Below are 72,089 nucleotides of genomic sequence, written 5' to 3' on the forward strand. Positions count from 1 at the left end.
TCATTTCCTCTGTACTTGGCCCCTATGTTGACCAAATAATGTCCATTGGAAAAGCCATGTATTCTCTCCATTCCCAGTCAACAGCTTACATCATGCGGAGTGACATCAATGAGACATTCTTGTTATGACCATCATCTCACCCCCTGGTCTTGACAAAGTCACCTGAGTTACTGCAGGGATCTCCTATACTCTGATGCATGTGCACCCCCCCAACACATCTTCTTAGGGATGCCACTGAGAGAACCGAGGTTACATCCCCTCCAGGAACTGGCCTATGTGTAATGTGCAAGCCTCTGTTTGGATGAAAGCATTTGGCCTCTGGGGAACCCTCCCCCTCCCATCACATGACATGGACAAGCCATGAACTGCTCCTTCCTCATCCTCCCAGGACAGCTAAAACAGGTGTCAGAGTCACTACTTATATTCTAGAACATGGATCATAATCATGGCTTTTTTCCTCTGTACCACATAGCTAGTGAAACTTTTGCAATTTTCAGCTTTCGTCACACACCAGCTAGTGTTATACAATGAGACTGTTGCATAGATGACAAACCTATTACATACCTAATGATGCACTTTGTTTTGGTCACTGCATTTTTTACTGATGACCAGTTGGTTAAAACCATATGATGTAAACAAATAAATGACTACTGGTTGACAAGCAGTTTTCTAAGGCTGCATTTACTGACACTTAGAGGATCAACAATTGGATATCAATAAACTATAAAATAAAATGTTTACTGTGTAGGGGGCAGTATTTCTCATGCCTTATATGCACAAACATCACCCTCTACATTGCTGAAATTATTTATTTGAAGTCTGGGACAGCAATGAAAGCTAAAAAAGAATGAAATTTCCAGACTCCGCAATCTCCATCAATGCTCTGTCTCTAATATTAGAAATAGCATTTTTGGCCCTACAGGTATCAGTGAAATAAATACCAGCAAACTGCTAGATTGAACTGCGACCAGCACCTTTTCAATTCTACTTATATTCATAGATTCATAGGTTCATAGGCTGGTACTAGGCTATCAGCCCTAGGGCCTATATAAGCCTAGCCATAACAATTCCCTGGCTATTTCTTCCCACACTATTTACTTCCCTGGACCCCTGTCTAGCAGGGCAACTGACATGATCTCCTACTTATATGTCTGTTTGTTAAGCAGAAAAGTGAAATTGTTCTTCTTCAGGCCTTTTCAAAGCTAGAACAGCATATCCCTAGAAATTCACTACAGACAATGATTCAACATATTTCTTTGGGGTGGCGGAAAACTATAGTAGCTAGAGAGAGCTCAATCACACAGATATAGGGAGAGCATGTTAAACTCTAAACAGAAAGTGCCCAGAGCTCAGGATTAAACCAAAGATTCTGGAATTGAGAAGTACAGATCTTACCAGTGAGCCACCATGCTGCCTGATTTTCTTTTAATCTTTCATCATAACCTATAAAAAAAAAACAGAAATATAAAAATAATTTCCATTTAACCCTTACTCTCTCTTTTCTGTCTGATGCTTTGTTAACTGGGAATTTTTCATCTGTACATGGCCTTTTGATATACTTGTTCTCTAATGTTATTTAATTCTGTCTGCCTCTTGAATTACCTCTATCAGTTGTTTACACCAATGGCATTATTTTTTTCTCCAGGTTAAACTCCCTTCAAACCTGATTCATTTTTATACTATCCAAACAATGTATGTCACATGTGCATTCCATTAGGTGACCTAGAATACATCTCCTCATGAGTTTTGTACCAAGAGTATAACATACATTTCAGCCCTCCTTTATATATGTCCTCTCCATCTAACTACTGGCCTTTTCAGTGTAGTGATAAATTAAAATGCATTCCCTCTCCTCAAATCAAAACATTCACCCACCTGCATCATCTTACTCATGTGTACTAACCCTAGACCCCCACCCCTAACTCCAAACTTTGACATTACATTATGAAAACCCCTTTCCCTAAGAGTATCACTACAAAAGACACTTAGACACGCTTCCCATATTTTAGCACACAGACATAACACTAGCTATCCCATTACTTAGCCATTATTTTAATCCTAACCCACAATCACATACACACTCCCACCCCCTAATGCCAAAATGTTTAGTATACCAAAGTTTGGGCATAATACATATCAACACAGCTACTTTCCTTAACTTAAAGCACACATGCTAACCATTCCAAAGAGTTTACATTTCTACATTCAATAAACTCTGCACTTGAAAATCAGTGTTATCGATTAAAAAAAAAAAAAAATATAATATAATATATATATATATATATATATATATATGTAAAAAAAAAAAAAAAAATATATATATATATATTTATACACATGCATAGATATATATATATATATATATATATATATATATATATATATATATATATATATATATATATATATATAAAACTACATTTAGTAGTGCACAATGGACCACATTCTGAAAACTTTCCCACATTATAGTAAGGGAATTTGTGTGATTCTGGCAATTGGCTTATTAAACTCAGATCCATGCCCATCTTTAAATATCTGTTCCTTCTATTTGCACACCAACCAGGTGTCCAGGTGTACAACTTGTTCCTCTCCTCCTGCCCTAGCCATTCAGATCCAATTTCTGTGGCCTGCTTCTGACCCTCCTTCTGCTCAGTTTAATTTAAAAAAAATCATGTCTTCTTTTAAATGTAGCAAACTGCTTGCTTCAAACGTAGCAAACAGTTGCTACAGTTTATACCCTGCCTGCATGGAGCACTTTGGTACTCTTGTTTTAGTTAAAAAAAATATTTTAAACTGTAGTAAACTGCTTGCTACAAAACTAGCATATAATAGCTTTAGAGTATACCCTAACTGCATGGAGAAATACAGCACTTAGGTTTGAGTTAAAAAAATAAAAAATTGTTTATTTTTTATTTTACTTTGCAACTATAGCAAACTGCTTGCTACAATGTAGTCTGTGCAAGGTATATCTCTCCCTGCAAGCTATTGTCTTGATGTTGCAGAAGAGATTTAGATCCCTATATTATCTTGCTTTGACTGTGGGCAAGTTATCATGCTGAGTACAAATGATGCGATGGGGAAAATGACAAAGAATGTTCTGCTTGTCATATAGCAAGAGGTTAGGCTACCATAGTTCACATCTCCATCTGTTCAGTCACTGTCATAAATTATTTGTATTGTGCAATTCCACTTGTGGTCATGCAAATTTGACAAGCCTCATTGCAAGTCACTTGACACTGAGAAAAACAGGCATTATCACACATTTTCAGGCATTTCACTTTGCAAAGTTTTGCACTGCTAACTATGGTTTTAGAAAAAGAGTTTGGATCCCACTGCTGGTGTTCTGAAGAATCAAACATATTCCTTCACCTCTTCCACCAGTGTTATGGGCCGAGGCTCCTTGATGAGCTTTACCAAGGACCAAAACATAGGACAGAGGCCTGGACCAAGGACCAAAACATAGGATAGAGGCCTGGACCAAGGACCAAAACATAGGATAGAGGCCTGGACCAAGGACCAAAACATAGGATAGAGGCCTGGAGCAGCTGGACATAAGATGTTACACATGCTACAGGCATACTTCGTAATGCTGAGCTATGCCTCTACAATTACAGTGATCTAAAATGTAGACACCTGACTTCTTGGACTGATGGAAGGGAGAGGTGATGGGGCATCTACGAGCTGTATTCTCTAAGAATGCCATGGCTTAAACATCCACATGCAAACTGCCACTGTCTGCTATGTAATGTCTTGCAGACTCCCATTCCTTTCACCAATGCCCCTGAACAGATTGAAGAAAATGTACAACTATACAGGAGGATGCTTGAGCACCTCAGGGGGTGCCAGTATGAATATACCCATTACAGGTACTATCACCTGACATATTAGCAAACCAATCAGTTGTCATACAAGTACTGTGGGTAGGTACTGTATATATTTTCTCCAGGGTGTCACATTATCAAATGTATGGGGTAGTACTTAATTGTTACATACAAATAAGTTGCTAGCAGTGCCATAAACTGTACAGAAATTATAGCCACACAAACAAGTAATATTGCACACTGTCAAGTTGTTAAGTATCTGTTCTACAATGTCATGTTGGTTAAAATGCTGCACTAATACTTTATTACAAATGTAACATGCATGTTATCAAATATAACTGCCCGTGTAGGAGTGCTCAGCATAAAGGGAGAGTTGAACTTAGTTGGCTCGTTCAGTACTGATTGAGAGCAGTATAGGATTGATTACAGAGACATGACTGGTTGAAGTCTTCCACGTATTAACATATGTAGATCAATGTGCTTAGATGCTGCTGGACTACTATAATGTTGGCAGTGGGTTCAATTTCCCACTTAGCATTTTTTGCTTAGTAAGAATGTGATAAAAAGCAAGTGTGCATTTTAGTGCAACATGTTCCTACACTGCTGATTTAGCTTAGCATATAAATGACGTACTTTGAGGTTTACAATTGATTAGTGCACTCGGCCGAAGTCCCCTAGGAGTTGATTATTCATTCTTCAAATGTGTGACTGCTGCCATGTGTGTATTTCACTTGAAGCCTCTTTCTAATGTAGCTTTACATGTAAATGCAGTGCATCGGCAGTTACAGGTTCTGAAAGTTAAGTCCCCTGCAGGATAATCCTTTTCATTCTGTGAGCATGTGACGCATGCACCATTAGTGTGTGTTTCCTGGCAACCTTCTTTCAGGTTCTTGTTTTACCTCTGCTTGTAAATGCAGTGCATTGGTAGTTACATATGCTGAAGGCCGTGGGTTCAAGTTCCCAAGAAGGTAGGGATTGTTGCCTCTTTCATTCAGTAAGCTTATGTCACGTCTTATTATTGTGTGTTTCCCTAATGTATTTCTCAGATCTCTGATACAACTTGGTATCTAAATGCAGCACTTTGGAGGGTGTAGATGCTGGAGGTTGATGGTTTTTGTCCCCTAAAGGTGGATACTGTTACCTCTTTCATTATACAAGCATGTGATACACACCAGTAATGTGTGTTTCACTGTCTGCTCCTTTCGCACTTGTCATGTAGCACAGCTTGTTAAGTCAGTGGTTTTAAGGAATGAAGGCTATGGGCTCAACTGTCCTGTATGTCTAATATTGGTATATCATTATTGCAGTGGGTTGACTGACATTTGCAATATAGTAAAGTAGTTACCCTCTGATAGTTTATCTTAGTTTTCTTACTTTCTTTATATTTTTCTCTCCCCACCCTCTTTCTCACTGTCCTTTCCATTATATACATGCATTTGTTTATTTTATGTTGTTTCTCTCCACTGTTTTTTTTTTTTTTTTTTTTTTTTACATTTATATACAGCAACTTGTAGAGTCACATTCTTACCCTGCAGTGGCATTAACATCTGAGCCAGGTCCCAGTGGTGAGGGAGTCCAGACAGGGGATATGTTTTCCACTTTGTTGTGGCTGGCAAGGAGTGCAGCTGCCCAACCCATCCAAACCATAATCCTGGCATTCTCCTTCATTTCTATGTCCACCCTGTTTGTTGTACAATCCTTCTCATCACCTCTGTCTTTCCTCTGTATGTCTGATGCTTCCTTCTCTATTGCCTTGCCAATTCCTGTGTCACCACCTCCACTCTTGCATGCCTTCTCTATTTATTTTTGTGTCTCTGCTACCTACCTTAACTCTAACAACTGGCTGTAGGTGAGAATGTGTGTATGAGTGAGTGGTATGAATGAACTACCATGGCAGCTCTAGCCACCTGGTGGTGTAAACCATGGCTCCAGATGATTGTCACTGCTGAAGTGACACCCCAACCCCATGTGCAAAAATGGGTAAAAGGGATTGAGGGTGGGTGGATGAGGTGTTTTTTATATTACTAGGTGAAATTTGGCTAGGATATCAGGGAACTTCCCAATCTTTTTGATACCACGGAATCTTTTACATCCACCTGAGCTATCAGTAACTAAAGCCTACGGGACCTTAGTTTAACACACTCAGGATGGAGCATGCCCCCTATGCTACATTACCGCATCAACAATCACTTCCTTCTGTGGGAATAGAATCCACAGCCTTCAACATGAAAGGGGAGTGTACTACCTGTCATATCACTGACATGGTGTGGTTCTGTGATCTGCTTGCTTTCCCCTTCTCACCACATTCATGTCGTCCCATTTCCGGCCTTTAATTTGATCAAAACGTAGATCAGCATACAAGCTTCATGGCCCTTAATGGTTGCCAGGTAACTTCTTCTTCTTGCCACCGGACCAAGAATGACACATGAACACAATTGGCACTTCTACTTTCTCATGGCCACACCATTTGCCTAATCTCTCTTCCTAAGTCCTTTCTGTAGCCATGAGAAGGATATTTAATAGGCTGTTAATCACACACTTTTGCTTTGCCTCATTCTCTTTTAATGAGCATCTGGGGTCATTGTGCACACAGTAAACAGAGCAGGTCTGGCCGTGATTATGCCCACACTTCTTCTGAATACCAGGGTTGTCCACAAAGTCAGCAGCCAACAAACTGAGCTGCTGCAGTGGCACCATATTGCATTGGTTCCTAGTAATATTCTGACTGCAAAAGCTCTTATGATGTGTTTCCACTCTGCCATATTTGATGCTGTCTGCCTCTTGGATGTTTCTCTACTAATTGATTAAACAGGATCCAGTCAGTTTTCTTCTGCTTAAAATTACTTTGTACCTGACTTAGTTTCTTAAGAAATCTACCTTAGAAAAGAAAAGAAAAAAAATTACTGTAGCAAGTGGCTTGCTACAGATGTGATAAGCCACTTGTTACAGTTAAATTATCATGCACTAAACTATGACTTAAGATTGAGCAAAGGTATTCATTTCTGAAACCCCTGGAGGATAGTATGGCAGTAGCTAGCTAAAGTGGCACCCTGGCCAGTTGTGGGGTTAGTGCTGCCTCAAAATGAAGTCCATAATCCAAAAATCCAAAAATAAAAAAAATATAGAAACAAAGCCAAAATAGCTACCCAGATGTTCTTGTTCTTCATTGCTACAATAGCACAGACAACATTCATTCATTCAAACAACTGTGACTATTTAAATGAAAGAGTAAAATGACAATGCCAAATTACAGTCCACATTGACTTCCAGCAACATATTGTCCATACTGCACTTTATTATTGCTAGTAGGATTGCAGTCCTAGCTAGATACCTGGATACTTGCCCTCTTCATCCCATGCTAGTTTTTCTGTATATTTATTGATTTATTTATTTGTATTTTATTCCATCAAATTCCTACTGGAGAAAACCCTTATTCAGCAGGACCATGAGGAGAAAAGCTTCAAGAAAACATTATTAAGTTTGAGGTTATGCCGGTTTGTCACCCCCATTATTTTTCTGTTTTGTCCCTAACTCTTGCAGTTAGATCTTGAGTGCTATGCTGCTCTTCAATGCATTGGTGGCAAAAAGGCTGCAACCTGGGAGAGCTTTTTTTGTCCATGTTCAACAACATGTAGCAACAGCTTACTGTGTTTTGGTGAATGTAGCTGTTTGGGCAGTTTTTTTCACCTTTTAGTCATGCAGATTCTCAGTTAGAGCGTCTTCTGCGTGGAGACATGCGTGAATGGGCGTACCTTCATTGAAGGTTGTGCATCAGGGCTGGTAACTTGGCACATAATAATCAACTACCAATCATTAGCGGACCAGAGTTCCGCTGTGGCGACCCCTAACTGGGAAAAGCCGAAAGACACAACAAGAAGTCATGCAGACATTTGGTTTCAGTGTCTTGTAGTGGTGCTGTTTCTTAAAACAGTGTAAATCTAAAATAATTAGTTATGTTTGTGGTTTAGCCACTTAGAATGTGATGTAATATTCACTCACTCTTAGTTTGTTACTCTTTAAACAAAGTCTTTCTACAATAGGTATGCCATATACAAATTATGAAATCATGTGTACTACAGGGTATAACTTTGGTTTACCTGCAGCCTGATCTTATTAGGGCAACATGATAAATAAGAAGTTATGTACCTACCATAACGTTCCATGTTAGTTGTCTTCTCTCGCCTTCTTTCTTGCTTGATGGGTTCAGAGCCGATCCCTCGGCTCCGACTCGGCACTTGCTAAGCTCGAGAGTCACTTTTACCAGCTCGAGGCAGCCCCATATCCCATGATGCAAGGCGGTAAGTACCCAGATCTCGTTTGATGACAAAGGGCAATAGCACCAAGCATAAAATACTTCCCAAAGGAAGAAGAAAACTTACAGATGGAAGAAGGACCAGGTCTGAATGGTCTTCAGCATAATAATTTCTTATAACAAGGTCTGTCCAGGCCAGGGGAAGGAGGGAGGGTCGCAAGAAAGAAGGCTTGAGAAGACAACTAACATGGAACGTTATGGTAGGTACATAACTTCTTAATGTTAAGTTGTCAATCTCGCCTTCATTCTTGCTTGATGGGACCGCGTCCCTAGCACCTCTATCCTGGGTGGCTCAATGGAACAGACTCTTGAGGACTGTAGAGCCAAAACTGGCTCTGTCCCTGGAGGCCAAGTCCAATTTGTAATGGGAAACAAAAGTGTGAGGAGTGGCCCAAGTGGCGCTGCACAAATAGTGTCTAAAGGAAGTCTAGCTTGAAAGGCAGTAGAAGTAGCTAAGCTCCTAGTTGAATGTGCTTTAGGTTTTGAGCACAGCTGTTTTCCCCTGAGCAGATAAATTTCAGAGATGACCGAAGAAAGCCATCTGGACAAGGTCACTTTAGAAACAGGAAGGCCTTTTTATTATCCATAGGAAACAAAAGTTGATCAGATTTTCTAAATTTTTTGTTCTGTCCAAATAATATCTAAGTTGACGGTGGACATCAAGATAATGTAGTTTTGTTCAGCTCTGTCAGAATAGTTTGGGAAAAATACAGGAGATCAATGGATTGATTCAAATTGGTCTTTGAAGCGACCTTAGGTAGAAAGGTCGGATTAGTTCTCAAAGATACCCTGTCTTTGTGAAAAACCAAATAGGGGGGTCGAACCGATAGAGCATGAAGTTCAGACACCCTCCTGGCCGATGTAATAGCCACTAGGAATAAAGTTTTCCAAGAAAGAAATTTCAGGGAACAAGAAACAGCTGGCTCGAAGGGGGGAAGAATCAAGGATGTCAGCACTAAATTTAGATCCCACTGAGGAGGAGGATTCTTGACTGGAGGCTTTAGTAGGAAAATTCCTTTCAAGAAGGCCCTGCAGAGCCTATGGGACATAATATTATGATCTGCTACCCCAACATGAAAGTTGGAGATAGCAGCCAATTGAACTCTGACTGTGGAAGAAGAGGAGCCTGCATGAAAAATCTCTGCTAAGAAGTCCAGGACTGCCTGAATAGGGGCAGTGAAAGGATCAATATTTTTGGCCTTAGCCCAATAAGAGAAACGTTTCCATTTGCTTGTATAAATCCACCTGGTAGAGGATTTTAACGAAGCTACTATGATGTCTCTAACTGGGTTAGAGATCAAAGGAAGCCTGGCTAAGGAAGGAAGTGGAGCAACCATGCTGTGAGGTTGAGAGAAGGGATAGACCGGTGCAGCTGACCCGATTGGTGAATCAGAAGATCTGGCACTGGGTCCAGATGCCACGGCTGCACCAAAAGGTGATGATGGAGGAATGGGAACCAAACTTGTCGAGGCCAGTAAGGGGCAATGAGAATCAATTTGGCTCTCAAAACGGTAGCTTTCTGGATAACTTGAGGGATCAAAGGAAATGGAGGGAAGGCATAAAGAAGTCCCTGGGGCCAATCCTGGGTCAGAGCATCTCTGGGGGGATGGCCTGGTAGAGGGAAGAGGCAGAAGAAGTCTGGACATTTGCTGTTTTGGGGAGTAGCAAAGATCGCAACATGGACGACCCCATTCCAGAAATATCTCTTCCGCTATAGATTGCTTGAGAGACCACTCGTGAGGCATGAGAATAGCTCTGCTCAATCTGTCCGCTACAATGTTGGTTTTCCCAGGGATATGCGTTGCTACCAGAAACCGATGAGAGGAGATCGCCCATTGCCATAGTCTGAGCGCTTCTCGACACAAGGGGTAGGATTTGGTTCCGCCCTGTTTGTTGATATACCAAACTACAGACATGTTGTCTGTGTGGACTGCAATTGTCCCTACGGGAAGAAAGTCGTTGAGGGCTTGCAACGTTAAAAGCACTGCTCTCATCTCCAGGACATTTATGTGCAGATGGTACTCGAACGGCTGCCACGTCCCGTGAACCATCCTGCCCTGATAATGACCCCCCCACCCGATCAGGGAGGCATCCGTGGTGACAGTGGCTATCGGGGATGGGGGTACAAAGTACCTGCCTTGGTGAACCTGAGGAGATGTGATCCACCAAGCAAGATGATCTTTGCAAGTTTGTGTCACCAGAATCTGGTGACGCATAGGAAGTTGTTGGTACGACCACTGTGTGAACAGCATCCACTGAAGAAAGCATGTAGAATCGAGCCAGGGAAGAAGAGTAATGGCCGCAGCCATGAGGCCTAATACCTTTAGAACCATTCTGGCCTGTACTTTCTTGTTGGCCAGAATGATCCTGACATGACTCTGAATGTCTGAAACTCTTTGATCTGTAAGGGTAGCTGACATCCGAACAGTGTTTAAGTTTGCGCCTATGAAGGTAATAGACTGGCAGGGCAATAAGGATGACTTTTCGAAGTTGATCGAGATGCCCAAATGAGAACAAAGATTTATTGTGTAATCCCTGGCTTGTATAAGCTGATGCCTGGTGGTGGCTGACAGGAGCCAGTCGTCGAGATACGGAAACACCTGGAATCCTTGACGTCTCAGGTGAGCCGTGACCACTGCCATGCATTTGGTGAACACTCTGGGGGCTGTAGTGAGACCAAAGGGCAGGGCTCTGAACTGGAAATGACTGGACCCCAGCTGAAAGCGGAGAAATCTCCTGGAGCGTCTGTGAATTTTGATGTGATAGTACGCATGAAGATCTATTGAGCACATCCAGTTGTCCTTCTGCAAGAAGGGCAGAATTGACTGAAGAGTGACCATTCGGAATCTTGTCTTCCTCACAGACTTGTTGAGTCTGCTGAGATCCAATATTGGTCTCCAGTCTCCCGTCTTTTTGGGGACCAAAAAGAACCTTGAGTAGATTCCGGGCTCTGAATGGTCTATTGTAACTGGCTGAATGGCTCTTTTTTGCAGTAGTTTTGAGACTTCTAACTCTGCAATTTCCCTTAGACCGGTGGTACATCTGGAAGGGAATTTGAGGGAAAGGACTTTCCTCGAAAGGAATTATGTAACCCTTGGATATGATCGACTGTACCCATTTGTCTTGAGTGAGGGAATGCCAGGCTTCTGGGTACAGTGATAATCTTCCCCCGACTGCCTCCAAGGAGGGACAGTCGGGCAACATCTCAGGGATGCTGAAAGGGCTTGTCAGAGAGAGGCTCTCTGTTTCCCTGGTTTTTTGGACCCCCTCTGCCTCTAGAGCGTCTGTTGTTGTTACCCCCTCTGCCTCTAGGGGTAAACTGACCACGTGAATCCGGCGTGACTCCTTGGGATTTGCGGAACCACATTTTGCCACCTTTCTGTCCTTTGGGGTAAGGTCTAGAAGGGGTGGTAAACGGACTCCTACAGCAGAAAGAGTCTTGCCGTCCTGCTCGCACCTGGTCAAAGTTTCCTTCACCTGAGGGCCAAACAAAGCTGACCCATCAAAGGGAGAATTTGTGAAGGACGCCTTAAAGGGATCTGCAAAGTCACATAGCCGCATCCAGGCTTGGCGTCTAAGAGCCACACCTGTACCTGCGCTCTACTCGCTCCATCAGCAGCATATGATATTGGCCGCATGGAGGAGTTTGCAATGGCATTAAGGGTTCCTGGCTGCGAAGGAATGTTTTCTTGGGCCCCTGCAGCTGTAGGATCCTCTACTACATGACCCAGCTCCTAAAGAATATCCCTCTGGAGTCTGGTGAAGTGACATAGGTAATTCAGCACGCATGGCAAAGGTCGCTGAGGAAAACATCCGCTTACTGCACCTATCCATGGTCCTAGAGTCCTTATTAGGAGGATGGACGGCACGGAAGGATCTGCAAGTTCCTTTTTGGTGGCAGCAGCCACCACCATGGCATCAGCGGGGACACCCTTAGTGAGGAATTGCTTGTCACCTGGGACAGTGATAAATTTTGAAGGCCTCCTAGGGACTGGCTCTACAGAGTCAGGAGCTGCCCACGCCTTTCGGGCAATAACCTGCATAAGGGGGTCGAAAGGCAGAGACACCCAGGAGGTGGAGGGCCGAGATCCAAACGCCTCTAGGTATACTGACTCATCCTCAGAGGGATTGTTGGTGGGCCAGTTTCCCCTCTGTTTAAGGAGTTCTAGGATGTCTGAGAAGGAGACATCCTCAGAGGGGGATCTAGGGGATCCCTCTGACTCATCAAAGTCAGTATCTGAAGTGATAGACTCGGGGGAGTCTACATGTTTCCTCTTACAAGTCCTCTTCCTAGGAGGATCTCCCGAAACATCAGGAGAATCCTCGGAAGAGGGGGAAATTCCCAATGGGGAAACCTGAGGCGGAGGATCTCTGGGTCCTGTAGCAAGAGAAGTGGCAGAGATGTCAACAGGCACCATAGAGGGAGGAGCTAAGGGAACAGACTGCTGACTGATACCAGTGGCCAGCACACTCTTCATCACCTCGAATGCTCCCCTCCCAGGCAGGTCCGAGAGAACCCGTTCAAGAACTAGGAACTCCAGGGACCACCGAAGGGAAGTCTCCGAGGCAGATGTCGGAGCCGAGCTCACCAAGGCCGAGGCTCCAAGGGGAAGAGCGGGATCGGACAAGGGTCCGATGCCACTCACCCCCTCGGAGGAGACCATGGAAGCCCGACCACCGAATCCCTCTAAGGAAGGTCTCGAAGAGGAGATAAGAGTAGAGGCTGAAGGAACAGAAGGGGGTATCTGTCCTCCAGCCGTAGCAGTAACCATTCCCGAAGACTCCAACTCCAAGCTCTGGGGTAGAGTTGAAGGAGGAACTGTAACGGGGTGTGGACCAATAGTCATCTGTTGAGATGGACTATGTAACATTTGGGCCAGTGCCTGTGACTTAAGTAATCTACTGACCACTCTCTCTAAGTCATGGTCAGACAGCCTGGATGACTTTGAAGATCGGCTCCGATGGCTCCGTTCCGAAAGGAGAGGTGAAGCTGGAGCCGAAAGTATCGGCTCCAAGGAAGGAGACCTCGACCTCTTCCTGGAAGGAGCCATCGGAACCGATGAAACTATAGACTCTGTCGGAGCCGACAACTTATCGGAGCCGACAGGTAGCCTCGATGCATCGGCTCCAGCCGGAGCCGATACAGCCACAAAAGTAACGGTGTCGGAGCCGATCGGAGCTGACACCGATGCCTGTGCCACATGGTGGTCGGAGCCGATCGGAGCCGACACCGAAGTGGTCGATGCAGAATCGGAAGGCTTGGTTAAGCTAGAATCGGCTCCAGCCGGAGCCGATCTCGACTCAGAACGAGTCGGAGCCGAGGCCGCAGGCTTTGACACAGAAGCCTGGGCCTTGGAAGACTTGACAGTCTTAGGTGGAGCCGACTTAGCCGGAGAGCCCTCCGGCTTAAGAAGGCCCCTGAGTATAAGCTTGTTTCTTCTTTCCTGCAGGACTCTCTGGCTGAAAGAATGACAAATAGCACAGGAGTCCTGCAGGTGAAGAGGGCCCAGGCAATAAAGGCAAGAAGTGTGACCGTCTGTCAGAGACATCTTCTGACAGCACGAGTCACACTTCTTAAAGCCTGAGACCCTTTCTTTTGACATGGTGTCACACAAAACACACACACACACCAGTCAAAGCCTTTAATTTTAAATATACCAAAAAGGTATAAGTACCAGCACACACACACACCCTAACAGGGGGGGGGGATGGGATGGGTAAAGTCTGACTAAAAAAATAATAAGAGACAGACAAATTTCTGTCAGAAACAGATTAAAACTAAATAAAAACTAACAATAAGGGGTTTTTAAGTTTAAAAGGGGCTAAAATAGTGAAATAGTAATCACTTACCAGGAGCTGGTAAAAGGAGGACCTCATAAGCGAAGCGGCAAACGAGATCTGGGTACTTACCGCCTTGCATCATGGGATATGGAGCTGCCTCGAGCTGGTAAAAGTGAATCTCGAGCTTAGCAAGTGCCGAGTCGGAGCCGAGGGATCGGCTCTGAACCCATCAAGCAAGAATGAAGGCGAGATTGACAACTTAACATCAGGCTATTTATCCTGGGCCAGTAAATCATGTGCACTTCTTTTCCTCCTGAAGATAGGCTTTTAATACCTTTCAGAATAGTTGCTGGCTATTTTATTTGTCTGCTTTTTGGGAAATGTTAGTCCAGCCTGCTGTGGCAATTTTGTTGAATTCTCTTTCACCTGAGGTGAGGATAAGTGTGTCTGAGATCATGGGTGCCGTCTTGACTGCGCAGAATGTTGTTGTAGTATCTAATTTGGAGATTATACTTTAGTGGTAGTGCAGTGGCCCTTGTTGATTAGTTTGCAAATAAAGGAGTTTAGTAAGAAAGTAAGCTGTTATTGGTAGCTAGATTCCTTTTTTATTGCGATTTAGTGGTGCTTTCTAGTATGTAAAGATGTACAAATGTTAAGTTTTTCTTTTCAACTCTTTATAGAATGGATGGGGAGAAAAAGACTGTGGTAACTTATACACTAGTCAAGGGAGAAGTACATCAACTGCTATGGCTTGTCTATCCACTGTAATAAGTAAATTGTTTGTTTTTATATGCTTTTCCATCCCACTGTATCTCTCCATTCTAAAATGTTGGCTCAGCCTTTTCTGCTATAATGTAAGTCTATAAATCTGACATCCCATAGCCTTCCAGGAATCTCAGCCTCAGCATATTTCATTTCCTAATCTTGACCACCTCCCGCAACAAATGAACCTTAAACATTCTCTTTGGCACTTGCCTAACTAGTCATTAATAGATTTAATAGGAATGAATCATACTACATGTACACTTTTAAAACAATCATGATCTGAATTACTGTCATTCAGCAAGACAGACTATTTCCTACACTTTTCAGTTTCTGAAACATTTCCTAAATAACTTTATATATGTTTTCATATTTTCTACCAATCATTCCTATCCACATACTTTAAAACTTCAACTACAAATACTTTGCACCTTGGTTCCTTTTAATATGAATGTAGAGGATGAAACCTGCATCTTACACTATCTAGCCTGTAATGTACTTTTCCAATTACAGCGCTAAATGTCTTAAAAATTCTGCAAATGAATTTCAACTAAAGGAAGAACTTTATTAGATATAACCAGAACTACAATGCAAAAACCATAAAGACCAAAACCTTTCTCTAGCAATATTTTTTGCTACGTTTCCTGTCACCCAAAGGAACAGGCTTGGTGAAAGTGGACAGCTTTGCAAAGTGTCCATCTCAACTTTTTCCTATCATGGCCTAGCATGAACATTATCATAATTCCAGGCATCTGTTACTGTATTAAAACAGAAAGAAAAAAGGCATCTCTTGGAGCCACAAGTTTAATCAATATAAAGGAATACAAGCTTAAAAGCTCTTGCAAAGTAGCTTTCTCGTGTGTAAAACACAAAATAAAATAACATCCTGCTTATATAATTAACTAAAGTCATATGATTTGTCACACATTATTATTACTGGGTCTATATTAGATCAGCGAATGCTTAAACAAGCAAACGCTGATTGATCGAACTTATTTAAGTGAATGTTCAAAATATTGAAGCAACAGAAACCCAAATTTTTTCCTAGGGAAAGAATTTGGTTGTCTGTTTCTGTTGCTTCAGTATTTTCAGTGCTGTGGTGGAAAGTTACGGGTTGGATTCAGGTAAGTGCGCGATTGTGTGGATGTGAGTGTTAGGGTGGGTTAGGTGAGTTAGGGTTAGGGCGTGGGTTAGGTATGTGTGCGATTGTGTGGACGTGAGGGTTAGGGCGGGTTTAGATGAGTTAGGGTTAGGGAGCGGTTGAGGTAAGTGTGCGATAGTGATGGACCTTAGGGTTAGGGTTTGGGTTAAGGTAAGTGGATAGTTAGTGATGTGTGCATAGTTTAGTGTAGGGATAGGTGTCAGATTTTAGGTGTATGTGTGTGGATTTCTGTTTGTTTGGTGTGCTTATGTTGTGTGTGTGTTTTGGATCAGCGATTTTTTTTCCCTAGGAAAAAAATCGCTGATCTGACAATTCGAGATTGTAAGCTTTCACTTATATAAGGGCGATCAATCAGCATTCGCTTTTTTAAGTGTTCACTGATCTAATATAGACCTTTATTATAAACCCCTCATTTTCAAAACTAACTTAATACTGATCTACCCATTTAAGCCAGGATTTTTATCAGTCTTAAATTTACTTTTCTTCAGATTTTAATGTCCTGTCTCCCCCTCTATTGTTCAATTTGATACATGTAAAACAGCAAATTCAAATGAACACACAGTACAATTTTCAGATATATGACTGTACAATGCATTGGTATTTATAGCACTATGAGTTTCTGACATATAATCACATATCCTGTCTTTTAACTTTAATTTTCTTATATAACTGTATCCCAAAATGTACAAAGTATGATACAAACAATATTCTATGTATCACAATGTGCACATGTTCTAAGGTGCAATTCATTTCTATATAGTGAGTTTTTGAAATATGTTTTCTGTAAATTTATTTAAATTGTTGACATCTTCAACATGGGAAGGTACCATTTTTCATGCTATGTATAACATTTCCACTTACTATTTGTTCCTTTTAACAAGGTCTTAATTTTAAATTTTAAGCTCTTTTTATATGAAAAATTAAGTTCATTTTTCTATTATATTTCTTCCATTTAATTAATGTAATATATGCTGATTATTTTTAATTATTATATCATTTGCTTTGTCTATTATAAGTAATAATCATATTTTCTATTCTCATATTTATTAAAACCACAAATATCTATCAATGAAATATATCCCTTTATTTTTCTCATTTCTCACCAAAATAACCTCTTGGCATGTGTGATCAATTTCCAAGTCACTATAAGTTCTGTCTTTAAAATCATTCCTTCTTTCTCCTATTTGTTAGATAGTCATTTTCTCATCTATATTTGGTGTTGACACTATATGTCTATCACCTAACCGCATTTCAAAATATGTGGTTAGGATGCATACTTGTTCTAAAATAACTAAATAAATAGTAAACATTTATTTGCATATACTTTTTAAAACCTGCTGTTTCTGTTGTGCCATTACTATTTTTAAAATCTTAAAAGCTCAATAATCATGAAATATAGGCCGATATACATAGTTGCTTGTACGAATGTGAAAAGGGCATTCCTGATGCTAACAAATGAGTGTTGCAAAGGTAAAATTCATAGAAGCCATTTACCCTAATATAAAAGGCCTTAATAATAATGATGCAAATGAGGAATGTTGTAATGCATAGCATGCTACTGAGGCAGTTTTGCAATTCATAGTCTGAAAGCTGCGCAGCATGTACATCCTTTGTTAATTGTGGTGCTTCACCTTTGATACTGGAGCTGCAATTCATGCCCCCAGCCATCTCTTCAGTTCCCGATAGCTGGAAGAAACTCTGTTATTCTCCTTCATAAAAGATGGAACTCCACCGATCCCTCTAATTTCAGACCAATTGCTATTCTATCTCTCCTATAATAGATTCTTGAAAAATGCATTAATAAACAGCTCTTCACTTATCTACTACAAGAAAATCTCCTCACCCAAACCAAACATGGCTTTTGCCCTAACCACAGTACATCTACCACACTAATATCTTTTACACAGACTATCTCTTGATCTAGAAACAATAACAAATTAGTATCATGTCTATTCTTGACCTCTCAAAGTCCTTTGATACTGTCTCCCATACCCTAGCTCTGTCCAGACTTTCTGATCATAATTTCTCCAATGCTCCTCTTTGCTGATTCTCTAGCTATCTCTCCAACAGATTTCAGTCTGTAAGATGGCTCTCTGCAACCTCCTCTTTCCTCCTAGTCAAAACCGGGGTTCCCCTGGATCCATCCTTTGATCCCTACCATTCAACATTTTCACAAACAACATCAATCTCTCCTGTTCTCATGCCACTTTAATACAATATGCCAACAACACTACAGCTATTTACACCTCAGACAATCTCCCCCACCTACTTACCCTTACCCAAGAATCACTTCACTCAGTTGGAAAATGGCTAACATCCAACCATCTCCTACTTAGCCTAAACAAAACTAACCTCCTCCTCTTCCTCTCTAAATCTCTCGAACACCTCAGATCTATCTTTACTGTCTCATCCATAAACAGCACAACTATCAAGGTTGAACCTTGAACCCTACACCGATCTACTTGGGTTCATTATTGATGACCAACTAAAATTTGATCTTCACATCCAAAACTGCATAAGAAGACTCATTAGAATCTTGGCCTTCTCTATAGTAACAAAAAATTCCTCAAAAATGAATCCAAACTCTCTCTATCACAAGCCTATCTACTACCCACCTTATCATATGCTGCCCCAGTCCTTACTAACCTTCAAACAAATCTGCTGACAAAACTTGTACTCACTTATAATAAAATTGCTAGATTTGCTGCTAATCAACCCTACTGCTCATACCATTGCCTATCTCTAAAAAATCTACAATTGTGCCACCAACTGCTACTGCCCCAACTACACTTGATACACTCCATCTTAAACCACCCCTCTCTGTCCTGCTCTTTCAACTCTCATATTTCCTTACATACCTAAGCATACACTCCGCCGCTCTGCACAACACCTTCTACAGATCTACAAACACAATAAAACCATTGGCAAACTTCTCTATAATCACTGTGTTGCCACTGCTTGGAATAAACTGCCCCAATATTGAAGATTGATCTCCAACTCAAACTGTTTCAAAACGTCATTAAAAGACAATCTCTTAAACTCTTGGACTCACACCTGCACTGACCCTCTCCCCCCTGCTTTAAACAACATTTTCCCTCCTATTAATCTATTACCACTTGCCTTAAATCTGTAAGAAATTGTACTGTGACTGTGCATATGCTTAAATTGTATTGTGATTACTGTTATAATGTATTAGATTTCTATTTCTGTAACTATGTAAAGTAGAAAACTATATGTAATTACTGTTATACTGCCTGTTATCACCAGTATACTTATTGTGTTGTTAATTTTATACTATGTATTTGGTGCTTTCCTCCTCGGGCCTCCGCTGAAAAAGGGCATTTGCCCAGTCGGACTAACCCGGTCAACAAATGTCAAATAAATAATAAATAAATAAATGTATATGTCTTTGTACATCTACATCTCTATACATACACATGTTTTTGCATACATATGTTTTATACACATGGGGCAATGACATGCAACATTGTGCACAATGACTGAAATAAGAACCTCTCACAGATAGACATTTGCAGTGGCTGTGGCAACCCCAAGCATATTTGCATGATGTACTCTCCTCAAACAAAATGTGTATGGCTGAGTTCAATTCTAAGGTGGAGACATCATCACTGCAAAGCATTCAAATGCTTCTGAATCACTCCACCATTCTTTCGTCATTAGCATATGCAGTGCTTCATTATACAGTCATCAGTATATAGCACAACTGATCACATTATCTGGCCTAGCCATTTTGTGTAATTGTGCTTTCTGAACTGATTCCTTCTGTACACTGCAGTTCATCCCATAAATTCACTTGCAGCAATGTGCCAATGTTTTATGAATCCTTCCCTGAGTTTCTCAATATATTTTGTTGGGCCATCAAATTTAGAAGGTGAGCAACTTGCCTGAGTTTATATCTGTGAGTTACCATAATAACTTTTCCTTAAATTGTGATTTTGAAAGCAGTTGAAAACATCATAAGAATTTCTCAAAAGTTGCTTATTTCTTTTTATTTTTATTTGTAGTAATACTTTCAAGTTGACTTTTACCTTTCTTGGTTTACATTTTTTAACTAATTTGGTGCAAAATTTAATATGAGTATTACCAGTTATTTGTTTTAGTTATACTGTTATTTCTTTATAAAAGCAATTAAGCTGATATAAAAATTGCAAGCCTTGTATACGTTTTATTTTTTCAATCCAAATGAGCATGTCCAGACCCATATGGATTTTTATACAAACAAATATCCACAAGGCCATGACACTCCAAAATATTAACCTTTTTGTTTGCATTTCATTTTAAAGGGAATGTAGCTAGTTTCACATTAGTCACTTCATAGAACAAATTCAGATGAATGTCATATATAATAAAGTTAGCTGACAATAATATTTAAAACATTGATGACCGTTAGAAAGTTCACATAGGCATCAAACAAGGCCAATACAGAAATTATCATTATTTTACAAATCAGTAATCTTTAACAAAATAATTCTACTGCCAGCATATAAAAGTTGTGATAATATCCTATAGTTATTAGAAGAATTGCCACACCAGCAAATTTATTATTTGAAAAAGTTAGGTATGCTTAATTAGCTAATATGGATTTCAGGACATAATATTTCTATGCTCCAAGATTTAGTTTCTGAAAAAGTACATATTGGAATCAACATATTTTTAATATTTAAATACATAGTGTCATTGAATTTATTTAACCCCATTAATATTCAGAGAGCCAACATTAAAAGTTATGTATCAAAATATCTAGTTTAATTTCTGCAGGCAGACTACCCCTAACCCTATCTCATCCTCAAAGCAACTGAAAGAAAACAAAAGCAATAACGCAAAACTGTCTTGGTAACATCACATTTGACAGAAGACCTTCAGACTATAATACTGAGACCATGAAGTTTAGATTCATCCTTATGAGCTTTTGTGCCAGCATATCCTCACATGCACTTTTAATAATATTTTCTTTGTCATGGTTTATGGACTAAGGCTAAGACTAGTAAGCCACACCTCTCTATTCTGAAAAAGCATTTATGACTAAAACTGAGAACATTAAACTATATCAGTCTAATTTGAAAGGGCATACTAGGGCACAGATACTTCCTTATTTGCCTAAATAATGAAGAGGAGTATTGGAACTGATGACATTTTCTCAGCAGTACTGTCCTTCTAAATTAAAAATAACCTTCCACATCTCATTTTATCAGTTATATTATTTGCAAGCTATATTTTTCACTTTAAGCACCTAAGCATTTCACTGTGACCTGAGATTAGATTTCTTGAGTCCAACTCTACGCTAACTGTAGTCCCAGAAACTTCTACTCCAGACAATATCCTTTGTATTTTTACTTTCATTACTGCATGAGACAGGAGATGTGAGGTGTAGAATTTAGAGATGTTATGAGATGTGTTAAAACGCATGCCTGTAATTTCCGTAATGATGCAGTTGTGTATGACATAGCAGAACTATCTTCACACACCTACTGATTCCTATTAAAATTTGTATTACCACAAATTGGATTGGTGCTCTTTTATATTCTAAGCAGTTTGATTTTAAAAAGAAAGCAAGTTGTTTTCATTTGAAAACACTAATCTTAAAGGAGTGCTGAACCAGGCCTTCTGTTCTTTTCCTCTTTGTTTTAGGCTGTTCTTTCAGACTTCTGAAACCACCAACATTCTGGGAAAGCTAAACCAAGACTATTGTACTTTAGGTTATGGACTTGATGAATAACTATCAGACTTAGATGTAGTAAATAATGGATGTGGTGAATAATCGTTGTAGGGATTGTAGAAGCAAGCAAATGCAATCTGTTTTTCTGAAGTCCGGAAGCTCAATCATTGATAATGTGCCTGTGTGTCACATATAGCTGCTGAATATTCTAAGAGACTTAGTGGTAGCTAGCTAACAGTCATCCAAGAAGGCAGCTGGAATAAGAATATTTAGATACGGTCAGAATGAATCTCTTTAAAGTCTAGTTTTTCATTCTTCCTTGTGCAATTACTTGTTTGTATATGTATTCCTTCCCTTCTATACGTTTGCTTAATTTTCTATTAGGTAAAGTGTTTTTAGTTATTCAGTTACAAAGAGTTGTATTAGTTTATAAAGATAACATCAATAAAATAAATAAATATGTACATACAAACATACATACATACATACATACATACATACATATATAAATAAATAAATAAACTTGCAGCATTAGAATGACTGTCAGTATCAGCCTTTTTTGAAGAGAGGTTAGCTACAAGATATTATATTTTAATATATTGGTTGTCTCATTAGATGAGTGTACAGTAAATGAAACTAGGTGCCAGACCTGTCTGGCTAATGGCAGCACAGACCTTGAAAGCAGGAAATGGCACTGAAGAGACATTGGTAGACCCTCCTGGGAAACATTGTGTCTGTATAAAAATAATTTTTTGATAAATCACAGTTACTGTTGACAAGATTGTATTAAATGTCACTGGGTTCAGATGGAGAACAGTGATTATAACTCTCGTCTTTAGCTATAAAGTATAAAATTTATTTCAGTGTGGCAACTGTTGATCATAACCTGAGTTAGCAGTGCACATTTGCTATATTCTTTAAGGTCAATCACCACTAGCATATTTATATGGTGTCAACTGGTGTAGATTGTGAGACCATATCCACCGACCATTACATTCAAATTGGTGTTAGTGGTGCAGGACTCAAATTGTGTTGCCCTGCACATCACAGTATGTAACATATCTGGCATGAGTATTATCATCAAATGTCACCCCCCACTGTGTCTAAGTTTAGAACATGAAAGCAATTTACTCATGAAACAAAACAGATGTCTGCATATCTGTAATTTGACACTACTGCCTTGATTTACTTTCCTGGCTGATTGAATTATAAGCGATTTAAATCATGGAGATGGGACAGCATCTAAATATTAAAACTTTTAGTTATGTACTTACCATAACTTCGGATGTATGGGATCCATCTCGCCTACATTCACAACATATGGGTTCGGAGCCGATCCATCGGCTCCGACTCGGCAACTAATACACTAGCACGAAGTCTCTCATTGGCTGGGCTACTCCCTATCCCAGGATGCACTACACCTGCTTCCCCAGATCTTGTTTGTTCGCTTTCATACCCCCATGCAAACACAGAAAAATTAGTAGTCACTATAACCAACTAAAGTTCTTCAAGAACGATCTCCAAGAAAAAAGAGACTACAGCTCCTCTAAATCCGAATGGAAGGGGGAAGGAGGGTGGGTACTTATGAATGTAGGCGAGATGGATCCCATACATCTGAAGTTATGGTAAGTACATAACTAAAAGATGTAATGGGATCCTATCTCGCCTACATTCACAACATATGGGACAGCGTCCCTAGCACCTACATCCCGGGTGGCTCATTGGAACACACTCCTGAGAACTGTGGAACCAAAGGAAGCTCTGCCTCGAGAAACCACATCCAATTTGTAATGAGAAATGAAAGTGTGCGGAGAAGTCCAGGTTGCCGCAGCACAAATATCATCTATTGATAACTTGGAGTGAAAAGCTACGGAAGTAGCCATTGCCCTGGTAGAATGAGCCTTGATTGGAAAGGGAAGGTCTTTGTTAGCCTGTGAATAAATAAAAATGATACAATCTTTAATCCATTTAGATATGGAGGCTTTTGTTACTGGTTGACCCAATTTGTTCACTGCAAAGGAAACAAACAATTGATTTGATTTCCGCGTTTGAGCGGTTCTATTCAAATAAAAACGCAGTTGTCTATGTACGTCCAATTGATGCAAAGTATATTCTGCGTTATTGGAGAATTCTGGGAAAAAGACAGGGAGTTCTATAGTTTGTTGCATACAGAAAGAGGAGGCCACTTTTGGTATAAATGCAGGGTTTAATTTCAATGAAACTCTATGCTTGTGAAAAATCAAATAGGGAGGATCAGAACAAAGAGCTTGAAGTTCTGAAACTCGCCTAGCAGATGTTATGGCTAGTAAAAAGGCCGTTTTCCAAGACAGAAATTTTAAATCACAAGTAGCAGCTGGTTCGAAAGGACGGGCAGTTAGGGCAGCAAGAACCATATTCAAATCCCAAGGGGGGACAGGCTGAGATAAAGGAGGCCTAAGGAGCCAAGCCCCTTTAAGGAAAGCCTTACAAAGTTTGTGAGACATCAATGAAGGTTCAAAAGAAGCATGAAAATTAGAGATCGCTGCTAACTGAACCTTAATGGTAGAAACTGAAGAGCCCGACTGAAAAAGGGAGGCCAGAAAATTCAGAACCTCCGATACTGGTGCAGTGAGAGGATCTATAACCCGTTCTTAAGCCCAGAAGGCAAACCTTTTCCATTTACTGGAATAAAGTTTGATGGTGGAAGGTTTATGAAAAGAAGACAGTATGTGGACCACGTCCGGCGAAAGAGCATTGTCTCGAACTAAGGATGGAAGTGGAGTAACCATGCTGCCAACTTCAGGGACCTGAGAGACGGATGAAGCCGTCCTGACTGATGAGTCAACAGGTCTGGCACCGGATCCAGAAACCATGGACCTTCTATCGCATGCCTCTGTAGGAAAGGAAACCAAACTTGACGAGGCCAGTGCGGGGCAATCAAAATCATCTCGCTCTCCAAGTAAATGGCCTTCTGTATCACCCTCGGTAGGAGGGGGAACGGAGGGAAGGCGTAGAGAAGACCGGGGGGCCAAATGTGAGTCAGAGCGTCCCTGGGAATCTGTTCCTGAGAAGGAAACAGTGTGAAGAACTCTCTGCATTTTGCATTGTGAGGGCTGGCAAACAGGTCGCAGCAAGGAAGACCCCATCTGTCGAAGATTTTCGCAGCTATACTCTGTTTGAGGGACCACTCGTGGGGTAAAAGAATGGTCCTGCTTAATCTGTCCGCAATCACATTGGACTTCCCCGGTATGTGCGTTGCCATTAGAAAGTGGTTGGTAGCTACCGCCCAGTGCCAAAGTCTCATGGCTTCTCTGCATAGTGGGTAAGACCTGGTTCCACCTTGCTTGTTTATGTACCACACCACCGACATGTTGTCGGATAGGATAGGATAGTAATCGGGCCCTGTGGGAGAGCGTGATGGAGAGCTTGGAGTACCAATAGTACCGCTCTCATCTCCAGGACATTGATATGCAAATGCGTTTCCTGGATCTGCCATGTGCCTTGGACCGACCTGTCCAGGTAATGACCCCCCCACCCTACCTGGGAGGCGTCCGTAGTCACAGTGGCAACGGAACGTTGAGGTATAAAGGGTCGCCCCTGGTCGAGATTTGATTGGAGAAGCCACCAATGTAGATCTCGACGGCAACTTTCCGTGATTATGATTAAGTGGTTCAAGGGAAGTTCCTGATAGGACCATTGAAGCAACAGTAGCCATTGTAAAATTTGCATGTGAAGTCTGGCGAAGGGAACTAAAAGTATGGTCGACGCCATCGAGCCCAACAGTTGTAGGATCCGATGGGCCGGGGCTCTTTGTAGGGGAAGACAGGATTTGACTTGATCCTGTAAGACCTGAATTCTTGCTGCCGGTAAATAAGCGCGCATTCTTTTTGTGTTTAAGTCTGCGCCTATGAAAGTAATACGCTGAGATGGCTGTAGTACAGATTTTTGCAAATTGAACGTGATCCCCAAGAAACGGCCCAAGGTGAACATGGCTCTGAGCGCTTGGAGTAGTAGATGCTCGGAGGTGGCAGTAAGGAGCCAGTCGTCTAGATAAGGAAACACCTGGAATCCCAGACTTCTCAGGTGAGCAGTTACCACTGCCAGACACTTGGTGAACACCCTGGGGGCTGTGGTGAGACCAAAGGGCAGTGCTCGGAATTGAAAATGACTGGCTCCGAGGCGGGAGCGTAAATGTCTCCTGGACTCTTGAGCTATGGGAATGTGATAGTAAGCGTCCTGGAGATCTATGGAGCACATCCATGCATCTTTTTCCAGCAAAGGAAGAATAGATTGAAGAGTGACCATTCGGAATTTGGACTTCTTTACGAAACGATTCAATGAACTGAGGTCCAAAATGGGCCTGAAGTCCCCTGTCTTTTTTGGTACCAAAAATAATTTTGAGTAAGTTCCTGATCCGATCTGGTCGATGGGGACAGGCTGGATGGCTCTTTTTCCTAGCAGCTTTGAAACCTCTAATGCTGCCTGATCCCGCTGACTGGGTGGTACGTCCGGGATTTCCCTTAAAGAAAGGGGGTTTGTTGAAGGGGATGATATATCCTCCGGTAATAATGCGAAGCACCCACCGATCGCTTGTTATGGATTCCCAAGCTTGTGGGTGCGCTGCAAAGTGACCCCCGACTGGCTCCGGAGTTGCACAGTCGGGCAACAACTCAGGAACGCTGGTTGTATGAAGAACCACGAAAGGAATCGCGGTCTCCAGAGTTACGGGGGCCTCTGCCACCTCTGGGGTGGCGTCTTCCAAAATCCCCCCCCCCCGCCTCTGGAGGGGGAATCACTGGGTGGAGTAGGGAAAGACTTTTGAGATTTTTTAAACCACATTTTCCCTCCTCTCCCAGACTTGGGGTAAGGCCTGGAAGGAGCAGAAAAACGGGCCCCAACGGCAGTCAAAGTCTTGCCCTCCTGCTCGCACCGAGTTAGTGTGTCCTTCACCTTGGGACCAAACAAAGATGACCCATCAAAGGGGGCGTCGGCGAAGGAAGACTTGAAGGCCTCCGTGAACGAACACAAGCGTAACCAGGCTTGTCTCCTGAGGGCAACGCCTGTTCCCGCTGCTCTACTCGCCTTCGGCCGCATATGGAATGAGCCTCATGGACGAGTTAACAATAGAAAAGAGGGTAGTCATCTGTGCGCCAACAGTCAGGGCCAGCGCCTCAGGTAGATTACCAACAAGAGAGTCATTTAGCTCTTTGAGAAGATCCCTTTGGAGCCTTGTAAAATGACATAAGTAGTTCAGCGACCGTAAGGTAAAGGCCGCTGAGGACAGGGTACGCTTCCCGTACCTATCCATACTCCTAGAATCCTTATTAGGAGGATGAATAGACGTCGAAGCCTCTGCCACGTCCTGCTGTGTGGCAGAAGCCACCACCAAAGCATCTACAGGCACACCCTTTGTGAGAAATTCCTTCTGGGGGGGGGGCTGACAAAAATTTATTGGGCCTCGCAGGCACCGGTTCCACAGAATCAGGGTGTTCCCACACCCTTTGAGAAACCAAATCAAGGAGTTCATCGAAGGGCGGAGACACCCAGGAGGCGGAAGGCTGGGCCCCAAAGGCCTTGAGGAAGACTGACTCCTCAGCTGAAGGGGTTTTGGCTTGCCAGTCACCTCTCTGTCTCAGAATCTCCAAGATATCTGAGAAGGAGATATCATCCGAAGATGATTTGGGGGACCCTGCTGCGGCATCGAGGTCAGTATCCGATGTAATAGACTCATCTTGGGAGTCTACGTGCTTCCTCTTGCACAATTTCTTCCGTGGGGGTTCGTCCGAAGCAGTTTCGGACGGGCCACCCGGAAGAAGGGAACCCCCGATGGGGGTATCCTCAGGCCCTGGGGCCCCGCTGCCGGGGCTGCAACACAACAGAGGCACCAGTCTCCAAATCTAGGGACGGTGAGGTAGAATCTTGCTGAACCGGCAAAGGCATGGCCAGCGCGCTCCTCATGGCCTCAAAGGCCGGACCTCCAGAATCCAAGGAGGTCACTGGTCTAGAGGCCACGATGGCACTGGGAATTCCAGCAGCCGATGCTCCGAGAGGAAGACTAGGCACCGAAGCACCCAATCCCAAAGTATTCCCCTCGGACCCGGCTGAAGAGGTCGCAGTACCAAACCCTGAACCAGAGGACAGGGTAGGAAGCACAGTCGGAACCGAGAGACCTCGAAGGGGTCTCTGCTCCGACCGTATGGCTCCGCTTTGCGCCACCACCACCGACTCCAATGGCTCCGAGGAGGTTGGAGGAGGAATCGAATGCGTTGGAGGGGGGATCGGCTCCAAAGCTAACTGTGCTGGAGCCGAGACCAATTTAGTAAACACTGGAGATTGGAATAGCCTCTGTAAAACCCTAACCAGGTCCGAATCTGAAAGTCTCGATGATTTAGAGGAGGTAGACAATCGAGAAGACTTTCCTCTCGGCTCCGAGAGAGAAGGGGACCGGCTCCGAAGTGGCTCTAACACTATCGGCGCCGACTCCACCACAGCATGGACCACCATCGGCACCGAAGGAGCCTTCTCCGGAGCCGAGGGGGAAGAGTCTGAGCTGCACACTTCCACCGGCTCCGAAGCCATTGGAGCCGATGGAGGTGATTCACCTCTCGATACTTCAACCTGCGGCTCCGACAGCAATGGAGCCGAGGTAGGAGGTATCGAGGCAGACCCTTCGACCCTCGGCCCCGAAGTCAGTGGAGCCGAAGAAGAAGAGGTCAATTTTGTCTTTTTAGAAGTCGGCTCCGACGGACTTGTCGGAGCAGACAATCTTTTCTTTTTGGAAGCAACAGGTAGCTCTAAGGCTTCCTCAAAGGAAGGCTTGATAAGCCCTTTCAATATTCATTTGTTTTTGTGTTCTTGAAGAACTCTAGATGAGAACGCATGACAGACGCTACAAGTCTCTTGCAGATGTTTCGGCCCCAAACAATAAACACATATTGAATGACTGTCTGTAATGGACATTTTGTATTTGCACCGAGTGCATTTTTTAAAACCTGACTTCTGTTCCTTAGACATGATATAGTCCACAACAAGTACAACTCTAAGGAAATACTATGCTATCACCACAAGAATAACACTACCACACAAAAAGCGCCAACTGAAAAGCGCGAGACACTCTTGGCGCGAGTACTGATAACAGTTTACCTCACAAGAATTTGAAACAATAAAACGGCCCAAAGCCCTCTAATTAAAATGGGCTTTGCCCGAAAAACAACTAACCAAAGTAAATAAAAACCAAAAGGCACTCAGAGGAAGGGCAAAGGCCCTCTAACTTAAACGGGCCTTGCCCGACTGAACAAAATAAATTTCTGGAAAAAAGCACTCACAAAAAACAATCAGAAATAACAAGAAATAGTAAGAAATAGCTGTTAAAACAGCTGTTTGTTTAATATGGACAAAAATTCCCTAGGTCAAGGACCAATAAGGTAAAAATAACTACTTAGCTCCAGCCAAGTCGAGACCACGTCCAGCTTGTTAAGCGGCAAACGAGATCTGGGGAAGCAGGTGTAGTGCATCCTGGGATAGGGAGTAGCCCAGCCAATGAGAGACTTCGTGCTAGTGTATTAGTTGCCGAGTCGGAGCCGATGGATCAGCTCCGAACCCATATGTTGTGAATGTAGGCGAGATAGGATCCCATTACATCTGGTAGTTATACCATTTAAAAATTAGCATGTACGACAGTTTTTGGCTTCGAGTATGTACTTATTGTCCTTATTATGTTTTCAGAAAATTTTAAGCATCTTTCAGAAAATAGCTGAGGATGAATCCTTAAAGGTTGTGTCAGATAGTAAAAGAGTAGGAACATCTGATGCCAAAAGAGATGTTCAGCTGGGATCATTGCAGCCTATGTATTATTAGAACATTTAAAGACTCTGAGAACTGTAATACATTGTTAAATACCTGATATAAAACCAGTGCTGCCTACCTGAAGCCCCTAATCCATCTTGGTCCCTTGCTTTATACCTTTGTTGTACCTACTATCTCTACCCATAATAATACTGCCGAAATGCATCACTGAGGAATGAGTTAGATGTCAGAGCTGACATCTGTGGCACATATTGGAAAGTAGGTGTTCTGTTTTTGTCTAAACTACCAGATATTTGTTATTGCTTCTAGTACCACCCCCACCTCTATACTTCTAATATAGACCTTAGGAAAGCCATATATGTGTATATCTATCTCTATCTATATCTATCACTCTATCTATCTATCTATCTATCTATCTATCTATCTATCTATCTATCTATCTATCTATCTATCTGTCTATCTAAAATTATCTATCACCTGCTTTATACCACTCCTCTTAACTTAAAATATTAACATTTAGTGTGCTTTTTTTAAACCAAAGCATATATATATATATATATATTATATATATATATATATATATATATATATATATATATATATATTTACCATCAAAATTTTGAAGGCAAAAGAACATAATAAAATTCCGAAAACAAAAACAACATTTAGCTTACATATCGAGTGTCATTAACATGACGAATGACATTTGACATACCAGACTTCTGGTATATAAAGTCCATATGTCCTTTTACATTTTAGCAGGTGGGCAAGCCACCCCGCACCCCCCAGATCCACTGCAAATTATACAGAACAACTCCGAGATCGCACTACAGTGAAGAAAAGGGTAAATTCCCTAATCCTCGCTGTACTGTAATCTGCATTCACAATGCAGAACTCATAATAATGAATCAAGCTTTACCTTCATTATTATGATTTCATATTATTCGAGTTCAGCATTGTGAATCTTTGAAAACTTACTTTCAGCCACATGCGTTTCCAAAACAAGCCTTCAAAATTTTGATGACAAACCATATATATATATATATATATATATATATATATATATATATATATATATATATATATATACAGACACACACACACACACACACACACACACACACACACACACACACACACACACACATATATTAGCTCTTCATCGGGTTAAGTGATATCACACACAGTGTCCTAATACAATGTTTTATGTATGCAAAAAATATACAAGCTAGCTGACAATATAATGGCAATCCCTGTCTTTATATGGAGCTGAGCAACTATAACTAATATCAGGGTTATTAAATGTAAATTATTCACTGTATATTGGTTACTGCAATGTTTTACAAAAGTGAGTCACTTTGCTGATTTTAAGAAGGATGACTGCTGCTTGGACATGCTTCCATTAACATGCAGGAGCTTGTCAGCATTCTTCAACTTATAACTTATGGACAGTAATTTGCACTTGCATGATCTTCCGTCAGAAGGACCCATTAGAGTTAAATGTACATTAATAAAATACATTTAGAAAAAACTCCTGCTGACAAATGCAAAGCAATTTCTTTGTTGACTACTGAGCTAATCATTTACTTTAAAGATAATTGCATTTGTATTCAGAAGCAATTATGGAAATGTAGCTGAATATGCTTACTAAGACTTACAGGATAAAACCACCAACCACTGCAGCATGCTTGTATAGTAATTTAAAATCTTTACACAGGACAGTCCTTTCATGTTTGCTTTGCTAACAAAGGCTGGATAAAAAAAGCAGAAACCATATTATTGAAAACATTTTAATTCACAAAACCAAAATATATTCAAGTTTGCCATAAAGGAATATATTGGCTTAGAATGACTTTTTTCTTTTCATGGCATGATTTCCACATCTACAACTTTCTAACTGAAAAAAGTGCTGTATATTAAACTGCTTCACAGAATGATGTAGTTAGACATCAGAAAAACATTCATGGCTTGACTGCTTGTCAGCAGACTAAAATGGGTCTGCTACACCTGAGTTCCCGGTTCCCAATTACCACTCACAGACAGGGAATTGCTCGTCTTTCACACCACTGTCTGCTCATGTTCAAAGTCAGTTTAATATTCAGCCAACATGCATCAGCTGTGGGGAGAGACTGTAGCTGCCACACCTCACCCAGGCACTGTAGCCAAGTGCACCTCACCTGGACACAGTAACCAAATGCACTTCACTCAGACACAGTAGCCAAGTTTGGGCAAGGTAAGTGTGGCAGCCTTAGGGCAACAGTGGGATTAGGTGGGAGTACATGTTAGAGTTTCAAGCAGCATTCAGTAGGATAATATAGGTTAAGGGAAGGGAGAGCTTTATGTTTAGAGAACAAGATGGAAGTTTAAGGTTAGGGAGTGATCGGGGACTTTAGGTTTAGGGAGTGTGAACGGAGTTTTACGATTAGGGAGCAATGGGGAAATTTTTGTTTAGAGAGTAAGAGTGGAGTTTTATACATAGAGAGTGATGAGGGACTTTTAGGGATGGAGCAATGGAGTTTTTGGTTTAGGGAACAACTGGAGACAGTCAGGTTAGGGCGGGGAGAGCTATGGTTAGCATTAGGGACCAGGTGGGAGTTCTATGGTTAGAGTTATGGTTCTGGTAGAGCTATGTAGTTCAGTATGGTCAGATAGTGGGAGGGTGAGGTAATTCACTAGGACTGGGCTAGTGTGAGTTAGGGGTCTTGCCAGTTACATAAGTGGCTGTGAGCAAGTGTGCTGTAAGCTACCAGCATGTGAGTTCCTGTGTCAGACGCACATTAAAGTTAATATGAGACTTAACATGATATCTTGATTCAGCAATACAATGCCTGACTTTATTATATCAGAGGAAAAAAAATATATCTGCCCAAATCCATATTCTGTTATTTTATACCAATATGGCTTTTCTAGGTATAAACAGTTATTTGCATCAGATGTTATTCTGTCTCTGTCTCTCTCTCTCTTTCTCTCCTTTTTTTTTTTTTTTGGCTATATAAAAATGTTCCATTTTAGCAAATAAACAGGACGTGAATTTTGCCCACTGTTTTGAGTTTTCTGCCTTCAGTTGAGTTTTGCACAATCGTGCATGCATTTTACATTAGAAAAAACAGTATTTTTGTTTTGCATTTATAATCATTTATTATTTTTCTCACAAATCTAGATTATTACTCTCATAGACTCATATTTATTATTAAATGATGAATGAAGTTCTGATATTAAGGAAAGACTATTTAATAGACATGATGCAGTCTGTGGCACAATGCAGCTCTATTTTTTGTATTATTTATGGTAAGTCTTCATGATGGCAATGAACAATGAAAATAAGGACTAACGCACAAAGATTAAAATATACAAATATTGCAAAATGATTAAATTATATATATCGTTCATTTTCTGTTCTCCACTATATCCTGTTCAGGCTGCAAGGAAACAAGATCCTATCCTGGCAAGCAGCACCTATAAGGTAAAGAACCAGTCCTAGATGAGATGTCATTCGACTGCTGGATATATATACAAACACACACATCACACATGACATCCCTCCCTCAGCTAAACACACACGCACACATGCACGTACACTCGCACACGTGCACGCACACACACACACACACACACACACACACACACACACACACATATGATAAAGCTGTAGGTAGTTTAGAGGATTGCTGATTTAATAATTTCATTCTCAGTGTATCTTAGCAATATAGGAAGAAATCAGAGGTCCAAGCAAAGCTGCATGTAGAAAAGGGAAGTACATGCAAACTCACTATAGAAGGAATCTCAGATGGGGATTGAACCTAAGAAACATTTTATATGAGGGAGAAATTCCAACCGCTATACCACTGTGCCACCTGCAAAATGATGAAAACCATTGTACAAATGAACAATGTAATAGTATAGTATGCACTATGCATAATTACAGTACACTGCAAAGAGCAGTATTGTACAAATTATTATAACATAATATAAGACAATGATAGCAGAGAGAATATATACATGAAAACAAATATAACAGCTAGCAATTAATGATACTCGATTGCACACAACAACTCAATCTGTTGTTTGGAGTGATGTGAAAGTATCATAACATGAAATAATAAAATGAACGGTGCTACTGAAAATATTACATACAACACTTTTTTCTCATGAGGTATACACATACCAAGCATGGACAGTGCGTCATATATGGGACAGTGAACAGAGCAGTACAGCCCACAGTGGTGTAACAGTTTGCATTGCAGGATCGGCTACCAATCATGGCTGTACTGAACACTGCAGTACATAGATGCAGGTGAAGTTTCTACAATACTATATATATATATATATATATATATATATATATAGGCATGGTCTGTGTCTATATACAAAGATTGGATAGAATCTTAATCTAAACAAAAGTCAGAAGGCAGCAGTGAATTGGAAAGCACTATGCTGACACCATTGTCTTTTTGAAATAAATGGATAAAACTCTCACTATGGCTCAGATGGCCCAAGTTCCTTTGGTAACTTAGACACTGGTGAAGCCAGTGCATGGAGAATGGCAATGAATGACTGATGCCTGATCACCTATCCTGGTTATAGGGATGGCAGCACAGTCTACAGCACAACTGATACCCAGCAGATTCTGGTGTCCATGACTGTTGGTGTAATGGCTGCGAATGAACATCTGTCAATCAGTGCATACAATGACACAAGTCATGGGCATGTATGGGAGTGCGAATCCCAAAGTGGCCTGAATTCTGGAGTTATCACTCATTTCTGCTGTTATGGGGAGTCCATATAGCACAGGAAAAAAACATCCAACGCCACACAACTACCTGTATGATGGTCCTTCCACTGCCTTGCTCACACCTTGTATCCAAGAACTGTAATGTGGAATCAAAAGATGGCTAGATGGAAAATGAATCCACTCCACAACAGACTTGAAACAACACCTGAATCAAATTTGAGACAGCGATCCATCCCTGCTAGGTTAACCAGTCAGATAGTGATCAGGACTCGAACAAGGAATGAAATACTGTTTATTAAATAAAAATCAACTTAAGATGTCTAAGAAACGTGATAAGCGCTTTCATCTGCAATAGCAGACTTCATCAGACCACTGTACAACAGAAATGGAAACATATTTAACAACTTTTTGGTGCCAAAATCCATTCAAAATTCAAACAGCTGACATCCATTTAAAGTGCCAGTGCATATATCTTGTGAAAACACATATAGAATTCAATATTCACAATAAAATCGATACGCATCATAAAGTGCATAATCAGCTTGATAAACTCCACAGCTAAAAACACACGAATAAGGTAAATAATGATAATAATACCCACTACCATAAAATATATATGAAGATATTTATATATATATTTTTCATACATAATAATTTATACAAATTTTATATCTTCATTTGTGAATATTGAACTCTATATGTGTTTTCACAAGATATATGCACTGGCACTTTAAATGGATGTCAGCTGTTTGAATTTTGAATGGATTTTGGCGCCACAAAGTTGTTAAATATGTTTCCATTTCTGTTGTACAGTGGTCTGATGAAGTCTGCTATTGCAAATGAAAGCGCTTACCACGTTTCTTAGACATCTTAAGTTGATTTTTATTTAATAAACAGTATTTCATTCCTTGTTCGAGTCCTGATCACTATCTGACTGGTTAACCTAGCAGAGAAGAATCGCTGTCTCAAGTTTGATTTAGATGGAAAATGCATTAGAGTTAGCAGGAAAGGGGGCAAAAATCATCAACAAAAAGCAGAACAGTGGTGAAACAGATAAAGATTGTAAAGAACTGCAGAAGACAGAAAAGGTGCAAAAACATATGCCAAGAAACAGGAGTACTTACTGGGGAAGTGATACAGAAAAAAGAGGTGCATATCATTCTCGTAATGCAGATACAGAGTGATAGCAAACAATAGTGGCAAAAATGACATAACTATTAAAGATGTTACACGCTGGGGTACAGGCAGTGTGAAAGCATGGCATGTCTGTGTGCACAGGTACTCTGTGTTCTTGTTCTTCAGTCTCATCCCATTGCTGCAGTGGTATTGTGGTCTACTCATTTCCAAGTCACATGTTCACATTTGTTTTTGGTGTAGATAAATATATAGGTTAGCTGTGAGCTAGGCATTATTAGACAAGCCAGAATCATATAACTTGTGTTTGGGTGTATGGAGCCCCATGAAGGACTTTCAAAAGTCCGATGAAACTTCTTCCTATAACTTATTTGTTGCCATTACAAAAGCAATGTGATCAATGTCAGGTAGGAGCTGTGTCAAACCTGGACACTGTGGCTACCAGGTCACTGTTGCGTCCTACAACCTGCCAGTGGCAACCTGGTCTTCTCCCTGGACTACATTCCTTCCTTTGACCCTTCCTCTTTGCTTTACCCTGGTTATTGGTGTGACTGTGCATTTTGCCTCTAATCCTATAAATAAATGGAAGAAAATGCATGTATTACTAGTTACAGCAACTGATGAGCAGATGGAACAAAAAGATTAATGACCTGCAGAAGAGTACAGACTTACAATGTGCCTATCAAAACTGCATTACCTATACTCTGCACATGACACAGTTCTCATGATATTGTATATCTACAAAACAACATGCACAAGGCACATACAAACCAGAGTGCTACCATGCTACTGCCAAAACAGACACAACAAATAAATAGTGCCAGTCAAAACACAGACAGGTATTAATGCTTCTGAAACCATATAAACCTGCTTGTATGTAGAGCTATAGTTTTAAGGCCATGTAATACAGAGTCTTTAACTGCTTATACTGTAAACATGGGTGCATTCACATCAGTCATAATGATGTGCAACTAAGGGTACCTTAATAACTGCATGGTCAGCCTACATGAAACCCGAATGCCATTACAGCAACCTAAATGTACTATAAACTTTTTGTATTCAACATTAGTTTGACAACTATTTGTGTAGTGTATAGTCATAGCTATCACTGTATGTTACAAAACTCAAAACACCTGTAACAGACCGTTGTACTTGGTACCATAAGCAAAATCTCATAGTTGGCTTATAGGAGTGCATAACACATCTCTTGGCTATAATACATGGTTTATACCAGCTACCAAACAATAAAGGTATATCGACTTACCTGTGTTTGGCTACAGCATAGGTCCTGTGGTTACTGCTGCATACTTCATGCATATGATACGATGGACAGAAAGTGTGAAAGATTGTAGTAAACAAAAGGATGCCTGTACAATGTAAGGGTCATCCCTTGCAGAAGTCCTCATAGTCACTGTCACTGACGACATGTGTCCTGTGATTACACAAATTATCGACACTAGTGATAATATCATAGCATCATTAAACCTTATGCAGTTAGTATCATACAGCCAAAGATACAGATAAATTCTGTTTTATATTTTCTGATGCAGAAATTCATGATGCTATTAAGTAGAGTCATATGCAGTTAATGGTCTCAGTCCACAAAACCAGGCTATAGAAGCATAGCATACTTATCTCCATCACTTTTCGTATGTACTCCACCTAATGGAGTCAAAATATTTCTTGTAGTCCACTGTCACTACACAGGCTGTCTCAGGGATAAGCTTTAACGCATGTACACATGTTCTGTGTCCTGAGGTGGTCAGATTTATCCCTTAACAATCCCCCTTATTTGGGTGGTATGAATACCCAGAGAATATGCTTTAGTCTGTTGTCCAAGATTCTGGCACATATCATTAAATCCATACTAACAAGGGAGATAGTTCTACTACTGTAAATGGTCTTTTCCATCTCTGGCTTATGGTCCTCATGGGTCTGAATATGAAAATTATAAGAAGCCTATCTATTTGATGTAACAATAACACATGATTTAAGACTAAATGAGGTGAAGGTTCAGCAGGGCCTATTTCAGCCATTTGGGTCTGGAGATGTAGCTCCATCAGTCTCCTTGCTAATTCAGCCCTGGTCATTGCATGGCATGGATATGACATGGATATGACAATGAGGAAATACAGGGATCTGCCCTCCCTTCCCACTGAAAAGACAAGTATAGCTAAGCTAAAGGGGTGATAACTTGATTATCCAGTGCAGATATACTTCTGCATTTAGCCAGCCAGGGCTAGAGGCTTTATCTTTCAGAGTGTTTTAACTAGATAACTAACTTATTTTTCCATACCAGGAGATGAAAGGCTTTCACACTGACAGGGTGAGAGTGCAAGAAGTTAGTCCTAATCAGTAAATGAGAACACTGCTTCCTGCCATTTGTTTTTGTTGTTGTTTTTAGCTGGGCCTCAGAAAGTGGGCCTGCTATAAAACCTCACAAATTCTCTGTTTATATCCAACTTGTTTGTACTGAGGAATTGTTATGAATTACACTATTCCTTCTAAACTGATTAATATTGTTTGTCAGTAATTTACCTGCCTCATACCCTTACATAAGCCCATTCTAAATATGCATAAACCTTTGAAGTTTAACCTCCCCTAAATCCTTATAAAGAATTGGGTATTATTTCAGAGTGACCCTGGTCCTGAGCCTACTTTCTTTGCACTTTTAGTGTGCTTTCTCCTCCATTGTTGTGATCAGAGTATTTATTATTTGAAGATATGTGGCCTTGACCCAACAACATGAATGTTCAACTTCTAATTATAATGAGTCTTACCAAACTCTAATTGTCATACTCAATAGTGAGCTATAGCATAAGAACTCTTGTCACCCCCTTTTGTATTTTTCCTTTTAAATCATAATCTCATATTATTAAGGGGACTTAATGCCAGAGTCTATATTTATGCTTTCCTCATTAAGTCTGAAAAGCAAGTTTGAGTTCATGATTTGTGAGTGGGCCCCACTACTGTATCTGTTTGACTTATACATGTCACTCAGCTTTATGCAATTAGCCAGTAATCCAATGGGCTTTTATTATTTCAGCCAGGGGAAGTAAAGGAAATGATACAATGCCTACCCTAAAAACGTGCACGCTGATTGGCCAGCCCAACCAGCGTGCCCGTTGTAAATCCCTCAATATACTAACGGAAAAAGGTCCGGTCGCCCGGACTTTTTCCGTTAGTATAAACTAATCTCGCTATGTTAAAAGAGTTTAACATAGCGACACAGATTTAAAAAAAGCAACGGAGATCTCCATTGCTTTTTTTAAAGCTGTCTCGCTATGTTAAACTCCTTTAACATAGCGACACAATGTAAAGCAATGGAGATCTTGCGATCTCCGTTGCTTTAAACCTGTCTCGCTATGTTAAATGGGTTTAACATAGCGAGACAACTTTAAAATAAGCAACGGAGATCTCCGTTGCTTATTTTAAAGCTGTCTCGCTATGTTAAACCCATTTAACATAGCGAGACAGTCAAAAGCAATGGAGAACTTGCGTTCTCCGTTGCTTTTGCCCACAGCTCTGATGTACTGCGTAGGCATGCGCAGTACATCAGAACTGCCGCGGAACACCAGACAGGTGCGGAAGGGCAGCAAAGAGGCATTATACAATGCCATTATTTAAGAAAAGTAATTATTTCTTTTCTTAAATAATGGCATTGTATAATAGCAATAACCCACTTCTGGGTGTGGGTAATGCTGGATTTACCCACGGTTGTCTTTGTTTGGTCCCTCGGGCTTCGCCTTCGGGACCAAACCACGCCAACCGTGGGTAAATCCAGCATTACCCACACCCAGGCGTGGGTTATTGCTATAATATCTCATCCTCTGGATGTATTATTCTTCAAAAGCCTTTGGACTGAAAATCTTGCACTTCTTGTGTGGATCTGACAGATATACTTCTCCAGAAGCTGGAGATCTGTTCCTAATGAATCAAACACAATGTTAAAACCTCCTGTGACAAACACAAGGCATCTGTAGGGGTACGGTTCTCCAAGTTCGAACCTCATATGGTCGAGACCATAAGTTTGAATTTGTAAAAGTTTGAGCATTTCAGTGGAAATCTTCATAAGCGGAGGTTTCCATTTTGTTCAGTGGGGTGTGATCTTGGAGTTGGTATATTTAAGTAGCAGGGGGGTGTGGGGGGTGCAGGGGCTTTCCCTCTTCTTAAAACAGTTTATTTGGTTTTCCGTTGTTTTTTTTTTTTTATCCATAGTCAAAGTTTTGTAACTTCGAACATAATGATTCAAACATTACGTGTTCGAAGTTATAGAACTTCGACTATGTGATATAGACCCAGGTTTTCCATACTGCTGAAAACACTTACATTAAACCTTGTGTTAACATGATTATTGCCAGAGGCACAGAACAAAAGAAATGGACCCTGTCATGTTTCAAGAGCTAAAAAATGAATTCCAGTCAAGAATCGACTCGGATCTTGAAAAAGTCTCTGAATAAGCAGAGACACAAGCGCTTGATGTATTGTTTTATAACATTTTACAGTGGTTATAAATTAAAAGATTTATCTTCGATTCTCAACTGGAATTCATTTTTTAGCTCCTGAAACCTGAAGTTTTATTTTTGAGCAGTTTGTTTTTTGTGTGTTTTATTGGACCCTGTCATGTGTCAAATGATGTCCCCAAACCCTCTCCATTTCATATATGAATACAGTTCAGGCACCTTCACTTTAGGTTTTATATCTAGGTTACTAACACCTTCTCTACCCAATAATTTTCTCAAAATATAGGCATGTTTCCTTGTAATCCTGCATTACCATGAAAGGATGATATCAGCTCTCTGCTTTTTCAACACTTTTAATAATAGAGCACTGAAACATTTTTACATCCAATGAAATGCATTAAACTATGCTGTTTGACTGAAAACAAAACAACTAAAACTGTTTTGTTCAGTCCTAGTGAATGAGGGTGGGGAACCCGCAGAGATCTCATAAGCCCAAGTGTAGTGTGAGGATGGTAAGTTCTAATATCTATGTTAAACAAGCAGTAAGACACACACACTCACACAAGTCTGTGGCTTGCTTCCAGGTATAATATGGACCTGAGATTTACATCCTTTATTATAAGACACCATAGCTGTCTTGGAATAGATTCTAGCTTTGAGAGGGCTCATACACTTCTCTGTCCCCTTACTATTTCCAACTGGTTACTGTGGTTTCTCATAGTCATAGTTTTAGATGGTTGCTTTTCCCATTAAAGACTGACATAGGAGGCAATAAGTTGCTGAATGTCATTTCTGAGCCCACACGAGCAACAGCAGGTAAGAAGTAGAAAAAGAGTAAACTGACACCACTGTGCCAAACCCAAATGGTACCTACTCCCACACAAGCAAAGGTGCCACCTACTTGTCCTGGAAGAAAGTCACAACAGTATGCAACACCACTTCCCCCTAGGAAATGGCCTTTAAATGGGCCGGCACCTGGTGGATTGTTTTCCTGAGATGCTCTGACACAGTTTCTAAAGACTTCAGACTTGGATCAGCTATGGTACTAGGAGACTCTTCAGGAAGTGGTTCATTTGTCATGGAACTTTCACATCATAATTTGATAATGCAGGCTGTGGTTTACAACATTCATGATGTTTTTAGACCACTACTGTCTTCAAAATGCACAGGGCCCTCGACTCACCCACTCAGCTGGACAAGCATGCCTCTAAATGACTTGACTATCAACTATCTTTGTCTTTTAAGACACAGACCTAGTGTCTTTATGATATTTGCTGGTACCCATTATGGATTGGTGAAATAATTTCAAGCATATAGGTCATCATCTCTTTAAAACACCTTGCCAGCTTTTTTAAGTGCTTGTAAAACTGGACTCGTATTTATACAGTAGGTCAGCTGCAAAGTCAGTATAAAGCTGATTCAAACATGGTTTATCCCTTGTTCATTAACAACTCTGCTAGACTACAGTCCATACTGAATTGTGTTACATGTTTCTTCAGTAAGAATATTGCCATCTGTAAGCTCCAGTCACCAACAATAACTCTTTCATGTGCATTCTTTGTGGCTTTCACAATGCATTTAACTTGGCTATTAGAAACTGAAAAGAATGGGGCTGTTTTGATATGGTGGATTAGACTATGTTGTAAGAACAACTACAATTCCTTGGAAGTGAATTTTGGGTCTTTGCTTAATACAGTTGTGTCTGATTGGCCATTTGCAGCAAGTGATTGCCTTCAGTAGCTATACAACAGTATTTGATGTTTCAAAGGTAACTGAGCTGACAAGCCATTTAGACTAGAAGCCAACAACAAGGTTGAAGGATTATCCATGAAAGTGCCCTTCAAACTGAATGCGCAATCATGACCATAGGTTCTTTGATACTTCCCATTTGTGAGCTAACCCCTCCCTGCTTGCGGTATGCTGGTGGATTATGGGTAGTTAGTGAAGATGCGTTTGAGCTTTCTCTCCATATTAGGTCAGCATACACAAACTCTGGAAAGTACTTTCATGCTGACAATTCCTGGATGCTCTTCACGCAAGGTAGATAGTACTAATCTTGCACTTTATTTGGAATTATGGCTCTGTTGCCCCATAAAAGGCAATCATTACATACAGATAACTCATGCTGATGCCTTTCTAAAAGGTTTAGTTTCTTTATTAAATTTTTCCTTTTGCTCATCCTCTGCACCCAGTGTAATGCACAGCCAAATAACGGATCTGTGGTGGACATGTAAACAATGTCAGGTGCTTGCAGTGTAGATTTTGAGACATATTCCATCATGAGAACTTCTGCTAATAGCAATACCTGAAATTCATAAATCTTCAGAGATAAGTGACTTAATACATCATAATTAGTAATTTCTCTGCCCGGCTATTACTATAGTACAAAATCTCAATAATTGCTTGTTGTCTGTTATAATATGGAAATAAATCCCATTAAAAAATAAGGGACTTTTTTTATTCTGTCTGCAATGGCAAGTACTGCCTTGTCAGTCAGAGTATAATTTAATTTGGTACAAGGCATAGTTCTTTAATAACATGTACTTGGAGCTTCACAGCCGTGGCTGAGGGTAGGGATTAGGATGTACCAGTGCCACATTTTGAAGCATCACAGCTCAGATTCAGTGCTTTTTTCCAGATAATAATGTTCTAATTTGCTGTCTGAGAGTAGCAATTTCTTAGCATCATCAAAAGCCATCATGAGTATGTATGCCCACCTACACGTAACATTTTTATCTAGTAGTTTTCAGAGAGACAAACTACAATGGCCTTTTTTCTATAGACAATAATAATAAAAGTTCAATATACATGGGAATGTTTGCAGTTCCTAATTATTCTTTAGGTTTGGTGCGTCATGCATAGCTTAGATAGATTCCTTCTGCATCACTCTTGAAACTGAAAAACTCAACACTTAATGCCCCCAGCACACATTTGTCTTTCCTTAACTTATTACACTGGAGTACCATCTGAGGGAGCATCTCTGCTTACCCCTGAGTGCTCCATGAGGTTATACATAAACATTTGCATTACCCCAAGGTCTTCTGTGAGTGCAAACATTTTAAAAGTCATAGTTCAACTGCAGAGCTAGAAATAAAATCTAAAAGGTAACATAAATTTTTAACTTACAATAACAAACTCCGACAACCAGAAAAATATACAAACTAACTCGAAAACAAATTCCATTCCACAGGCGAAGCTTTACAATAGTTTTATTAGGTTAAGCACTTTCATTTGTTTCTTATTAAGAAACTTCTTCAGAATAAACCATAAAAAATTCAAAAAGTTTAAATACCATTTTTAAAATGCCCCACCCATCCAAACAATTAAGCCAATCAATAAAATGATGGTAATTAAAATTAAATTAAAACATTTTGACTTCATAACTTCTTAATTTCAAAACAGGATTTAATGTAATATTTTCATTTAAACCTGGGTATCTCAATACGTTCAATTTTAATCTCTTATTTGGAGTGTTGTGTGAATTCAAGTTCCTTTAAAAGAGATGGAACATATAAGTGTGGGGCATGTTCCCAGTGTTCTTATATTTTACAAACAGATAAATTTAACAAAAATGGTGTTTTGTTTAAAATCAGGGGACATTTTACATGTTTAAGCAAAAATATAGTTTATTTAGCTACATTAAGTATCAATTATGTCCAGTTTATTATGTTAGAAAGACAAAAAGGGGTCTTAGAGATCGTATTTATGAACATCTTCTTGATATAATGAACTGTAAAGCTTTGAATGCTTTATATAAACATGTTTATGAGTGCAATTCACATTCTTTTAAGTTTATGGTCTTAGATCAGATTCATAGTGATCAGCAGGGTCATGTATGCAAAGAACATATAAATCTTTGTGAAGTTAAATGGCAATTAAAATTGAACGTATTGAGATACCCAGGTTTAAATGAAAATATTACTTTAAATCCTGTTTTAAAACTAAGACGTTATAAAGTCAAAACTTTTTAACTTAATTTTAATTACCATCATTTTATTGATTGGCTTAATTATTTGGATGGGTGGGGCATTTTAAAAATGGTATTTAACCTTTTTAATTTTTTTATGGTTTGTTCTGATGAAGTTTCTTAATAAGAAACAAATGCACTTAACCTAATAAAACTGCTGTAACCTGTCACCTGTGGAACCAAATTTGTTTTCGAGAAATGTTTTCCTTACCTTTTAAATTTTGCTTCCCTGCTGGAGGAAACTGTGGTTTACATTGCAAAGTTCATAGAACATTGGCTGGAGGAATGTGAACATCCAGCAGGCAGCACACGAGGCCAGATAGTAATGGAATAGGCTCATGCATAGCTTGATGCACAGGTTGAATGGATTAGCAATAAGCCATAACTGTATCACTGCAGAAGATGTTATCCTTTTCAGACATGATGTAGTTCACCTAAACAATAATGGTATCGACCTGTTTTCAACAAATTTCTTTAATGGCATGATTGCAGCATCCAGTATATACTGGTAGAGTGCACCTGATGCTTATGAATGGAAAACAACCACGATCGAGCAGAAACACTTCAGTAAGGAAAACTCTATTTAATTTAATCAAGTAACATACCACAAAAGCTGTTACAGTTAGTGCTGGTTATGAAAATTATGTTATTATTTTCATATTTTTGCAAACAACTCTGCTTGGAAGCATGTCAACATGCTGAGTAAGATTTCATTTTGAAGATGGTATCAGTACTTACAACATGATGAAAGAACTGTAAAACTGTATGCTGCACACGTACAGATATAATTTTTTTATGACTTAGGTTATGAAAATTATATTTTTCAAATTTTGGAGAAACATTTCACTAGAGAAAACATCAACATGTTGAATAAGGCATCATTTTGAAGATGCTATCAATATTTAGAACATGGTGAAAAAGCTGTAACTGCATGCAGCATGCATGCACACGTGAAAATTTGTTTATTGCTTAAGTTATGAAAATAATGTTTTTTTTTAATATTTTGATGAATTACTCTGTTAGGAAAGATAATTTTAAAGCCGCATCCAACTGTACAACTCCATCTAATAACATGAAATGTGAGGAGAACACATGGGCAGATATCATAGATTGTGTACTTGTTGAATTATCAAAATTAATATCTTTTTCATATTTCTATCAATGTGTGTAAAAAGGCATGTCATGGGTAAAGTTTAGTATTAATTCTGTAACAAAGATCAGTTTCTGCAATAAAATCATGCTTATATATGACAATGGCAGAAATCTAATCCTCATCTTATTTGTCACATTATGGACATTATGATAGTTCTCATTATCATGCTTATCTTTGTGAGCAAACATGGGGACAACACACATGATGGATCATTTTGAGGCTGACATCAATCCACATGACCTGTACACTGATATGTAGCCTCAGTCTGCTACAAGTGATGAGATATTATAGCAATAATCCATGCCTGGGTGTGGGTAATGCTGGATTTACCCACGGTTGGTGTGGTTTGGTCACGAGTGAAGCCAGTGACCAAACAAAGACAACTGTGGGTAAATCCAGCATTACCAAACCCAGAAGAGTTATTGCTATTATACAATGACATTATTTAAGAAAAAAAATAATTACTTTTCTTAAATAATGGCATTGTATAATGCCTCCTTGCTGCCCTTCCACAGCTGTCTGGTATTCTGTGGCAGTTCTGATGTACTGCGCATGCATATGCTTATGCAGTACATCAGAGCTGTGGGCAAAAGCAATGCAGAAAGCAAGATCTCCATTGCTTTTTACAAAGTGTTTCGATATGTTAAAGGAGTTTAACATAGCGAGACAGCTTTAAAAAAAGCAACGGAGAATCTCCTTTGCTTTTTTTAATGTTGTCTCGCTATGTTAAACCCATTTAACATAGCGAGACACCTTTAAAAAAAGCAACGGAGATAGGAAGATCTCAGTTAATTTTTTTAAAGCTGTCACGCTATGTTAAACTCATTTAACATAGTGAGACAGTGTGTAAAAAGCAACGGAGATCTTGCGTTCTCCGTTGCTTTAAAAAAAAGAGTTATAGTAATGGAAAAAGTCTGGGCGGCCGGACCTTTTTCCATTAGTATAACTCTGATTTACAACATGCACGCTGACCAATCAGCGTACACATTTTAGAATATTAATAGGGGGTCGTTGTATAATATACTTTGTTTAATTGTCAGATTATGAGTAATAGGATATTTGTCATATTTCTGTGAATATCTCAGTAAAAGAGCATCGTATTGTACTGGTTAAGGAATCATTTTAAAACTGACTTTCACAAAAACAAGTTAATTACAAATTCTGTGGTCTACATGGTATTTTCACTGAGATATTGTGATTTATTTTTACCAAATATGCAAAAAATATGCATAATATCTGTATTCTTCAGCAAATATTAAATCAAGACTTGGATGCATACTGTCAACATTTATAGAAATTGTGAAGACCAGTGTTTGTAAACAACTTTTGCATTTCCATTTTTAGTCTAGCTTTTTCTTCTTCTTCTTCTTTCAGCTTTTCCTGGTTAGGGGTCGCCACAGTGGATCACCAGTCCGCTCATGATTGGCAGTGGAGTTTTACAGTGTCGAGTTGCCAGCCTGGCGCCCAACCTTCCACAGAAGGCACACACACACAAGCACTCACACCCAGGGCCAATTTAGAGTGTCCAATCCACCTACTGCATGTCTTTGGGATGTGGGAGAAAACTGGAGCACCCGGAGGAAACCCACACGACCACAGGCAGGATATGCAGACTCCGCACAGAAGGCACCCCAACTGAGGATTGAACTGCAAAACCTCTTGCTGTGAGGCAACAATGCTAACCACTGCACCACCATGGCCGCCCCATTTTTAGTCTAGCTATTATGGTTAAACAATTATGAATATTTGTTTTTGTTATGGTATTGGAAATGGATTTTCTGAAAATGAGCTCAGGCTGCACTATTGTTCCTATGGTAAAATTAAGTACTCAGCATTTCTGAGCTACTCTGGAGTGAATGAGTTAATCTCAGTCAAACATCTGTAATCATTTGGAGAGCTTTATGTAATTGTCCAGCCAAAACCTACATGGAATCTGTCCTAATCAAAGCATCATTAAAATAAGGCATTATTTTTGGAAGACCAAAGTGACATCCAACAATGTTTGAAAGATCCATAGTATAATATAAACTTCATACTGTAAATTATTATCTTTAAATGTATACAAATGTCTGATAGCCATCTCTACCTCCTCAGCTGCATCATCCACTGATAATTGATGATTAGTTCAGGTCAGATCCAATTTTTTTAAATTTATTCCAATTTGCTAGAGTTGTGAATGTTTAATTGATAGCAGGGATTTGATATGAGTGCTTTTGCAATGTCTTATTTATAGCATGCTTGTAGTCAGCACATGGCCTCACTTTTCCATTTGGTTTTATGCCAGAAACTGTAGGTATAATGTATCTGGGGTGTATCACTATCACTAATGTACTTTGTTCGAACAAGGGGTTTATCGCTGTCATTATTTTTGGGATATGGGCATAAGCAATAAGTCCCATTTGCAGACAGGCAAGTGTGCCTGAGTCTAAAGGGAATGAAACAGGTGCTTTTTTGAATTTGCCTAGGTCCTCTTCAGGCACAATACAGAAGTATTTAATAATAGCCCACAATGTGTACTCTTGTTAGTCTAATTCCCAGAATTTTAAGCCATTAACTCCTGCTCCCCCAATAAACTCTTTGTTTTCTTCATTTAAACTTCAGTAATAAGGGTCATCAGTTTGCTGTGGTCCTTCCTGGACAGCATGTACCTAAAACCATAGCATCTTGTTTGCTAGAGGACACCAGCTAAACATTCCATGGTATAATAGGTGGGGGATTCACTGGTCATGATGTCAGAAATGACAGTGAATTTACATGCTGAATCCACCCCCATCCTGTATGGAGTTATATTCAACACCACACTGGTATATTGCCAAAACCTAGCAGCAACAGTTTCTGTACTGTTTATAACATCTGATGTTATGTCTGGTTAAACCATGATTCCATTTTTCCATCTATGTTTTAATACTGTAAACTGTGTCTTGGACTAAATATTGTAGCATGCTGTTGCATTTGTAAATATGTATATGTTTTGTTATTTCTTATGTGATCCTATCCTCCTGGGATGTACCTGAAAATTATCCACTGAAGTCAATGCACTACCCTAGTAAAAAGTATAAATCAGCAATCTGCAAATGGTTCCAGTGTCTGCATTTATGACAACTTTCTTCCCTGAAATGGCAACTGCTGTGCCTATGCTTCCTTCTAAAGCTATCACAGTTTTCTTGTTCTGCATCTGGATTGTCTATATGCAGACAATGTGGGTTTACATTAATAATTTTACTTTGTAGATGATGGACAACTGATGCATGCTACCTTATGGTGGTCTTCTGGATTTATTCTGAATGAAAGGATGCATGATTTAGGGACTAATAATAGAGCTCCCTCATGAGTTACAGCAAAAAAAAAAAAAAAATTATCTTTGCCATAAGTCTGCTTTGATGGGCATTATTCCTGATACCACACAGAAGTCTGACATTCAGAAAACACTCAAGCAGTAGCCCGCCCAGAGAAAAAATAACCCATAACCCATTATCTTTCACAGGCATGCACACTACTCCTGAAAAGATAAACTATATACACTGAACAGATGACAAAAAGGTAAGATACATTCATCCATAGCCAGTACCCTACCCCCACCCCACCCAACAGGTATAGCCACTTTGAAGAATGTGTATACATCAGATATTTGAGTGTGATAAAAATGCCACATATTCTATTTTTTAACTTTGTTTCATACAAATAGTAGTACCACGTTAAAATATTCATTTTAACTTGCTTCATACAAATCACATTAATTCTGCAAAGCCAGCACAGAAACAAATGAGCAAAATAGGGCAGGCAGTCATGTTTCATCTGCAGGCAGCCCCTGCACATAAGTCAGAAATTATAGCTATTTTATGGTCTGCATACATAGCTCAGATCTCTGAATATAATAAAAGAGAAAAACGTTAAAATAATATAAGACTCAGACAGAATGTATTTTTGTCTTTGTTTCACACTCATGTATGTGCACAAGTTCATGCAAACACATAGGGCAGGATTCACAAAGCCTCCGTGTAAGAGTTATAACTCATACACGGAGGCTGCAGTTAAACGGAGTGATGTCAGTATGCTCTGCATATTCATGAGAGCATGCTGAATCACACCTAAGGCTAACACGGTCCGTGTAGGACAGTAGGGGGCATGTCCGTAGGCCGAGCCCTGTAAGCGGACACGCCCCCAGAAGAGGAAAAGTGCCCAAAGTAAACACCCACAACAGAGTTCATGGAAATGTGAATAAACACAACACAACACATGCCCCCACAGACTACGAACATAAAATGTACAAATGAACATTTCATAATTTTTTTTTTAAATTGTAAAGATGTTTAACCGTGAGTGCGCTCGTTTGCGCGGGCGTGCCCGTAGCGCAGCCACAGTTAGCAGTCAGTGGAAAAGCATATAAGACTAAATATGCAAAGTAAGCCAAGAAGCAATAGCGTAGCGGTAGAGATGTTGGCTAAAGAGCAGGCATTCATGGTTCGAGCCCCCACAACACCAATTTTTATTTTTAGCAAAATAAGCACGAAACAAGTCCCTGACAAATATGTACACATAAAATCACATTTTATGTAAAATGTAATGAAATAGCCCATTTATATTGAAGAAATGTGAGGTAACAAAACTATAAAAAATGCCAGATGTGCCCATAGCTGAGCTACAGTTTAACAGGGTGAGTGCATCTGCCCGTAGGTGAGCAGTGGTTTAACTGGTGCAAAATGAGTGCCTGTAGCTGAGCAGTGGTTTAACACACTAAAGCTATGTGCCCCTAACTGAGCTGAGTGTAATATGCATGCTGATAGCCAAATGAGGCTTAAACCAGCGTACCCCATTTGCGCGGAGCTGCGCAACGTGCAAACAAGCTAACCGACAGGCAACGTTGAGCAAGCCGTATCAAAACTGCCTTTACACAGACACACCCCTCAGCATGTCTAGACAGTCATAAAAAATAGTGGCCAGGTTCGAACCCAGGATACTATACACCATAGTCAAGGTACCAAACCACTAAGCCATGACATCAGTACCTATAAATGCAATAATAGCTAATATATAGGAATGAATACAAACTGGAGCATGACAATGCAGGTTTAGTGAAGTTGATACAATTCCAAAATGGCCAATCACAAATATGTGCGGGAAAAACGGACTATATAAGCCCCATAGGCGGGAATACACAGCATAAACGATTGTAGAACTGAACTGCAGGCAGAATGACAGGAGTAGGAGAGGGTAGTTGCTTTCGAGCACAGAGACGGGGCATTGAGGAGTCCAGGTACATGGTCTGGCTCCTAGTCCACAATCATGAGGCCCAACTCATGCAGGGCCAGGTCCTCTGGGGAGCATACAGGGCTGAGGCGTGGGACCGGTTGGCTCATGATCTCACCAGTGCCACAGGGATTCCAAGGACTGGTGAGCAGGTCCGTCACCACCATGTGGACCTGAAGAGACACAAGCAGGGCCAACTGAACCTTTGGATCCAGGAGGCCCGGCAAATGCCCAATGCCCCACTACTGAGTAAGTTACATTTAATTATGTATGTAAGAAATTAAACTAGCTGATATTATGGAGATGCGTATTCCAATATTACTTCATTTATATTACAGCTGCAGGTGTCCGTTCTGCGAACCGCAGAGCCTATGGCGATAGTCTGGTGCGGTTGTGCCACCAGGCAGGTCAGTAATCCACTACCAGTAACTGTAAAGAAATATAAAAGTATGACAGTCAGCAAAAGAGTGCAGTGTAGTCATTAAGGAATAAAATGTGCAAGTAACAGTGTGAAAGTGTCTGCAAGTATTGCTTGATTACAAAAGTGTGTTGCAGCCTGTAAGCCAAACAGAAAAATGAAAATGTCTGACATAAATTCTGAAATAAAAATGCCCCACCTGTAACAAAATAGTACACAACCTGCAGCAGGCTGAAAAGTATAGCTGCAGAAGATGATGAAATCACATGTGTGAAATATATCCCTGTTGAAATACTGAAACATGACAGAAGTGAGACTGCTGGAAAGGATTGTAATAACTACAGGTAAAACATGTCAATAAAGCCTAGAAGTAAGTACCATCCTGAATAGTAAAATGAAAACAAGTGAGAGAGTGTGAGAAAGTGTCATGAATCCAGCAATACAGTAGTAATAACCCCTGAATAAAGTATACTGCAGTCAAGACAGAATGAAATGCATGTGAGAATCAAAACCAAACAGCAAAATCTGTTCAAAGTGTTGCTGCATCTGGAATGTGTATCCCAAAATCTGGATATGTTGCTCTCAGTCTGCAATATGCAGATAGGATGATTGTCTGATATACCAAACATCCACACTTGTCTACAGCTATATAAAGCAAATGTAGCAGGATGATGTAGCTGAACAAAGCTAGATATGAATGTGTATGAAGAACAACAAAATGTATATTGATGTTGCAGTAACAGTCCTATCACCAAGTTGAAATAGTTATCATATAGGAAACTGTAGTTAGAACAGTAGTGTGTATATATCTGCAGCTATTAGAAATGTACAGCATATGTATTGGTATTTGAAGGTGTTAATATTATTTTCTTCACCCCACCCTATAACCACATATAACCCATTCCACGTGAAAATGGTATGTGCAATCACAATTAACACCCCTGGACGTTTGTCCTGTTGGGTCATATATATTTGCATGTCCGTTGATGCATCTGCCCTGTTCATACATCCAAACCTGATGGCCTGTTGCCATCAATTAACCCTGCATGTTGTTGGACTGTGTATTGCTGTTCAAATTATGCATGTGTTATGCACGCTGTTCAATGGTGTGAATATCTGGGTGTTTGGTTAATGGGAATACTAATGCATGCTGTTACAACTAATTGTGAATGGTATTATATGTCACTAACCCAAACCGTCATGACATAATGCAAAACATAGGACGACAGGGAAGGCGGGTTCCAGCGGACCCACCTCTCCCACCTCAGCTGGCGAGTGCACCTGGCACTAGTGCCAAGTCTGGACCCTCCTCTGGTGGCCCTGTGCCACCTGCAGGTGGAAGCACTGCAGGGGATGGGGCTCGCCCCCCCCTCTGCAAGTGTGGCCGGAGGAGAACCACCACTCACCCTCCGTAGCATCCGGACTGTGGTGCGTAGGGAGATTCGGTACTCTGTTCTCGAGCCCCTATGCCAGCTTGAGGCATGGGTGGCAGAACTTACGGGCATGCCTGTTGCCTGGCCTACACAGCCCCCAGCACAGCCCCATCCTGGGCAGTGAAGGAACAGTGGCAACTGCCTATGGGTGGGGATATCAGTTCCACTGTTGCCATCTGTGGGCTCATGGGCTCTGGATATCCAAACCTCCATCCCCGTCAATTGTGTAACCCCCCCACGCGTGTCATACACCGCCCCTGTATGCATCTTGTTTGTCTTGTCTGTTTACCTACCCAACCTACCTCCCCAGCTGTACCGACTTCCTTCACCTGACATACCACTCTCACCTGAAAAAAAAAAGGGCACTCTGTACCCACAAAAAAATGACGCCCCATACATAGCTGCCCATTCCGCACACATGTCTGCTGGACATGGAATCTATCAATTACAATTGGCTGTACAGCAAGTATTATTGTTGTCCTGACACCTCTCTCAGGGGTGGAAGGTTTCAAATGTCACACCATATTACATACATATGCACAGCTGTTGCTGATGAAGAAATGGGCAGCTATGGGCCTTACCTACATCCCTCCTGCAAATCCCAAGCTTGTTTCCCTACTGTCTTACCCTCTTTGTGACCCCTTTTTCACCACTTTCCTGTCTCCCCATTTTCATTTCTTTCAAAGAAAATAGCCCAGGTGTGCGCCAGAGTAAGCACTGGTAAGCGGTTGTAAGCGGGTGTGCGCGTGTGTGCGCGGAGCTAACCGCCAGTGCACATGCGTGAGCTCCACGCAAACCAGCGCTAACCCGGTTACAACTGCTTAAAAGTGCCTTAGTCACTTTGATTGACAGGTCCTGTACTCAGTTCAAAAGCAAAATAAAATCGCACTGTCAGTCCCGAACCCAGGACCTTGGAAACACTAGTCTGTATGACCTACCACTAAGCCATGACTCTTACACAAGAACATTGTGCTAAAATAAATATAACATGTAATAGTAGGGATGGATGTAAAGGGAATATAGGATGTGTAGTACCCAAAGCATGTCATGTAGAATTACTGTCAAAACTACTGGATTCCCATAATAGTAGTGTGTGAAAAGAAACAGCCATGCTAGTTGTTAGCTTGTAGGTAATAATGTCAGTTCATGTGCATATATAAATGTATGTATATGTACATATATATATATATATAAATATATATATATATATATAGTTCTAGGTGTCATTGTGCATACACACTTACTACAGGGAACAGGAGAGAGGAATGGAGAAATGTGAATCTACAACACAGCCTGAATCATGAGAGAGATACTAACCTTTACACTCACAGAACAGTGTCCACAGCATACCAGCATGGTCCCCGCCCTTACAATCTGAAAGGGCAATGCCTATCCCACATACCCTTTTATAGCACTGACCTGAAATCACAGTGAGAACTGCAATCAGTACACAACTGGCTGTATGCAATTAGCAAATGCTGGCTTACAATTGGTGCAGAGGCCATCACATGGACCTATGCAGATACCTACAAAAGCATCCAGTACTAACACTCCACACATGCAATACATTCATTGCACTGTCTGGAAGCAGACAGAGGGAGAGAGAAAACTGAGAGAGAGAGAGAGAGAGAGAAAACAAACAAAAAAAAAAACCTACACACTGTGACTGTGACTCTAAGCTGTCAGCAGTGACAGTAGCAGCAGCAATCAGAAGCAGTGGTAACGCAACCAGCTGCGACAAACACAGGTAATGCAAAGTAGCAGGTTAATAGTGTGCATACTGTGAACCCTCCAAATGTGTCATAGGTCTGTATCTATAGGTATGTCCATGTGATATGTTGTGTGTACGTAGTTCCACCAAAAGGGGATGACCATACATTACATGTCAATCAGTCTTAGGCCATGATCCTGGCAGCAGTTGTCTGTGCGTTGCCCTCAGCAATGGCTGTAGTGACTGCTTTGAAAGGTCAGCCAGGTTCAAAAGGCAGAATCAGCCCATCACAAAGGCACACTGGCTGGGAACAAGTGTCTGCAGGTACCCGATATCACTGCATATGCATCACATACTGCATAATTCCATAGCTTAGCAGACCAGGCCGGTTATGCATATGATGTGGTAGTTCCCAGGGTCAGTCGAGGTGCCTCCTTAGTGGTGTGGGACCACTGTCGCTGTATGCCACTGTCCAGGTACATATCCTGTAGTACGGCCAAGATAAATTATCAGTGTTATATGCGGTTGTATGTCCTCTTCGAGTGCAGGTAGCACATATCCAGGGATACCATGAGGTCACAGTGATGCTGTGTGTTCTGCTCTGCTGAGGGCGGCCCTCACCTGGACATGTGAGATGATAGGGAGGTTACATACAGCTGTGATAACTATTTCAACTGGTGGGGGAGAAGGAGGGATGCGTGCACGAACCTGTCTGCAAGACTGTTGCCAATATCCGTGTGTTTGGTGAATGTTAAGTAGGTGTGTATTAACACAGAGCATATCTGAGGCATTTGGTCCATAACTGAAGAAGGCCTTGTGGTCATCCATAGTGTTTGTGGCCATTTCCCTCCCAGAGTAGGCCGTGGCCATTGTTATGATGGACCGTAGCGTAGTACCAGTGCTGACCACAGATGCCTTCCCTTAATGTGAATGTGCTCTGTCCTGCAGTAGCCTCCTGCTATTGTTATACAATCTGCCTCTGTCTGGGGTCCACCGGACAGGATGCCTAACCTTTGTGCATAGGGTCTGGGTTAGAAATGTGTGTGCAAGTTCCATGCAATCTGCGGCATGTCCGTGGTAAGCATTTGCAAAGGGGTCAGCAGTGTGGGTTGTGGCTTCCACTGGCCCAGTGTGCTGCATGGATACCATCTCAGTCCCAACAAGTGAATAACTGTCTAATCACATACATATCAAAGTAGTCTACTGTGCTGGTGGTGGTGGTGGGATATGTATATCCAGGCCAAGTAACTTGTGTCCACATCACACTAGTGGATGGCGTCCCACATACAGTACCTTGGGATGAACCCCCAGAGTGAGGTTGTGCATTGGACCTGTCAGTGTGTGCTGACCGATGGGGCATGCTACTATGTTGTGTGGAATGTGGCAGGTATTGTTGCACAGGTGTTGGCTGAGCACTGATATCTGGCCATGTACCTGTGTATCCACCACGACACACAGACATGCAACATATGGGAGTAGTAGTATATCACTACACATGAGTATCATGTATAGTATGTGTGCCATATATTGCTGACATAGTCTGCTGATATCCTGTTTGTGTTCTCTTCCAGGGAGATGGCGTGTCAGCGTAATCCCGCCTACTCTGCAGCGGAAGATGAGGAGATCCACCAGAGCCTGGTGCGGGAGTATGACATCCTGTTTTCCCGCACCAGTCAGAATCAGCAGGAGAGGGCTGCACTGTGGCAAGACCTTGTCCGTAGGGTAAATGATATTGGCACGCATAATAGGACATATGAGCAGGTACGACATCACTGCAGTGATTTAATCCGAAGTGTCCGTCAGCGTGTATCAGATATCCACAGGCAACAGGTTGCCACAGGAGGTGGGGTGGCCACACATCCCCCCCCTCACCAGACTGGAGGGGCTACTCCTAAGTGTTGTGGCTCCAACCATGGAACAGCAACAGCAGTACACCTGCATCATGATGGAGGCTGGATCCACACAGCAGCACGACATGGAGCGTGCAGGTAATATGCCATATGTACACTTGACTGTTCTGTACAATGTTAGTTTATGCATGTGTAAGGTGTGTCCGTGGTATGTATCTGTCATTATAGTATGTAATTGTGCATGTGTGATACTGGCAATATCAGCAGCTGACGTGTGAAAGGCAACTGGTGTACTACTGCACTGTATCATATGCAATATCAATGGCACAGTTGTGCCCACTGACATTAATCTCATCATTTCTGCAGGTCCCTCCGGGGTTACAGCAAGGCAGGCCATCCATGCTGGTGAGTGTGTTTAACATAACCTATAATAGTCCTGATAATGCTAGTAACAGTAGTGTGACTCAGTAGTGCTCTGTGTGTATACTGCGGGGTGTGCATGTGTGCATGTGTGCAGGTGTGCCTGTGCCCATGTGTGCATGTGTGCATGTGTGCAGGTGTGCCTGTGTCCACATGTGCATGTGTGCATGTGTGCCTGTGTCCGCGTGTGCATGTGTGCATGTGTGCATGTGTGCCTGTGTCCACGTGTGCATGTGTGCATGTGTGCCTGTGTCCATGTGTGCATGTGTGCATGTGTCCATATGTGCATGTGTGCATGTGTGCAGAAGTGCATCACTGGTAACAATGTCTGGAGACTGTAAACTGTGTTTCCTGTCTTCCTCCCACAGGTTCTGGTGCTGTTCTGGTGACCTGCAGCAGGGAATCTGAATCTTGTGCCACGGGTACTGGTAATGATGATATTTGTGTAATGGTACAGGAAGGTGTGTCAGGGTCCGCCATTGGTCAGCCAGTTGACAGTACACAGCTGTCAATCCCATCATTGCGCACAGTTATCCTGCCAGTACATCCTTTGTTACCATTGTCCCTAGGTGATGGACAGGATACAGTGGGCATAGACCAGGGTAATGTGGTACCTGTGGCACATGCGTCCCCACACAGCAGCCATGGGCAGGGTCCTCCAATGGTACCACACAGACAGTTGCCCATGGGTTCTCGTGGGAGCATCCGTGGGTGTACTGCCTCTGGCCGACGTGCCCAACGAGGTCTGTCAACCTCAGCTATGTTTCAGACTGTCATGCAGGCACAGTCGCGTATGGAAAGGTACACCAGACAGGGTCTGAGGAAGCTGAGAGCATGTCGCACAGCCATGACAGACAGTATGCGTGACATTGCGGATGCTATCCGTAATTTCACCGATGTCATAGACAGACGTTGTGGGGACATATTACAGCAGTTCCACAACCAAATGTCCATGAGCCAGGGCAATGGTGGGCGTTTGCGGCGTCGACGTGGCCGTATGCCGGCAACAGCAGCAGCTGGCAGTCGGCGCGGATGACAACATGCTCGCGCATGCCCCCATAGTGCCAGCAGCAGCCCCAGCAATGCTGGGTCTGTGCTGTCATCTGAACGCCCCAGGAGACCACGTGCACATGGCTCTGGACAGTCCCAACAGGGACCTGTGTCCAGTCAACACACTCCCGCTTCTGATGACAGTACCCAGTCTGGCTTAGTACTGGATACGGTCCGTAGCACCCCTGCCAGGCACAGGTACCGTGTCCGTGCCCACAGACACTGATCTGTATGACCTGGCATGTGCAGTCTGTGGCTGTCCACAAACCCCTGTATATGGCAGCCATGAGGTGGAACTGTGTGCGTGCATACACACATGCGAAATGTTAACACCTAGGGTGACCACATACACGCACACACTGCACCAACACTGCCCCACCCTGTACTGCTGCCCTTCACCAACACACATACACACACATGTCAATTGGTGGTATCAGTGGCTGACTCAGGCATACCTAATTCACACCCTGTGCATATGATGACACTGTGCCACCTCCTGCAATCTCCAACATCATTGCGGGAACAGGTAAACACGTTGCTGATGCACAGGGTGACTACATAGAAGTGTATTAGTAGTATCATGTTGGTAACAGTACAGTGTGCTGCTATGACTGTGTGTATATCCCAGCATGCCTGCTGCAGTAACTGTATGAATGTCCTGAATTGTTATCTGCACCCATAGTACATACCAAAGTGTAACAGCTGCACATAATTGCATGCCGGTGGTAAGGCTGTCAACAGATAGCCGCATACATGGGTAGCACAGGGGGGAAGCTAACGCAAGTAGTGATATGCAATGGTGGACATGTACAGTAATGGTGTCAAGTTGCCCACAACGACTATGCAATGTGGATGTTCGCGCATGTAGATATGTGTGCAGTACCAATGTAATCCAAATCACAAATAACTATGACATAATATCAGTTCTACCATGGGCATCTGCGCTGTGTATTCCTGGATACATGTTGATAGTGCCTACATATTTGCATTGTTACTTACTGTTATTGTTACCCCTTCTTTGTTGTACAATGCACTACTTCCAGCCCTGCTTACTGTAGCTTTGTTTGCATGCATGTTCGCTTGGGGTTCACTGGAACACTGCTTACACCTGCAATGCAGAGTTACAGTGCTTCTGTAGACTCCTAGTGACATCTGCATAGCGTGCGATACGTATGTCAACTTTACACATGACAGAACGTCACTGTCTGTCCTGTATGCATGTACGTTGCCTGTGACACATTGCACATGTCTTACCTGGCATTTACCCGTGTGCAGTCATATATGCCAGTGCTATGAAACAGTAGCGGTACACCCACACATACACACCTTCAGTATGTTGTTCCCCATTGGCCCTATGTGTTGGTACTCACCATGGCAATCACACTACTAGGGTAGCATGTGCAAAGGTAACCTGTGAATCACCTCTATGGTCCAGTTGTGGTTTATGTGAGTCATGTGGCAATGTCACAGCTGCCACATGTATGCAGTCAGCCATCACCCTTGGCCAGGAACGTACAACACATGTGTGGGATGCCACTACACAGCCAATCTGGGGACTGAGCTCTCTGAACCCAGTAATGCCATACCCTGTCAGGTGGCATGTCATACATACTACATCCTGGACAAACTTCAACCCCAATCCCTGCTGCTACTATTGATAAAACCCCTGAAGATGTTTCTGATAGTTTTGACCAATTCTTTACTGAGACATTTCAAGCCCTAACTAGCCATCTACCTCCTAGCTCCCCTGGTCCTGAAAGTAGCACCCCTAGAAACCTACTTGCGTTCAGCTGCCAACCAGTCGCCACTTCACTTCTCCGTACCTTGATTGAAAAAGTGAAATCCACTACACTTTCTGCTGATCAACTCCCTGCCGAGTACCTACAAAAATCAGCTGATGCTATTGCTTACCCCGTCTCAAAACTAATCAAACGAACCATGGTAGAATCTAAATTTCCCACCATCTGGAAAATATCCTATGTAACCCCACTTCACAAAGGAGGCAGTTCTACTGAATTCTCCAATTATAGGCCAACAGCTATACTCTCTACACTTGCAAAGATTATGGAAACTTTATTCATAGACAATTCATGCACCACCTAATCCTTATGGCAGACACACAGCATGGCTTCCGTCCTCATCACAGCACTACTTCAGGCCTCCTAGCCTTTACTAACACCATAAACCATACTTGCAACACTAATTATATATCCTCAGCCCTCTTTTTGGATATTTCCAAGGCATACGATATGGTTGTTCACCAACTTGTAATCCACACCCTGCAAACATTCTGTCTAGATACTGGAGCCTTCCAATGGTTTCAATCCTACCTGCATGGTCGACAGCAGGCTGACCTCTGGCAGAACAAACTCTCTAACCTTCTACCTAACACCCTTAGAGTACCACAAGGCTCTATACTAGGGCCCTTGCTGTTCTCCATCTTCATTAACGACCTTTATACTGTCATCCCAAAAGTCAGGTGTATCTAATATGCTGAAGACTCTACTCTGATCTGCTCAGCCACATCTCCAGTAGAGTTATGGTCATCTACCCAGACCACCTTTAATACAATAGAAAACTGGCTTTCTGAAGATCGTCTGATCCTAAATCCCAAATAAACTAAACTGCTGTTATTTCACCAACACGTAGGTCTACCGCTTTCACATTTACCATAACATCAACTGATGGCACAATAATCTCCCCTGACCCATCTACTAAACTATTAGGTGTCATCATAGACAATAATCTCAAATGTGACCTACATGTTAACCAAATTATCAAAGCCATCAATAAAAAACTAGGGTCACTTTACAGAATAAAAGCCTTCCTAACCCCTCCAGCTAAAAGTGCCATAGCTCGCTCACACCTTCTTTCAACCCTTCTGTATGCATCCCCTCTACTCTCGAATATGAACAAGACTGTCCTTAACAAACACTCAATTTGCTACAACCACATTGCCAGGTTTGCCACTGGGCTGCCTTTTAGGACACATCATTGCATCAATCTAAATCAGCTTGGTTGGCTTGAACTACCCAGCCTACTACAGTATAACCAACTGATTATGGCCTATAAAATCCGGACAATACTCCTGCACTTCAAATATTATTACCCCCTATAACAATCCTAGACTGCTTTGATCCTCTAACAAACTACTAATTCAGACTAGCAAATTTAATAACACAGCCGGTGATTCTCTCTTTGCAAACTCTGTAAGTAGATCCTGGAACTCACTTCCAGCTGATATTACCTTACTTTCAACCTTAGGTCAATTTAACACTAGACTCAAACAACATTTGTCACTTAACTGGCTATGTCAATGTATCAAGCCTGGCTAACTCGAATGTGTAAAATCTGTTAACCAGTTTACTGTGTAATTTAATTTAATCCTAACTTGTGCTCATGACTAACATTAACCTGTGGAACATGTTTAACTTGCTTACTTATGTAATCTCTGTAAATAATCTGTTTGTAATATGTAATGCTGGTATTATGTAATGCTGTATCTGCTTACCCTTGTAGCTTTTCTCCCCGGGCCTCCCCTGGAAATGGACATGCATCCAGTCGGACTATCCAGGTCAACAAATGTAGGACAAATAAATAAATAAATAAATAAAATATATTATAGTGACTACAATACAAGTCAGACATTGACACGCACTGACAGCCTACTGAACACACTGGGGCATACGTGGGGACTCAGAATAGCATCCTGCCTGAGCATCACACACCTCCACAGCTGGCACACAGGCATATGTTCCATCGGAACAGAGCACATGCCACAGATGGCACACACATCCCCTGTGCCACACACTCACAGCCTGTAGGGCTACACAACACACCTACTACAGACGTGTCAGGTACCTGTCTTGGGTGCTGCACTGGGGTCCCACTCAACAGGCTGTATCTGGTGAAGGTCACAGTGATATGCCTCAGGGGCACTATGGTCCACCACAGAACACATGCATACAGGTCAGTCAGAGGCATGGACACATATGACTCACTCATTGACCATGCCAGTATGGCTGACCTGAGACATACCTCCCTGGACTACATGATAGGGAACATAGAATGGATCTCTCAGCATGTGACACAGGCCAGTATGAGCCTGATCTTGGTTACCAACATACCCTCACCAGGTATGCTACCACTATATGTGGGAAGGGTGTTGTACGTCTACATTATGCTCAGTCTCCAATGTCATTCATAGGGTATCCGCTGGCTGTCAACGTGTGCTTACATGCTAGGGAAGCCACAATGATGTGCAAGGGTCATCTTGCACGTGACACCCATGGCCCGATGTATAATGGCAAAGCTTCTTGGTACACACATACTGCCTTATGCTGCAGGACACGGTTTACATAGCCACCTCCGTGGGTATCACACAGGTTAGGACACTAACAGTGCTGCTACACAACAACAGCAGTGTACACCGGAAGATGCATGCACCGGACACTGTCCTCAGCACGTTGAACTGCAATGTCTGTGCAGTACCAGATTCCTGCTTCATGGCTCATAGGTGTTACCCATCACTGACAGGTTATGCCCCATACCATGCCTGTTGTCCCCTACACATGTAACACACATGGACAGGGGGGTGATATCCCTAGGTACCACAGATACACACACCTCCAGGTTGTTGGCACAGCACAAAGCATCAGGGCCTTATCATGTGCAGCTAACAGTGTGTCGGACTGCCATCTGGTTCATAGCCTGGCACACACAACCCTCCCATACACAGGAAGACCACCTATCCTCCATAACAACACTGGCAATATGACAGTCTCAAGAACTGTGTTTATATGGCTGGACTACATCCAGCCAAACATTGTGCTTGAGCATTACTGTAGCTACAACACACTAGTTGAAGGGTTCACAGCATGTGGTCACTGAATTGTAGTGGAATGACATGTTACCACTACCACAACAGGTGGGAACATGCAGCACCTGTACATCGACTACATGTACATTATATGGCCCAGACCAGATGTGTATCCCCTGCTGTAGGTATTTTACCATATACACCCACACTGTATAGACACATACCGCGTGCAGACCATGCACAGTAAGACGCAGTCATATTGGTATACATTGCAAATACCATTTATCCACTCGAGGCATGTGTCAGACATGGTAACTACTGCAGGTCACAGGTATTTATGTGTATGTGTCACACACATACATCATGTGTGCAATGCCATTGCTGGTTTAGGCAATGGCATGCATTATGTACAAAGACCCACACAAGGTCATACTGTGTGACACAACCACACGTGGCAGTTGTGGGTTACCAAAACATACCTATCTGTACTCTGACAATGGTAATAGATGCAGTAGCAGAGCGCACTATTGGCATTACTAGCCAACTAGCCCTGTTTGGCTGTGCTGATAGTGTGGTGACATCCCCTGTGTTTACTGGGGGAATATGCAGCATCTGGTGTATTGTAGTATTTGCCAAAAGGATCTGTTTTCTCACACTTGCATTTACACACACCCTACTACCCCCACACACTTGCAGGATTCATTCCCCTACCTAACTAAGTCACGACACATGAGAGAGATGCATTAGCAAAGCGCACTATTCGGATTACTAGATAGTTTCTCTTCTCTGGCTGTACTTATAGGGTGCTGACAACATCAGTATTTTGAAAGGGTAATGTGCATCAGGTAGTGTGATCTCCTGATTGCCAAAACTAACATGTTTTTCATACGGAAATGCACACACACAAACTCCCCACATCCAAACACTTGCAGGTTTCAAGCCCCAACCTAAACATGTTATGGCACTTGAGAGGGACGCTGTAGCAGGTTGCGCTATTCTGAATACTGGCAGATGTCTTTTCTCAAGCTGTATGTATAGGGTGCTGTCATCATCACTGTTTGGAAAGGGTAATGTGCATCATGTAGTGTGATCCCCTGATTTCAAAAAACCAAACATTTTTCATGCAGAATTGCACACACACAGAGTCCCCACATCCCAACACACACACACATGCCATTTACAGGTTTCAAACTCCTACCTAACTATATTATGACACGCAGGAGAGATGCATTAGCAGAGTGCGCTATTCGCATTACTGGGAGGCTTTTTTTCTCCTGCTGTACTTATAGGGTGCTGACATCATCAGTGTTTAGAAAGGGGAATGTGCATCCTGTAGTGTGTTCTCCCAGTTGCCAAAAGGGACATTTCCCTCACACAAAATTGCACACACACTAACCCCCCTCATCCAAACACACACACTTGCCATTTGCAGGATTCAAACCACTACCTAACTATGTTATGACACTCGAGACGGACGCATTAGCAGAGCACGCTATGTGCATTACTGGGAGACTTCCCTTCTCCTGCTGTACTTATAGGGTGCTGACATCATCAGTGTTTAGAAAGGGGAATGTGCATCCTGTAGTGTGTTCTCCCAGTTGCCAAAAGGGACTTTTCCCTCACACAAACTTAACCCCCTCATCCAAACACACACACTTGCAGGATTCAAACCACTACCTAACTATGTTATGACACTTGAGATGTATGCATTAGCAGAGAGTGCTATTTGCATTACTGGGAAGCTTCTCTTCTCCTGCTGTACTTATAGGGTGCTGACATCATCCGTGCTTAGAAAGGGGAATGTGCATCCTGTAGTGTATTCTCCTAGTTGGCAAAAGGGACACTTCTTTCAAACAGTCTTAAACACACACTAACCCCCTCCATACACACTGAGCATGTACAGGATTCAAACCCCTATCTAATTATGTTATGACACTTGAGACAGACGCATTAGCAGAGTATGCTATTCGCATTACTGGGAGGTTTCCCTTCTCCTGCTGTACTTATAGGGTGCTGACATCATCAGTGTTTAGAAAGGGGAATGTGCATCCTGTAGTGTATTCTCCTAGTTGGCAAAAGGGATACTTCTTTCAAACAGTCTTGAGCACACACTAAACCCCTCCACACACACTGAGCATGTACAGGATTCAAACCCCTACCTAACTATGTTATTACACTTGAGAAGGATGCATTAGCGGAGCACGCTATTTGCATTACTGGGAGGTTTCTCTTCTCCTGCTGTACTTATAGGGTGCTGACATCATCAGTGTTTAGAAAGGGGAATGTGCATCCTGTAGTGTATTCTCCTAGTTGGCAAAAGGGACACTTCTTTCAAACAGTCTTAAACACACACTAACCCCCTCTACACACACTGAGCATGTACAGGATTCAAATCCCTACCTAACTATGTTATGACACTTGAGACGGACGCATTAGCGGAGTGCGTTATTCGCATTACTGGGAGGTTTCCCTTCTCCTGCTGTACTTATAGGGTGCTGACATCATCAGTGTTTAGAAAGGGGAATGTGCATCCTGTAGTGTATTCTCCTAGTTGGCAAAAGGGATACTTCTTTCAAACAGTCTTGAACACACACTAACCCCCTCCACACACACTGAGCATGTACAGAATTCAAACCCCTACCTAACTATGTTATGACACTCGAGACGGACGCATTAGCGGAGTGCGCTATTCGCATTACTGAGAAGTTTCCCTTCTCCTGCTGTACTTATAGGGTGCTGACATCATCAGTGTTTAGAAAGGGGAATGTGCATCCTGTAATGTGTTTTCCCAGTTGCCAAGAGGGACATTTCCCTCTCACACACACAAACCCCACTCTCCCACCCACACACACTGAGCATTTGCAGGATTCTAACCCCTACCTAACTATATTATGACACTTGAGGGAGACGCATTAGCAGAGCGCACTATCCGAATTAGTGGGCATCTGTTCTGCACCTGTAGTATTTATAGGGTGCTGACATCTTTATTTCTACAGAGGTATGTACATGTAGTACTACCTGTCAGGTGGGGGATAGCATATATATGCATTTGCAGCCACCTACGTCAGGGTCAGATATGCACATCGCACTGGCAGGTTATGTTCTATACCATGCTTTGGGACCACAGGACCTGTAACACACAACACAACCAGTCCAGAACACCACACCCACATCCAGGACACACACTTAGCTTCCCTTGGAACAGTGCCAGGATATGCAGGTGTTCACATACACCATTCCAGTTTTTAACATCAGGTACAGGCATATTGTGTGTGAGAACTACTCAGGCCTCTACCACTTTACCCTACAGCCACTACAATTTGTGGGTCCATGTGCTATGGCAGAACCACACACCACAGCCACATGGGGAATATATATTGCACCTGTCCATTTGCAGCGTGGGTACTCACTGTTCCACACCAGAGGTAGACCACCATTGTTGATATCTGACCATACCCACCTTTCCCTGGACATCCATATCCCATCTCCACCCCCAGGCAAGGTTGTCACTGCACACAAACTGTATTTAGCACAAGCAGACTCTACACTTGTGTAGACTGGGGTGGACGACTTCAGAGGACCCATGCTGGGGGACTATACTGGCCACTCAGCATAATCCTTGACAATTGCATTCTATGAGCATGTGTACGGTTTGCATTGGTCATGCTATCCCACATATACCCATGACTGCTCCACAACAAGACACCTGTCAGCTGTACACCAGCCATATATGCGCCATACAACAGACAGAGTGACCTAATACATTGCAGAGCTGTAGCCCACAGAGAGGACATCTGTGAACAGTTCCGGCACGGCACTTCATTCACACATACTCATTACAACACAGTGTTGACAGTGGAATCATCCAGAGAATGCAGATAGGGCTCCCCTCAGTCTGTTATTGATGGACACCTACTGTCAGAGATCCTCAGCAACCCTCTCACAGCACACACCGACAACATGGCTGTGGCTTAGCACATTCAATCCCTGGGACCTCCACGGTGCCCCTGCTTGACAGAGGCACAACTCACTAGCCTCACATGTTGCCTTCTGTGACCTACTTTACAGTGGCACAGTAACCTACTGTCCTGGGGATGCAGATGCCAAGCACACTCTGGCTGAGCTGTCATTCCCTAGGGCAACAAGCCTAGTATTGACCTCTACACCCATATGTTCAATTGTCGGATGCACAATATTTGTTGTGCTGTTCTACTGTTTGCAGGTCTTTATTGCCATAGCATTCCCTGTTCCTATGACCAACTTGTGTATCTGTGGAAGATGTTTGCATATGACGGTGATCCACTATATCACTTATGTCTCTGTAGTCATTTACTGTGTGCACTGGGATGATTGCTGTGTTGTGGTTGGTTCCTGGACTGACACGTACAAATACCAGATATGTGTGGCCAACTGCTAAACGGAGATATGGCCAAAGTGTGTGAGCATGCCCAGTTCAGCCTTTCCATGGCATGTTGTCTGACATATGCCTCATTTATCAAAGTGTGTGAGCATGCCCAGTGTGAGCTTTCCATATGCTGCACTCTGAAGTCCACCACATATTTGGGTGTGTGTGCACTTCAACAATATCTCACGTTTATGGTTGTGTGTTGGGTGTCATGTTGTGTACTAACTGGCCAACTGCTTCATGTCTGCCACAACAGGGATTATACTGTGCCCGCAGGGATTGCATGGGATACTTTGCAGACAGTTCTCAACATACTTTCATAATGATCTAACACTGTAGTACCGTATAGTGTACTGGTTCAGTACTTTCACTGTGGTGGACAGTATCCTGGGCTTTGGTCCTATGACTGCTTGACATCTTCATAGTGAGCACAACAGACTGTGTAGGGGCCAGTTGTGCACATATGACCATGTTGCAATATGTTCAGATATGGACTACACCAGGCTCGTCCAACATTGCTAGTGTATTCCACAACATGGGTGGACATTGGCAAACACTAGCAATGTTCCCTAGGCCATTTCTGATGCTAGTTACAGGGTGTGTTTGTCCTTCGACACACATTGTAACTGGAGTTTGCCATGACATATATCATGGTTAGTATACTGTGCCTCCGTCTACCTCTGACATAACAGTGATACCCAGGGTTAGCCTACCATCTCCCATCCACTCATCAGGATTCCTCTTGAGGGGTGTCGATATGTGACTCTCTGGCTGACCTGTACCAGGAGTTTACTGAAGAGTGGGGGTGCCTTCTGTGTTATGGATCATTCTGTACAGCTTGTCCTATGTATGTCAGTGCTGGGGTTCAGGTCTCTCATGTGCATAGCTCACTGCCATTCAGATTGTACAAGGTGCAACATGTTCATTCATTCCAGGTTGAACATGGCTTCATACATCAGGCACAGCTTTCCTGTAGCTGGGAAGTATGGCGGTGTGTGGGGCTGCAGTTTGTTTACTCAGGCAACACATGGCATCTGTTCATGCTCTTTGCTACTCCTGGTGGGGTACTGTTGTGGACTTTACAGTTGATGGAGGTGTCTGCTGCGGTAAATCCCACAGGGGCTATTGTAGTCACTTGTGATGCTGATGGAGGATGACTGCAGAGCCACAGTGAGTTCCCCTTATCTACATCTGCCAACCTTCATGTTTGGGTGGGTATATAGTATATGTTTCTGAACACTACAGCCACATGTTTGTCCAGTGCAGGATATCTATCACCTTTTGTACCCAGGTCTCACATTACATGTTAGGTACCTCATGGGTTAACACCTGTGTGGTAATTTGTGGGCACTTACTGTATATCCACGGTGGTTGTCTATACACAGTTCTGCAATTAGCTTGCTGACATGGCTATGGCTACAGTTGTCTGTTTGTAGGTGGCCCTTTAGTGGGTTGCTTGTGTCAGCTGGGGGTCGGATATGGTGGGCTGTTTGTACTCCTCTGCATACATGTTCAGTCACAGTCCTTCCATGTTGGCCTATACCTATGGGACATATATACAGAACGGGGGTGGGTGGGCCAAGACCAGGCCTTGTGGGTTGCCACTCATATCTGCTTTTTAGTCTGACATGGATGCGGCATGTCTGACCATGTCAGTTCTGTCCTTGGTCTGGTTTGCATCCCCTCTACTGACATAGGGGTATATATTTAAGCTGGTGAAAATATCCATACTGAACTCGTACGGTATTGTCTAGAAGCATGTGCACGGTCCAGCTACACTGTGTGGACCACATTGCCCTCATCAATGACCTTAATGACTGCTTCAAATGGGTCAGACATGTTTAGGGGCAGGTTCTGCAGTTACGACAGCCACACTGTGTAGGGTCCAGTATCAGTAGGTCCAGAATAGCCTTCTGTCTGCGGTACATACTGATCCTTTCCATAGCTGTGCAGAACAAGCTTGTCAGGATCCTGGGGTGGTAGTTTGGAGTATCCATTCAGGCAACACCTTTGTTGTGATGGACCACTGTTGTTGTACACTGCTCTTTGGGTACATATCCTGTGGTAAGGCTGACATTGGGCAGTAGTGTGATTTGGCATTCCATTATTCTTGGAGTCCATGTTGACCTCAGCACAGGACACCATCACATACCTTTGCTGCTGTGTGTTCTGCTTTGCAGATGATGGCTGTTACATCAGCATCTGCAATGCCAGGGGACCATCAGTCTGCTGGGATAGGTATTTTGCACTCTGGGGGGGGGGGTGTTTGCACTGCACCTGACAGGTTGTATGTTAGCAATATGTGTGTGTGTTTGGTATGTTGTTTGTAATATCTGTGTGATTCGGAGCATATCTGTGGATGCCCAACATGGTTCCTACCATCAGTTGGGTAACCCTTGTGGTTATCCTTAGTGTCCTGTACGTTTTGTATCTTCATAGGTTCATGGGTTCATACTAGGCTATACACCCTAGGCCATTAGTAAGCCTAGCCAGAGTGTGTGTGTCTTTCACCACCCCTTGCTATGTTCAATTATGGCCATTTATGAAGTTCTTCACTGTGCCTCTGTCTGGTCGTGACACAGTGAGGACCCCAGTATACATGTACGGTCATCCATCCACTTGGCAATATTCCTGTTGAGGGATGTCAGTGAGGGGCTCTGCCTACCATGGATTGGGATCCTGTTTCTGGGTGTGGGGAGCCTCTGGGTTATGTATCTGTCCCTCCAGCACATCTTATTTCATTATGTGTTGAGGCTGACATCTGTGACTCTCACAGCTCAATGGCTTTGATTTCCTGTGGTGGAGCATGTCCATTACTCCTGTGTTGGACATGGCCTTGTACAACAGACATACAATGCCTCTGTGTAGGCAGTCTGTGACTGCAGTCAGCTGGGGTGTCTACAGCCAGGCAGCATATGACATATATTTCACACCCTTTATCCTGTTGGTGGGGTAACTATGAGGTCTTCCGAACTGCTGCAGGTGTCACGCACGGTACATCCCATATGAGTCATTGTACTAGATTATGGGTCTGATAAGGGAACAGTACAGCGGCATAGTGACCTCTGTTGATGTTGATGTGAATCCTTTCATGATACGGTGTCCAATATCGACAATCTTCATAGCCACATTGGCATTGTGGGTATCACATGACAGATTAATGTCGACCTGTGTCCCTAGGTCCCTGATTACTCCTTGCATACATAATGGTTTGACACCTATGTGGTAATTTGTATGTACCTTGTCTGGTATTTGGTGGGACATTCATACTGTCCAGTGTCTTCAGGATGTCTGGGTGGAGTTCTTGTGTGTGAGAGTGTGGTCTGTCGCATGCTACAGACTGTGCAGCAGTTTTGACTACAGTTATGTGCACATGGGTGGTCTCCGCTGCTTTGTGCATTGTCAGTTACCTGGCAATATGGGTGTCTGTGCTGCATATGGATACTCCCCCTCCTTTGATGTTTTGGTGCAGGTGTTGGGGCCATAACACATGATATGTGGTATAACCTAGTAGTGCTGGTGTGCTATCACTAGGCTTGCAGCAGGCTTCTGTCACTGCACAGACATCTATGTTCTCCATAAAGGGAAGTGCCTCAGGGGCATGCATATTGCAGATTACACATCTGGCATTGGTCAGCATTACCCTTATGTTTCCTACCACTTATGTTTTCTAGGGTGGTGGGTAGTCTTTTTGGCCTTGCCTACATACGGCTCTATGGAGGCGGCAAAGGCCTTATCCAGTATCCAGACACACATGGGTAACAGGTGCAAGCCATCCCTGGAACAGCAGCATGGCTTGTCATGCTTGACATCTCAAGCAGACAGACATTAGACCCTCTTGGACTGACAGCTGTAACTGTGCCAGCTGTTAAACATGAGCATTCAATGTTTGTACTGTGGCATCATTCTTGGTGAGGGTTGGATGCTGCACACAGCCAGTGTCATACCGGCCTGGGGTACATACTCAGAGGGACCATCCATGTCTCTTTTCATGTTGACCAGGGAGGTACATTTCAGGTAATTCACACCAGCATGGACATTGAGTGTATCATATTTCTGCTTGCTTTGGGGTGACCTGCGTACTTGTGTTATGTGGCAATTTGTGGCAGCCTACAGGCAGCTTACTCTACCCTTTCCCTTGTTCAGTCTGGTGAGTGGGACAGCAGTGTGTCTGCCTATACAGACACCTATTACGACTGTATCAGGCATGTTGTTTCTCCTTCTGGCCTGTGACTGTTTGGCACACCAGCTTTGCGTACTATTCGTTGCATGTGCTATGTTTAAAGGTTGTGGTTGCTTGTGATCTGCTTTGGAGGCTTCTGTTGGTGTGGTGTGTTTGTAATTAAGGCCTCCGGGAATATTTGTCTGTGTTTATGTGTTTGGTTTACAGTTGTGGTAGGTCTATGTGGGACTGGGTTTGTGGTGTATGTGGTTACCTTCTCCTCCTGACTGGTTTTGACAGTACTGAGTTGGTGGAGCTCAACCTCTGGTTTGGATACATGGATGCATCTATCACATATATTTGTATTTACTGGGGGGTGTTGTGGTTGTCTGTGTACTTAGGACTGGTGTCACATTGCCTCTGGATTCACAGATTCTACTTGTTGTGGCTGGACTTAGTGGATTGTATGTGTGGACATATGTTATTGCCATACTACTGGTCAGTGATTACTTCCCTTTTTATGTTTGCTCTATCATGTGGTAGCTTCCTCATTCTCTTGCATGGTTTGGTAATGGCTGGAGTCCAGCATGCCAGATGCCTGCGTGTATGGTATTGTGTGTTGTTGTTATTTGTGATTGCATACTCCAAGCATTCCTGGCTGTGTTCATGGAATGCCTGTATAACATGTTCTGTGGTGTGTCCCATATTCTGCACTTACACAGGGCCTTTTGTGGATTCAACATCGGTTTTGAGGGTTGCAACCTATGCTTTACACATGTTTTTCACTGTGGTATTTTGGCCAGGGACTGGGGTCAGGATGTGTATATCCTGTGTGATTACTCTATGGTCTGGTCTTACCAGTGAGGGGTACACTTCTCATCTTGCCATCCAGTACACATGTTGCTGATTATCACATCCAGTATGCTTACCCCTCTTGTGGGAGTGGTACATTGTTCCTGGGCATTTTGGTTTATGGATTCTGGGAAATTTTCTCCTACTGTGTTGGTGCTAGTATAATGCTCCCGGTGTATATCTGGGTATTTTCAGTCAAGCAATATAATGTGGTTTGGGGGGCTTGATATATTCATGTATTCCGACATAGGCCAGGTGCAGTTCCTGGTATTAGGACAGTTGTCTGCAGCAGGCTATAAACTGGGAGGCGGTTTTAGCCATTGGTATTTGACCATGGCTAATCCATGCTGCTTCTTGTTGTGGTACCAACATGGGGGTGTGGTTATCCTTGCCATTTCTTGCTAGTCACCCTCCTTTTGTAGCTCGTTCCATGTTTTCCGGCTGTACAGCACAGTATGAGGTGTGACCTGGTAGTGTTAGGGTGCTGATGTGTGCCTTGACCCAGTTCTCTATTACAGGACTGGTATCTACATTCTCCATACTGTGTGCGTTTACACTGCCCACATCTTGCTGTTTAGACATCTGTCATTGGGTAGCATTACATCTAGGTTCCTATCCCTTGTAGAACCTATGAAGGTGGGTTTGTGTTTTGAGACTTACCTATTCAGGGCATGCTGTGGGTACTGACAGCCTTTGCCAGTATCCATGGGGCATGGCATGATAGGTGCACGCCACCCCTAGCAGGTGGTGCATCATGTCATGCTCCGCATGTCTTCCCAGCCTGAAACACATTGGCTCCCCTTTGACTAACTGCATTACTTCAGCCAGTTATTGCACTTGATCATCCCATCGTCATTTTGTGGCTTCATGCTTGGTGAGGGTGGATGTTAGTCAGGGTGGTCATGTGTGCATATAGTACATGGTGTTACATTACTTAACACATGGCATTCATGCCTCAGGTGGTGCTGCAGGG

The sequence above is a fragment of the Protopterus annectens genome, chromosome 3.part0, assembly GCF_019279795.1.
Source record: "Protopterus annectens isolate FY-2018-M chromosome 3.part0, PAN1.0, whole genome shotgun sequence".
NCBI classification, from domain to species: Eukaryota; Metazoa; Chordata; order Ceratodontiformes; family Protopteridae; genus Protopterus; species Protopterus annectens.